The sequence below is a fragment of the Galendromus occidentalis genome, unplaced genomic scaffold (genome assembly GCF_000255335.2).
Source record: "Galendromus occidentalis unplaced genomic scaffold, Mocc_1.1 scf7180000077520, whole genome shotgun sequence".
Lineage (NCBI taxonomy): Eukaryota > Metazoa > Arthropoda > Arachnida > Mesostigmata > Phytoseiidae > Galendromus > Galendromus occidentalis.
The window spans coordinates 137,387-205,176 of NW_003805508.1; the positions used below are offsets into that span (position 1 = coordinate 137,387).

The following is a 67,790-nucleotide window of genomic DNA, read 5'->3' on the forward strand; positions in this document are numbered from 1 at the left end:
TTATTTAATTAAGTCCTTTTGACGGTATGGATTCCGAGTCGAATCGTCGGTGGACATGGAATCACGAGTTCCGGAACCGGATATTCGGAAGGATACGGGGCTCCTATCTCAGAGAGCGTATCCTCGGACCCTGCGGATCTTATCTACGGGCCGCTGAGACTGGTGGAGACATTTCCGAGTCCGATTGGGATTTGGTGCTCATGATCTTTGAGAGAGATCGAAGCCAAGGTCTGTCTCCGGACAATAAGCCTACAGATCGCTATCGTTCTATCACGATCGACATTGGGGGTCCCATCAGAGAAAACGAAAACGAAGATAGACTTGTTGACTCGACTCTCTTCTGCCCTTCCGGAGCACTGATAGCCTAAAGATCGCCCTCGAGTTTGCAGAGGACTTCTGATAGATAGATAGATTTGCTGACGAAGTTCTGCGCGGTCTTCGGTACACGAAGCGTCTCACGTACGAATCGGCTCTGTTTCGAAAGCCAATCCAAAGTGGGTGGGATCACTGTCAGACGCTCTGAGCTCTAAGTGTCCGCAATGGGATGCATCCTGAAGAGACACGAATTACCAGAGACTAACAGAGTATTCGTGTTCTGTAAACAAATTGGACTCTGCCGCCGCCGCACGGAACGGGGGAAGAGTGAAAAGGCACTTTTTCGGCGACTGTTGGTCGAGCGCGTTCTCCACCGCTCCGAGCGACAGCAAGAGCAGCGAGCACACGACGGACACCCCAGAACGGAATGGAGAACGCTCCAGTGTAGGTTACCGAAATTGACCACGCGATACAAACGTCGTTGTGATACAAGAGAGAGTTTCCACTCCGATGCTTGACTGAAGTGGCACTTCGTCCACTAGAGAGCACTAGTCGACACCGGTCGCAACAGTTCCCTCTTCTCCTCAAGGAAGAGGTCAGCTGCACTGAGAAGAGGAGGAGGTGGCGTCGGCGGCGGCGGCAGCAGCAGCAGAGGATTATTATTCTACGACACTCTTAAGTTTTCTCGAGAGGCAAAAGTGCTGGTTTACGCTTCAAAGAACTTGTTCACCACTACCATCATCATCATCACCGGTGGTCTCGCTCCTGATTGACGTAAGTACTTCAGGCTCGTTTGTTTCTAGAGTGCATCTTGGATGCGATGAGTGCCACTTCTGAGGATTGATCGCCGTTCATTAAGGAGTGAAAAGGATTCTCGAAGCGAGAGCTACAAATGTGTTTGAGATTGTCTATCTCACGTGATCATGCATTGATCTTGGCGCGACTGATCTCAAGGTTGCCATTGAATATAATTGGGTCCGGATGAAGGGAGTAAGTGGCTTGATGTGGGGAGTCGCGACCAGCAAATGAGCAGTGTCGAGTCTTGCGGAACATGGCGCTCGTGTTGCCAACGTGACTTGCTCCAACTCCGAAGATAAAGACCTCGAGTCGACCCTTCGATCCGATATGGAGCGGATTCTAGAACGCGTTCGAAAGAGCTTCCTAATCTGATCGATATCATGGACGAGATTCAACAGAGCAAATTCTCGCAAAAGTTGTAAAACATTTAGCAAAACACATGAACGTCGTGCCCATATACATGAACCGCTCCTCGGGGGGATTTTTTCACGAAAATGATTAGGAAAGTTCCCTCGGGTGCGGGTCAAGAGGGAAGCTCCCTCAGGTGTCCTTCGCGCGGGAACCGAAGGAGTCACCCCTCTCCACGGTATTCCTCGCCATGAGCATGGCTCGTCGATTAGCTCGGAGCCGGCCTCTTGATTGTCGATCCATGATTTGCCGAGAGATCGTACAGCTTCACCTGATCTTCACGGCTCGATCCTTGTTCGAGGCGGCTCAGGAGCGAAGAATGTGTCTGAGTCGCGGGACTTGACGTTCATATTGGAGCTCCTCCACCGCTCCCATCACGAGACCGTCCCCATTGAGAAAATCTTCGGGGCTCTCCCGGAAGCTGCTATTGCCCTCGCTTGGCTCGACCTAGATCCTGGAACGAACCGGATCGGCATATCAGTAAACTGGATTGAAGCGTCGGGAAGAATCGGACCTCACGTTATGGAGTCGACGAAAGCTACCGGTATTGAACGCTTGGGATCAGGGTAGAGACCAGATAGTGTTATCTTCTGAAGCCGATTGCGATGGGCCAAAGTTCGCTCGCCTCGTCGAGCAGTGTTTGCTTTTCATCGGATTAGCTCTTGCCTCAGACATCTCGTCGGGAAATTGATCTCACTCAGTCAGTAGCCCCCGCAGGCTCTTCGCGTCCTCATCGCGTCCTCCTTTGAGGCGAGGATCAGAACCGCTCTACGTGCGAGTCTCCGAGGTCCACTATCCGGATGGGGAATCGAGATTATTTCCAGGATAATTTCTGAGCAAGCACTCGGCCGTTCTATACAAGAGCGCTGGGATTCCTGGAGACGGCTTCCTACCTAGTCGGGATTATTCCTCCGAAAGCACAGACATAGCTGAGAAAGAAATATTCCAGAGGTTTCTTCGAGGCGACGTCCGCAGTCGGCCACGTAGGAATCGCAATATGTTGACGAAGAAAAACTCTTTCATTCTTCGAGCTGCACAGATCGATCTTTTGGCTCCACGGCGCGGCGTTAGGTGAGCGCGTTGAATAGCGATAGAGGTTTCTCGTTAAGTCTCAAGAGGTACTCGAAAGATCAAAAGCCGTTCTGAAATATTCTGGGTATATTTGCCGTTGCTGCCGAGGCCGCCAGGCCGGTAGACAGTACGATCTTCTTCTTCTTCTTGTCTGGCTCGATGATTCTTTGTGAGTTGCTCATTGCAGGAGCATAGCTTACAGCGAGCAGGGACCATGGGCAGAGGCATCGATAGGTTTCGAAAGCGTCGCACTCGCAGGACCCATCCCGAGTACCGTGGCCGCCATCCCTCGAAATAAATTCCTTGGGGATGTCTCTTCGCCCGGCATCCTCGATCTAGATCTTTGTCAAGACTTGTCCTCGGATGACGATCGACGACGGTGACTATTCGGGTCTGCACGTTCGACTTGATTATCAGTTTCTTCTCCACGGCGAACTCGGCGCGGACTCCGGACGCGGTGTCGCGGGTCGCGCATTGTTCTCAAGACGTCAGGATGACGCCCTGCTCCCGCCCGATGTGTCTTTCCTAACGATGCGGGACGGGACCGCGGAAGCCAGGAAACGTCACGTACAGGTGCGAGGGCTCCGGTCGTATCTCCCGCGGAGTTGATCTGATGTCATTTCATCGCTACCCGATAGCATCGGATACGGTGGAGATCATTCTCGAGTACATCAACTCCTCCGACTAATCGCTGGAGCCTGGGGAAAGTGACGGATTGTAACGCAATTTCCCTGAATCGATGGGATCGAAACAGCGTAGATCACATGGCGTGATGGGATACGGAAATTTTGGCGGGAACAGTTCCCTACGCTCTCCTCTCGTCCCCTCTCCTTGCTATGAGGCCTATCAGTTTTCTTGGAGAGCCCCTGAGATTAGAGCTAAGTAAGGTCGTTAAGTGTCCAACGGTAAGCATCGGTACCTGCTGAAGCTGTTTGCGTCCACTTCGACGTACCGGAGAACGATGCTCGTCTGCACCCAGTCGCAGCCGTCCTGAGGTACTTATGAACTCGCGACGAAGCGCACACTGGTGCGATCGTGCCAATGTTTGTGAAATACCTGAACCTCGCTCGTCTCAGTTCGGCTCTCTGCGAGGTTACCGATCGCTCTTGTTGCGTTGATTTCCTTAGTTAAATGAAGTGGGTGACCGTGTGAAGTGGAAATCTCTGAGGGCACACTTCTGGAATCAAGCACCTCTCAATGGGCTGACGAGCCCATCTCGAGCAAAGAACACCACTCAGTCAGAGAACTGGAGACCTCAATGAGATTTCTGCTTGTCTGCGTACTCCCTTTCAACGCTCCTGGACCCGCATCTCACTTGAGTTGCAAGTTTTCACTTGAGCGTCACTCGAAACGACTACAGGTGCACTTCAGCAGCAGTTACGACAAAGCTCGATGTTGTACCGCCATGGTGCCTCCTGAGTTCTTCTGGTCAAAAGTTGCAGCCAAACGCGTTTTGTTCAAAATCGACGATGTGTTCCCGGTACGAGATTACGGTGAAATATATTATCGAATTCACCAGGCGCATTCCGAAGCCCTCCCAACGATAGCGGCCCGCAGAGAGCAGCCGGATGCTTGTATAGAGACCGTGATGTGCTTCAAAGATAGCCATTCGCTGACGGAGCTTTTCTACGCTTTAGGGTACGCCATGTTCACGTCGCCAGCTTCTTCGTTCAATGTTAAAGATCTCCTTTACTCAATGGAACCAGCCGATTCTCTGATGGGAACATCCCATCCTTTGCCATCGTACCAGAGTTGTTACCTCCCGCCTTCCTATTCTCCGGGTCAAACGGCGCCGCAAAGTTGGATACAGCCGCAATTCGGATGGCCGGCATCGGAATACAAGTAAGACTCTCCAGTCTCGCGCGGAATAACCGGCCGGCGTGGCCGCGAATAAGCTTGAGCTATCGAGTCATTCACTGAGGAGATATAATTTTATTGATCATGTGTAGATATTGAGGCGAAGTTTCTCGGGGTTTGTGGGAATGATCACTGAGAATGTTCTGAAGGATTACGAGCGAGAATATTGAGGACATCTCTCTCGTGCGACAGGCACACACCGCCGATACCTGCCGAGGAATCTTTACCGCAGCATGACATGCCCCTCGAGAGACTCGAGCCACCTGCTCATGAGAACATCGGACAGTCTATCAAAGAAGAAGTAGAAGACGAAACTCAGCACCATAGAAGTAAGCTCCTGCCGCCAGGGATGCTTGGACATCACTATCGATATTCGGTGACTCTCTCACGAGCTTGTATCTGAAATCGGTATTCTTACTTATTCCACTAATATCGAAAGATTCTTTCAGAGACGAAAAGGAAACCACGAATTCTGTTCACTCAAACGCAAGTCTATCAACTCGAGCAACGATTCAAGGATCAGAAATATCTCACGGCGCAGGAACGCGAACTGCTGGCTCAAACACTAAAACTCAGCTCCACACAAGTGAAAATATGGTTTCAGAACCGACGGTACAAGAGCAAAAAGCAGCGTGAGAGTCAGCAAGTCGCTTCGGGACGACAGCAATTCCCGAGGAAGGTAGGCATGGAGCGTCTCGGAACAACTCCTTCATCGACCGAGTTTAGATATCCAGACATTCCCGGAGCTCGCGATCCTTCACTGATTCGGACCTTGAGTAAACAGGTCCATCGCTCCCCTGCAGTCCAGAAGCCCCGATCCTATATAGAGTTCCCATTCCCCATAGGTGACGACCTCCATCATCGTACAAGATGGACGTCCAGCGTCGACCGGAACAGCGCGGCCAGAATACGGCTACTCGGAATTCGGTCATCTCCCAGTTCCTGCATTCCATTTGGAAGCTCCTTTCAACGATCGGTGGGCTCCGCAACCCTCAACCTCTCAGCGACCTCTGTTCCAGCAGGAGTACGCGCCGCATTTTGTGGCAATGGAGAGCCTCCCTCCTCAGAGTGCGGATCTATAATAGATCCACGAGTAGCTTGAATTGGGGTCGACTCAAGGAATCTTCCCCACTTTGCCTAGAAATCCTAGAAGTGTACATAGAGCGAGGCCTCAACGTGGCACGAATGCCCGATCAAATTCTCAGATACTCTCACCTGGCTCGATCTTGAGGGGTGAGTGTGGACCCAACTCGATGCGTTGAGTGATCAAGCCGAGACGAACACATGTCGAGGGTTCGCGCAGGGATTTGCATTTATGTTTTAGTTCATTTACCGGAATGATCGTTTATATACACACAAGAAGAGGATACCCCCGATGGCTGGGGGATGCAGTTGCAACCAAAGATTTGTACAGACTAATGCGAGGGGTCATCCGTCCGTATCTTGTAAACAGAGAATTCAGACCTCGGTCCGGTAGTGAAAATTTCCGACTTTCTTACCATTCATGATCATTCATCTTCGTTGGACGGACCCGTGTACTTCAGAGCCTCAAGCTGACAGAGGATTCGGGGAAGCTCCTGATAGAGATCTCATTATTCCCCGAGCTTCTGCCCCGCATCACTTCAATAATATATTTCGCCGCCGACTGTCATGAAGCTCCATATCAGTTTGCTGGATTATCCCCGGAAGTTCATACTAGAGAGCTATAATTATAGAGCGTTTGAGATTGAGCATTTCGAGCAATAAATAAGGACAGGATGAGCGAGATATTCGAAAGAGTTTCTTGAGCCCTATAATACCATCAGTGAATATTCCATTCTCTTCGCCTGACTTGTTGGAATGTCGACAATGCGTTCTCAGTAGGTCCCCCCGGTATCGAGTACTTCGATCACAATCGTCCCCCTCCCACTACAATCTTTATATGCAAGCAAGATCGATTTTTCATGACTATCTGTACCTATATAAGCAAACGGAATCGCCTAGCTTATCTTGTTCCGATTTCACTCGATAGGCCAGGGAGGCCCGATACCGACAACCCTGATCGAGTGACCGAGGGGACGGAAAGTTGAAGTCTAACGGCATGGGAACAGATAATCTCCACACTCCTCTGGAACTGAGGATATGGTGCCAGTGTTGACATCGGAAAGCCACAACGCTTCGGATGTGAGCGCGAGAATATGGGAGAATTCCCGACCGGGCAATCGACAAGACCGACGGCGGACCAGTGCAGAGGAGCTGGACACCGTGCCCGATTAGCCGATTCCTCCCAATGAGTCGGATGCTATGCAGAAATATCTACATATATATACAATATGTATATGTATATCAGAATAATCTGGATCACGAGAGATAGGTTCTGTCAGTGCGTGCTCTGGATGACGCTCAGATTCAGATAGTTACTTCTTGCGCTTACGTGCGCTCCTCCCGAAGGGTAGAATCTCACGGATACGAGGTCGCGTACAGGCGAGTGGTTGGGTCTGCACGGTCTCGCTCGCGCTGGCAGAGACGAAAATCCTCCTTGGAAAATTTCCACTTCATACTTTTAAAATCGGACGCGGGACGCTACGGAGCGGCGTCTGAGAGGAATGCCATTATTCTCTGCTCGAAGGAGAAGTTCTACGTACAATCAGAACTGCCTGCAGCCGTTCATCAAGTCTGACAAATTGCCAATCGGGTGTCGGTGGTGTTGTAGTGGTGCCAGATTGAAGTGAGTAAAGTACTCCGTGTTTTTTGCTCCGAACGAACCACCTATTTCTCGCATTGTTTCTCATATAATGAGACGCGAGAAAAGATTGATTGAGGGGCGGGTCCGGGGAGGACGGCGAAAGCTTTCTTATCAGCGAAAGGCGAGCTCAGCGACGAAGAGCCGGTATATCTAAGCGAAGTACCTGCGGTGATAAGCTGCCCGATCTAATGCTGCTGTCATAATGAGCTCCGGGTGGGTCCTTCGAGAAATAAGGAGTCTGCGCTAAGACTCATCGAGATAAATTTCCCGGCAGCTCGTCAATACGGAGGGAGCTTCGGCCGCACATGTTGGCGAGAGTCAATCAGAGGCTTCCTCTCCAAGCATGCATAGGCGAGAATTTCTCTAATCCTTCCGGTACAACCATTCCGAGTTCAGGAATATGGCACGGCATCACACGCAGTCGGGACTACACGAAAGAGGATCACTGACATCTTGGAACTCGACGCTGAAAGATCGCAGGTTGTGAGCTTGCGGCTCTCTCCTTCGCACTATTTTCATGCCGCCCTGGGATGTTCTTCGTGGCCATTAAGGAATCAAGAGTCACATGAAAGAGAGGAGCGTTTTCGGTGTCATCTTGCAAGTCCCATATTCCGCGACCATCTCGAGAGATGGGTGGATTCTGAGAGGGGAAATCTGAACCCTAATTCTCTCAAAGTAATTTCGAGCGAGGATTCAATCGATCGAAACATCAGGGATGACATATACTCATGGTGATACACGATGATCTCGTCCTTTACCCGGACATTCCGTATCATCATTTCGGGAAAATTGGCGCTCACGGATCTGATCTGTATGCATATCCGGCTTCTGATGAGTGTGTTCTCGCTAGAAATAGAGAAATGTACTACCGTACAGGATAATATGCCCGTCAATCTCAGTCAGTCACACTGCGCCACGTGGTAATTGAAAGCCGTGCACAGACTGAGAGCAATTATTGTACAAAGAGCTGAATCAGCTCGGTCCTCTTGCTTATTTACGTATTTCCACAATCATTATTTCTATTTTCCCGAGAGAGCCGGCGGTACAATTACGACATGATAAATTTATCTCGCTCGAAATCAATAGCGACGATGAACGCTCGGCCAAGTCCTAACAAGCTCCTCTCGCGTCGTCTGTGAACGTCAGTCTATCGAAAAGGATCTTTCGCAATTACAGATTACAGCGTGAAGTGAGCATCATCAGCGAATGGAGAGACATCGCTCATTCCGGGCTTATTTATTGTTTATTAAGTGTAGCGCTTCACAACGGAAGCTGGAGCGGTAGCGCCGACCAACTGACCGGCAGGAGAAAAACAGAACGATCACAGGTCCGGCCCGTCGCCAAGTTGCTGTCGCTCATCGTCACGAGAGAGGCGGCATTTCGTATGCGACCGACTGAGATCTTTCGCCGTGCACTCGATTATTGATTTTGAAAATCACTTCTCGTCGTACAAGCCAGCGAGAGATACACGGCTCCCCTTCGTCCGATTTTCATTTTGATGACAAAATGGGCAAATGGACAATCGAACGGATTTCTCTAAATCGCGACCGCTTGAGTAAAACGAACACACGAGAGGCGTATGATCGGAGCGGTCGTATCAATGACTCAGTCGGTTGCGGTTCCGCTTCAAAGCGCACCGTTTACGGCGCCAAAAGCCTTCGGAACGTAAGACAGAGGCGTGAAGACGCGACCGAGGGGCTGTGGTTGTTGACGTACCCAACGGCAGTGCGCGGAGCTCATCGAAGAGCGGTCGAGTGCCAGTCGATGACACTCACTGGTCGAGAGACGGACGGTTGTTTCGTTTGGAACGTCCTGCTCGAAATCACCGATCCATGTAATCTTCACTCCCTTCACTCTCTCCATAGAATTTTTCCTAAGTGACTGACTGATTGTGAGCCATTATTGAGATCCCCTACCCGGGATGCGGTAGGGCAACAACTCACGACAGCCATTGGGGCATCAGAAGCATTCGCCATTATGGTCGACTCGAGCGGTCGCCGTTGCGGTTGCCTTGATCGTGGTCTTCGCTAAACTGTTGTTCATCGGTTCAGCGGCGATTTTGAAGTTAGCTCTCGACGTCACTTATTCATCTCTGTCGGTCCGTCAGATTTCGGAGCGATTCGGCCAGCCGAGTGGCCGCTCGAACTGAGGGGATGGCAAAATATCAAGGATGAGGGCGTATCTACGCTCAAGCCTCAAAACAGTGCTCACTTGTTTTCGGAGTTCTATTGTAAGTAGCTGAATGGGCAGCAGCTAGTCAGTCGGTCGTCTTTCCCATTCCACTCCGATCGAGGCGTCCATTTTTTCTCTTTGATCTCGGTCGAAACTTCCTCCGCATCCCGTCCTCGCATTCCTCCACCTTTGCCGACAGCTCCTGCTCAGATGATCGCAGTGCGACGTATGCGTTCTGTCGAATCATCGCAATCGTCTTATCGATTATTAGTCGTCTCGTCGCTCTCTGCTCGAAGTGTTTCGGAACCTTCCTTTCACATAATACAGTTTGGGAATTACGATTGAGGGTTCATGTGTTGACGCAAGAGAAACTAGCCTGGCGCGAATCGGATCCGCATCTGTCCGCCAATCCCCGATCCAGGTTATTCCGTACCGAAAAAACACTGCCCGGGCCTTTTCGGACCACTTCTGTCTGGCGCGAAGCCGTAAACGAATGATCATCGTCGGTTGATGCGCGTCGTTTACCTAGGGCGGAGGGAAAGCGGCTGACGTTCGCATAATGACGGATCCACAGCCCAATGAGCAGTTGAAAGCTTTACTGCCTGAAGCGTCTCGTCTGGTCGCACAAACGGGCTCACCGAGTACCGCGGGAAGAATAGAAAAACTGATCCCCGATGTTTTCCACGCTGACTAAGAAGTCAATGATGAATATGGAATCAGGATGAGGAGACCAATAATCAAATCGCAGAGAGATATTCTCGACAGTCTCGCACTGCCGTCCGCAGAGAGCCCTGAACGACTTCGGAGCTCGATCAAACTCTAAATTCTCCGTGATCTTGCGGAGTTTTCTTTGGTTCCTGCTTCTTCTCCTGCGAATGCGTGTCAATCAGGTCCCAGGCTGGAGCTTGCTGTATGCCACCTGATTTCAGGCTCTCAGGTTGACCCCAGAGGGCTCTTGACTCCTTCGGACAAACTGTGCCCTCGTCTGATCTACAAACGACGTCGGCGGCAGCGAGAGGTAGATTTCATTCAGCGCTCCTCCATCATAATCTTCGGTGTCACTTTTTCGTTCGTTCCAGTGAAAAAGCTTTTCGCCGCACAAGGTGGACGTAATCGCAACGATAATGGTCCATCTTTCTCTTTTCTACGCTCTCCGCTCCGAGTCATGGGTTGATCTTCAAATTCCACTTGGATTCTCGTCGTCGTAGTCGGCGGCCGCGGCGGCGAGTGATCTTTCATCGCCTTTTCGTCTTTTTGAAGCGTTTCTCCCTCAAACGATGACTGGAAAAAATAACGTTGGCGACAGCGGCAACGGCGACGACTGCGGTGAACGCTGAAAGCCGAGAACCCATTTTGACTGTTCTCCTTGCGAGCAGGCGTGCTTCGGTTGGATGGATTTTGCGTCGTCCCTCCGAGTGTGGCCGGTTTCTTTCGGGTGGTTTCCTGGGGTTTAATGGAATTACACCAAGGAGACGACAGGAGACCTCAGATCAGACCAATGGCGACATGGACACCGTCGTGGCTGGAAGGGTGATGTGACAGGCCTATCTGGCTGACTTTCTCGTCCATATTCCTCCGGCTTCTTTTGTGCGAGATTCCTTCGGCGATGACGACGGCTCGCACATCTTCTCTTGTCCTCATTCTTATTCACAGGCAGACGATAATGACGCCTCTCCTATCCACGTTTAAGTGTCGCTTTTGCTAAATCATCTCGGCTTCCTCCACGACGGTGGCGGCGGTGACGACAACGATCACGTTATCAAGAATGTGATCATGAATCGTGAACGAACAGAGAACAGCTCTGAGCTTGGCTGGTCATTGGTCGTCTACGACCGCATCGTCCGGTTCCTCGCCGTGGAGCTCGATAGATGAGCCGACTTACCTATTCATTTCGAGCCGTGAAGTTCATCATTCCGAACATCGCAACAATAAGAGATCATATCGTGAACATCTGATTTCCTTGTGGGACTTTTCCTCGAATCTGGCCTTTTTGGTGTTTCGATGTTCTGTCGGACTGAGTGATGTTTCAGAATGGGGCGCACTCGAGATATTGAACTAGCTAGCGCAGAAAGTGGAAAGAACAAAAGCGTCTCCGAACTTTTTCGCTGCCTGTGAGGATCGTCCTCATGATCATCATCATCGTCATCATCGACGATTATCATTACCGCCGTCGATACGCATGTCGTCTCCCTCATCGTCAACAGGATCATTTACTCGTTCGCCGGTGAATTCGAAGGGGGTTCGTCCCTGATCGGCTACATGTGAGAAAAAGAGCACCGACAGCCGTCAGCCCCTGACCGAGAAGGAAATTCCTCTCCAACGTACTTACATACTTGATCAGTCTTTTGCGAGCGGCAGCAGCTACTTAGCATGACTCTGCCGGGCATGCTCATTTAGATCGTGGACAGCCTCTTGCTCGACTGGATATATTACTTGACTTGACTAGCCAGCTCACTGACTAGCAAACTCTCCGAACGGACGGACGAAAGAAATCGACGAGGACCCGCCGAAATCAGCCTATAACAACATTTTCACCGAGCCGCTTAGGGAACCCCGTTTATTCGACTCGATGGCGATCCGTCCTACGGTGGACGATCGGAGACGGAGAAACTATCGATTCTTGAACCGAATAGCTACTCTCAGAGAGATGTCGAGCTTTCCGGAATGCTCGCGACGTAAGACGGCCACGTCTGAAGTGAGCCGTTTAAGCGGGGACATTCGGTCGAGATAAAAGTCAATGGGTCTCTTTGAAGGTGTACAGAAGAGGCGTGGTTTGCTTCTTAGAAGATGCCGACGATGCTCGCTCAGCACGTTTTCTCGCTCTTTCTCTTCGGACGAAAATTGCCCGCGAAGCACCGAGCATCGTTGAAGACCTCAGCGCAGCTCGACGCAGAAGTTCGCTCGGCCACTCAACCAGTCACTCAGTCAGTTCGTCAAACTTTTCGTCAGAGATCCAGTAATGAGTGGTTGAACAATACAGAAAATAGCCGAGGATTCGTTGGATGCAGCTTGTGCGGAACCTAATTGAGCATTTGGAGTCCTATGCTCTTCATTCATATCGGTCCTTCCGCAGGCGCGAGGCCATAGAGGAGCCGACGGAGAGATGAAAAGGCGCGCAGGCTCAGGAACGCTCGAAAATTTCGGAGTCGGCACCGAAACTCCGAAACTCGGAAAGTGGCCTTAACCACGGCTTAGAAACTCTATGGTGATCCTTGACTCACCCAGTCAGTCGGTCGACGTCGCGATGGACCTCTTCGGGTCGGGAATCGAATGACGCGTTTCGGAATGAATTCCTCATTTCACCGAGGAGAACTATAAGAGATTACACGGCTCACTGAGTGAGCGAGCGAATACGTCCCACAAAGACGCAGCGGCGGCGGTACCGACTGTCGCTAGGGAAATCCTCGAAAAAAGTGTTCTGTGTGTGAACGGTTGACGGATTCAATTGTCTGGCCTTAGCGTTTCTCCGCTTGTGGGAGAGTCAAACTGAAAAAAAAACGAAACTTTCGCTCCGAAATCGTTGGCGGCAAAGTTCAGTCCGTGGGTATTTGTCGTCAACCGGTGTGGTTGTGGGAATCGGGGAAATCAACACCGCAATGACTGACTGCCAGTCAGGCCAACTGTCCATCACCGTAGCCACCGCCGCCGCAACAACCAGGATCAGTACCATCGCCGCCTCAGCTACAACAAACACCAAATTGTATTTTTGCGCTCCGCTGACATCGTTCATTCATTCATCTGGTCGGTACTGTTCGTTCGGCGTCCGCTCGCTTCGTTGCTCGGTGTCTTGTCGGTCCTCTCGCGAGCTCAATTAGGGGGCTCGACGACGACGGAAGCCTACGGGGTCCTACAAAGCCGTTTGTGATAGTTGCTACGGTTTATGTCATGGCGAGAGACTTTTGGCAGACTGGACGCATCAAAACAAGAATAATAATGATTGTCCGTCCTCAACGGAAAAAAATCGTTGAATTATAAAAATCCAATTTCTGCATGCGGCTCTGCGGTATAAATCGACAATTATAAGTCGATCTCTACTGATCAGCTGGGATACCGTTGACCGCTTCTACAACCTCGCTTCAGATTCCGGCGCATTCTCCGCGGGAAGGTACGACCAGTGCCGTGGCCATACACATGCGCGAGAATTCAGCCGATCATCCGCATGTGGCTTGACGGGAAAAATCTGCAAACGCATCGACAGAACACCTCTGATGTCCGCCGGGCGCCTCAGAGAACGTCCATTAGAAACAGACAACATTAACGCGCGGTTAGTTCACGTTAGTGATGCTGGTGGCCTCTTGTGTTTCTGTCCTTCGACTTGTCTACGGACGGATGCTTCTCAATTGGACGGACGACGGATTGATGAACCGAAGTGACGTTGGAAGGCTGGATCTACGGTTCGGCCACCTCGTTCGAGCGCTGGACCTCCAACGCAACAGCATCTAAATTGGCATTTGTCGTTGAGGTGTTCGTCACGCGACGCGAAGACACTCCGAAGCGCTGAACTCTCGTTAGGTTCGAGCCCCCTCCTCTCTTGTCGTCCTCTTCGTTCGTTCGTTCGCTCGTCCGTTCGTTGTCGCACCTCCCTCGAGTTATTGATGATCTCCGGACACGGCGACGACTACGAACTGAGCAACTTCACCGAATTGAGACCTCACACCTCGGATTACTGCCGCCGCTGCTGATTGAAGATTGGTCACACTCCGAGTTACCGGTGCTCCTCACTCCTCAGTCCTCGAAGGCCGACAAACGAATCAATGGAGAGAAAGAACTCGTACAAGTTGACGACAATCAGGTCTCTTGTGTTGTTGAACAAGTCGTCTCGACTCGCCCGGCCGACAAGAGACTACCCACCACTACTGCTACACTTGGTGGATTTGACACGCTCCACAGCGAGATTCGATGTCAAGTCTCGAAGTCGATCTAGTTGTCGTTCTAGCCTCCACTCCCGCGGTGAGCCTTCTGCTGTTTCGCCTTCGTTCGCTGATTGGGCTCTGTTCGGAGTTTGTTCGGCAGTTCTCACGATTTGATCTCATCGATTGGATCGATACGTTCGGAAAGAAAATTTCTCGTTCGCCTTCGTCAGAGAATTGCACCGCCTTTCAGCCGACACGAGCTGGAACACGATCCGGTTAAGGAACACTAGGTCTCGGCATGTCCTTGTCCATTGCCGACCCGGCATCGGAGGTATCGTATCGAATCTTGGCTCACCTCCCTGGAATGCCTATCAGCGCCGAGAGAAACAAAAACCGATGCTCATTGACGCCTCTCACGAGGCAATCGGACGATTCACAGCCCACGAGTAAATTGGACGCGTTTTGTTGCACCGTGAACAAGAGGCTTTGATCAATCGTTTGTCCTTCCCCGGTTTTCTCTTGTTGGTAGAGTTTCGCCGACTAATTGGTTACATCCATTTTTCGTGTTGGGCATTTCGAGGAAGATTTTTCTTCTTTGGATTGGATTGTATTTTGTGTCTGTCTCTCGTAGTCGGCCGCACGACTGTCTGCGTGTGTTCGTTTCTTCTTGGTCGGTTGCCTTCCGCGCGTTTACCTGTTCGGCCGAATCTCGTTTCTAAGTGGCTCCGCGGCTCAGAAGAAAAATCAAGACACTTAATGAAATGCTACAGTACACCGGATTCGACCGGACTTCGGATGGGGTGGCGCACTGGACGACTTCTCGACGAATCGTCCATCGAACCGCGTCCGCGGACTCTGCACCTTCGTTCACTTTAGCACGAGAATAAACTCCTCTAGGTCGTTGAAATTCAAGAGGAGGATAGGCGTTGGCGGACTGGCCGGATTGAATCGATCCTAGACTCCACCACCATCTGATCTCCCTGTGATCCGGGATCTCACTCTATTGCTGAGATTTTCCGTTTCCTTGAAGAGTCTCCCGCATCAGAAATCCTGGTGCGGGTGAGACGCGGCACCTTTCTAGCGTCGACTTGGAGCTCGACGAAATTTCATTCTCCCACACAAACTATCCGATTACAGGTTGCCATTACAATTGTTTCGCTTGTGGCTCTCGGTGTCTTCACGAAAGCAGCGGTAATAATCATGACGACCGTAATCGCAAAACCGTAATTGTATCCAACGCCCCACTCACCACCACCGGCACGGCCGCTCAGTGAGCGCGATGACCAAATTAATACCAAGCCTCGGGTCAATTCGCATCGGACGTCGACAGCGTCGACGACGAATCCCTTTTGCTCTGAAGCTTTGTTACCTCCTAACGAGTTATTGTGCGGCCGGCGCGAATTGCCTCCTGGTCGCTTCGCCGCTGCTCGTTGCTGTCGTTGCCGGCGACGTTAAACACCTGAGGAAGGCTACGAAGTTCTCCGACGCTTGGTCGGACGAACCTACTGACCGACCGATTGGACAAGCTCGCTTGTGGCGCTCTATTCTTCGCCGAGCGGCATCAGTTTACCGCTTTGCGTTTCTCTTAAATTTTGACACCTTCACGCTTATTCTAAATCCATTGATCAGATCAGCAATCGTAGCATCGAGAAATCATTTTGCCGAACCAGCAAGTTTCGGCTCTAAGCAAAATTTCAGCAGAGAAAGATGCGAGCCAGAGAGGGAGAACTAACATGACAGGGCGGCTGGCGCTCGTCTGAACCCGGGCAAGATTTCGGACTCCTCAAGTCATTTTTCCACAGCTATGAAATTCAAACTCTGGGAAACTCTGCAAGGAAATTCTAATAGAGACACTACAGCGTGTCGTCGCTCAAATGGAGGGTGGATACTTGTGCCATAATTATAACTCGGCTCGTTATGCTGAAGCTGAAATGGTGCTACCTGGAATGCATCATAACGGGCGCTTAAGATTCGCAGAGTGTTACGTTTTTTCTTCTCATCAGCCATTTACGAAGACGCTCACGTTTCCCACTTTGTCGCTGAACGAGTTTCCCATTTCTCTTGGAGGAACCTTTTCAACGAGCGTGCACCGTGAGGGTCTATCGCAGAATGACACGGCTGCTCGCGGAATGGCGGTAGCATCGATATTCCTTGAGAGATCACCGCATGATATCGGATGCGTCCATCGAAACCATCAAAGACTCGATAGGCTGACATTTTTGGCCCGTTTCTCTTCCCTCGCCCTCGTCATGCACGGCTCTTAGCGTTCTCCTCTGTTTCTTCCACCTTGAGAATCATGTTTCATGCTGGACAATGTCGAGACGTTTCCGCAATGTACCTTCTCCCGAATCGCTGGAGGGCTCTCCATCGAGATCGACTCAAGCTCCCGAGTCTCTCCCGGGTCGAACGGCTTTCGAGAGTGCATCGTTTGACGGATGAGCCCACGATCATGATCATCCTGTGTTGTTCGTCGATCTGAGTATGTGTTTGAGTGTGAGTCTTCATCTCGCGGCCGATTTCTCTATCCGAGGATGAGCCCGTGCCATGATGCCGTCAGGAACTTTTAATAGACTTGTGAAGGAGCTTCCTCTTTAGGGCAGGCAGTCGGCAGCGAGCCTGGCCGTCAGCCGTTCGCTCGTCTATCCGGCAAACTTCACGAAGTCAGCCTTGGTAATTAGTCCTCGGTTTGATTGAGCACTCGCCGTGATTATGAAGGACCAGTCAGTGCCTGCGTTTTTTTTACTCTTCTTCTCAGAGTGCTTACTAGGTGGAGTTTTGACTAAACTTGTTCAACAAACATCACAAACACGCTAGGAGTGCGTCAACCCCGGCTTCCCTCGAGCTCCTCCGAACACAGATTCAGCCCTCAACAGAAGAGAGGTCGGGACGCCCAACGAGTGGGGAGCAAAGTCGGAATCCAGATTTGTCTGAAAGAGGAAGGGAGCAGCAGATCAGAATAATAAGCAGATTATTCGCAAAATCGAACGAAGAAACTGCGTGAAACAGAACTATTATTTCCCGATCGGAGGCCTGTCGATGGAGGAAGACCATTCTCTCGCTCGCAGACGATCTCCCTACACTCCATGTGAAAGAAGCCATCATGACGAGTGGTCAAACACTCATTCTAATCTGTCATGAAAAATATAGCATCAATCCATGAAACATTATTCTGCGGCGGCCGTCGCGTAAATAGCCAACGATTCGCCCCGGGATGACAGAACGGTCTTGCTCGACGTCTGCCTGTCATGCCGCTGGTCGGCTGAGCGACCTGCACCCAAAGCTTGCGGCATCGGCGGTCCGCCGATGCCAGAAACAAGAAGCTCCCGCCGCCGCGCCGTCGTTGTCAGGAAAATTGGCAGGGAAATCAAGTCTCGTGGATAGATGAACACGACTCTATTTGGAGTGGCCGTTCGACAACGATCAGATGAGACGGAGTAGCAAAGCGAGCGTCAGGCGAAAAGACAAAACGATGTTCTGACGTTCGATTGAACACCAAGCGAGAGTTGAAACGAGAGGCGATACGTTTCCATTAATCATAATATGTCGATTGATCTATGATGCCCGGGCTCTTAAACTTTCGTGCTCCAACACGGCCAGGCTCGCTCGCCGGGATGACGACGTGGTACGGCCAGAGCGCGCGCGGGATGCGCGTTCAACCCTTGCCAGCGGCGAGCAGCGAAGAGCACGGTGAATTCTTATTCGTCCGATCAATGAGTCCCGCTCAGGGAATCGATGTTCTGCTCTCCGGCTTCGAGTGAGGATTGGATGTTTCATAAACGGCAGGAAACTCTATCCGTCATCGATCTCAATCCCAGAATTCAATAGAGCGGAGGAGATGGCTTCATCTGAACTTGATGCCCATGATGACCCTCTTGATTGAATCGATAATGAAGACAACGTCCAGAGAGATCAATCCGGGGAACGGTCGTTCCTCTATTTTCACACCCATGTTCAATCATCAGAAAATTCGATATCGATTCGGCCTTCGACTAAACAAGCGGCCAGCGGAGACTGTGAAGAAGGGGACTGTCCAACACATAAAGGATCACCGACGACGAGACGATCAAGTACAGTTTTTAGCGGCAGCCGCCGCGCTCCATATATTCTCGTAGTTCACAGGCTGTAATTAGTTTTCTACATCGGTGCTGGACCGAGTAGGCAAGATCGAGACTCCTCGGCGTCCGAGCGGCCGACTGGTGAGTGATAATGAGAGGACGAGTATAGTATACCAAAGATAGCGCGCGGGGAGCCGCTCCATCTTTCTTGCGCCGTTCGGTCCCTTCTGTCTGATGTATAGCTATGTTTGAATGAAGACGTCAAGTCGAACGAACGGACTGACGGAAGACTCCGTACCGGAGGCGCTGAGCCGTCAGCCAGCGAAAGCGCCAAAGGCCCCGACTACCCGCTCGCTCAATCGCCCGCCTGCTCTGCTCCATCGCACCTAATTCATTATTTGAGATCTGTCTCAATTCAGCCTCCACCGTCCGACCGGCAGTCTTCTCGTCCGTCCGTTCCATCGCTCAAAGCTCTGAAAGACCGGATCCACCCGCAATCTTCTGATGAGAGCACCGACTGCAACTCAGAGCATTATCCGTGGTATCGCTGCCCTACCCACGGCTCTCTGACGGCCGGCTCTTCATATGAGTAGAAAGACAATAAGGTGTAAAGCCTCCGTATCCCATGTCTGAGGAAAGCGTCACACTTATTAGCAGCAGTATTTTTAGCCAGTCGAGACTGATCGTACATGAACGATCACCCGGCTTTCTTTTCTTCGGAGTGGAATCTTCATCGGAGAGAGTGTAGGTTGTTGGAATCTCCGCGACCGTGCAGTACAGGACGGTTTGACATGCGAGCTCCGTGGTGGCAACTGGCCGATCCAGCGACCGCATCGTCACTCTCTCTCTCGAACAACTGCTACCGCCGGGTATTCCAAGAGTGAAAGAAAGTCGATGCGTGATCCTGAGCTCAAGATCGCTTCGCTTGAGTGTCCGAGATGTGCAGTGAGAATTCCACGTTCAGAAGTTTAAATACGATGAGCCGGAAGCGTCGCCGACTTCCACACGGCTGGCGGGAAGGAGGAAGACTCTCTGACCGTACAGTCCTCCAAAACTCGGACGGAAAGGGGAAAACTCGGAACTGCCTTCAATCTGGGTAAAAGAGGATGCGCTGTAATCACGGTGCGCGTCAATGGTGTCCTGCCGCCTCCTTCAAATATTTACAGGGCGGGAAAGCGGGCGGCTTGGTTACAGGGTGGAGAATACGTCGATGACGTTGGTCCCCGATTGCGGTCGTTGGATCGTTCGACGGTCCGTCACAATGGAATACCTCATCATCGTCGACTTTTCAGTATTTTGCCGGTATAGAGTCCGCCCGCCCCACGACCAGAAGCGACCCCAGGCAGACGAACCGTGGTCGAGCAGATACATCTTGGGACCGAGTCGAGCGGATAGAACTTGGTATCCTCGATTCCAGCAAAAGGAACAGAGAGCAGTCTAGAGAGCCATATACACTGCGTGAGTCGATCAACATTCGCGAAAACATTCTTGCGTAGAACGAGATGAAAACTGAAAACTGCGCGGTCCATTCGGCCCCTTTAGCACATGCGTATCGACAGCTTTGGGTTTTTGAAAGAGGAGAAAAGAAAACGGTTCAATCGAAACTCGATCGAAAATATCCAAGAAACTTCCTTCCGACTCCACCAAACAGACAACAAACGATGGAATGGACGCGCGCAACCATTCCTGCGTACAATAGCCTGTCATTCGGTCGGTTCGTAGTCCTCCCGATGAAAAACGCAGCCGCAAAGACATCAGGGCTCTCTCGGATCCCGGGAAGTACTGTTAACGTGTCCGCAGCCCGCCCGCGCATTTCTATGATTCTCGAGCGCATTCAAGATGGAAATGTCCACGAGTCCGACGGCATTCATGATTTTTGGTCTCTCGACTTTGTATTCGCCATGCGGCCTGTTATCGGATGCTTACCGAGCCGGAAACACAGACTAGGAGACGGGTGAAGAGCGGAGCGCCCGGCTCTGAATGACGAGGAACATGAACTCGATCCATGAGTCAATTATCGAACGCCACTCAGCTTAATCGTCTCGTCGATAAGCGCACGGCTGCCGAGCCGTTTACTCTAATCGACACACGACAGTGACCGAGAAGGGTTCATTCGACAAAGCACTCGTCGGAACATCGCGCTCCAATTGATTGGCGTTCAATTTCCAGCCCATGGATGGATAGAATTCATTGTCCACTTAGCGAGCGGCAGTCACCGAGCTAGTCCGCTCATCCGTTCGAGCCGACGATCCTCGTCGTTATGTGTGTGTGACTCGATGAGATCTCTACAGAGCCCCTTCTCTTCGACATAGAAGCAGACTCGTGTATAAATCTTGTCCAGAGCAGTGGGTGTTGAGTGTCTGAAGATGGTTCACTAGACTCTAAAGTGACGCTGAGGGTCATGCTTAACAGTCAACATTTTATGGCTCTCGTTCATCTCTTAGCGACTCTATCATTATTTCACACCTTAGTTTCGGAGAAAGCCGCATATGCATAACATTCCATAAAGTCCTGAGGGCGCTCTTTCAAAACAATTCTTGGACGAGCTGAGCTTGCGGATTTCCGAGGTGGAAGCGGGTTAGCGGGCATTCAACATGTCGATCCCGGCGAGCGCTCTGCAACTACTGCTTCTAGAGTTGCTTGAGGCGAGTTTTCTTCTTTAATGCGCTTTCTACAACGACTCTGTCCACAGACGAACGATCTAGGCAGGCAGCGGGCAGGAGTCAGTGATTGAGGCAGCTACGATTCTAGCTTTAGCCTCTATTAGTTTCACGCATAGACAACAGCGGCGACGCTAATTAATTACCACATCGTGCACTCTCACCCCATCTCATCCTGATTCTCCGTTGTATCAAGCTCGGCTCGTTGTCACTCGCCAGATAGATTGCCGCATCGCAAGACTCAGCGGTCTATTGTATGATGGCGCCGCGATTCTCCGATGAGTTCCCCCCTCCGTAATCCCGAATCAATCCTCAACGCTGTCCACGTAGAACTCGCTAGAATCTCTGAATGCATTTTCGCTGCCGGAAACGACTCACGAAATTATTGGTTCAAGCCTACGTTCGAAGATCTCGTTTCTTGCACGTTTCATTCCGCCGGTATCGCGATTAGTGCTTCATGTTTCCGGACCGAGCTGCGCACCCCACTCAGAGAGGGATCCTGAGATTCCGCGCCACGGCCCGGAATCAAATGAGAACAGGAGGAGCACGGAATGCCGCCGCTGTGTCTCGGGTCTGGGCAAGTGATAGCGGATCCTTCAAGCTTCAAACAGATTCGGCATAGTGGGTTCGGCTCGCTGAGTCGCCGGAGTCAACGCTGTCGACAAACATACATATTTCGCTCGAGACGCGACACTGTTTTTGTTATTCTGGACATAATACGACACCGGGGGAGCGTTGCCAACAGACCGACTGCGAAAGCGTCGGTCTAAGCTCTCCGCAAACCATCTAGTCAACCTGCAAACCAAACGAGCGCGCTGTCGCAGTACCTTGGTCTATCCGTCTACCCGTCCGTCCGTCGGTACGTCCAGTCGTCTCGGCTTTCTGTCGGGTTCTCAGCCAGTCGCAGGCGAAACTGTTTCTTTTTCACTTCTCCTGTGTGAGGCTTTCAGCTGCTCGTCGTCTTCTGCCGGCGCGTCAAGTTCATCTCGGCGGCGGTCTGTTAGTCCAGCCACCGGAGCGAGCGAGCATTCGTCTGTGCGTCTTGAATTATTATTTTAAATGCGCCGACCAATTAGCACACACAAGAGAAACATATGAAGACGGTCCTAACGCGGTGCGCAATCATCGTCCGGTTTCAGCTCCGTTTCAATTCGCAGTCGGTCGATTTGTCTCTCGAGAGGCTCACATTGGTGAGCGGTTCTCCGAGAATGATCCTCACTCAGCTTCAAGTCTCGCTGCCTTATCTCGCAACAAGAGAAAGAATGAGGCAGAACAACTGCAATTGGCCGCCGTTCACAGTGAGGCAGATTTATTACGTGGCCTTTTCTGAGATCTGACAGCCGATAACATCTGAACAACATATATTTGGCGCTCATTGTAGTCATCATTTCAATTGTCTCACTGTGACCAAACCCGCACGTAATTTCTCCGCGGCCGGGCCATAAGACATCGCGATTTGTTGCTTTAAACCTCCACTGCGCCGACCGACCTGGACGACGGAGTAGCTTCGCCGGTGTTCCGACGTAATCGTTGCGTGTCGCAGATTAAGGACTGAGATCGAGCGAAGCTTTCCGCAAAAAAAAAGAAGAGGAAACATACCCGCAATGAAAGTAATTCGCGATGACAGACCACGTGTAGAAGAGGAACACATGCGTTGAATTTGATGCGTAGAACTCATCGAAAACGCGAGAGTAATGTTGTATGACCACTTACGTGGAACGATTAAAGTTGCACTCATCGGAGGAGAAGTCTTCTGATGTTCTTCCTCAGTTTAACTTGTTTGCGCCTGAGGAATGATGCTCGCTCTCTCGTTTCCCACCTAGACGCCATAAAAATCCAGGGACTAGGAGCAAAGATTGAGGAAAAATTGCCTTCACTCAACTAGTTCGAGCGACTCACCAGAAGCCGTCTGACAGCTAGACAGCCAATTAAAGCGAAGAATAATTTACTCGTCGCTCGCATCACCAACAAGTCGGTCCTTTAGACTTTTCAATTTCGACTTCACGCTCTGCCAAGAACCGAAAAGCTAAAAGAACCTACGTACATGAGAGTTCATCCTCACTCCAGTCACATTAGCTCCACGGACTTGAAGCCTCTGAAGGCACGAAGTTGACAAATTGAAACGTGTCGAATAGAGTTGTTCATCATGCTGATGATGACGTCCGTTTTCCTACCCGGAGATTGCTGTATCTTCTGAGCAGATGTGCAAATAGCTGAATCGATCAGTCATTTCCACAAAGGTTTTATCCGACGCAGCCGAAAAATCAAACATCTGTTGCCATTAGCGGCCATGAAGATATATTGCTAGAAAGAGGCAGCACGAGCCTAAATGTCAGTCAGGAGTGACTCCGTTAATTGCGTAACGCCAATTATGCCCAGGAGTTTATTGGCAGGATTGTATTCGCGTCGTTTCGGGATCCAATAGAGTGAGTCTTGCAAATTTTCATTGAGTCCCGGAATAGGAACCGAATTTCAAAACTCGGACTATTGTTGACAAGGGAGCAAGGAATTCTCAAAATTGGGACACATTTCGGAAAGAGTGGCTCGGTATTTCCCCTGCCGGTACCACGAGTCACAGGTCCTCACGAAGTGGACAAACACGGTTGTTGAGCTCAACTTGACGCCAGAAGACCATTGATGAAGCAAAGCTAAATTCACTTCAATAAGTCGCTACGTAGTTTCAGAGTCCCTCTCAAGTTGCCGACGCCGCTGTTGCTGCCGCTGAGTCATTGTCAACGAAATAATATTTTCCTTTCTTCTCGACAAGCGAAGATTTTTGAAGAATGCCGCCAAAACGGCGTCGGATTCTCGTCGTTCGTCGTGCCCTCTCAGGATCACTCAGAGGCTTCGTTCCCAGTTCGTCAGTACGTTAACCGAGAAGACTTCTTCTCTCACATAGTATGTCGGTACCTCGTAGAATCAGGGACGTCAGGGAAATGCCGACAATTATCTTGTTAAAGTTCAATTCAATGTGTGGACAAAGTCGACGACGTCGGGGCGGGCGGGCGAGCGCCCGACGTATCGTAACGAATCATGCTGTCCTCGACGCAAAATGTGCCGACGGACGGACTCACGGACTGACTGACGCGTCAAAGAATTTGTGTTCATCGATCATGGCCGGACTCCGACGACCTAAAACCCCTGTCGTCGTAGTCGCCTGTGATCGAGAAGGAAGGTTCGCGACTTACCTCCGTAGAGCAACGCCAGCAGCCAGCGCGGATCTAATCGTGTTTAGCTATTCTTCGCGTCATTTTGAAAGACAGCCGAGGCTTGGTGACGGGTCGGCGCAGGCGGTGGAGGGGCGATGATGAGAAGAGCAAGCGGACGAGATGCGTGCCGAAGTGTGACATCTTTGCATTTAATTGTAGCTGTCTTCAAAGCATACTTGACGAAGAGCCTTCTCGAGCGATGACGGAAAGCGTTTGAAGACAGATTGATTCCTAGCCGGATAAACTCATGCTGAATTGTATTTGACGAGGCGCTCCCATCACTTCAGGATCAACGGCTCATTCGAGTCATGGCGGCCGGCCGCATATGTTCAATACAGGGTCGATGCGAGCGCGACTGGAGTAGCGCGGACAGAATGAAGGTCAGTCTGACTGGACGGTTCCTCCGAAGCAGAGTCGGCAGAGCACACCTTTCGGCGTAACTCCGGAAATCTTCGGGATCCAGCATATTGGCAGGAAGAAGAGGCTGGCGAGAGATAGTAAACGGGGTATTTCCCGCGCATATGGGAAAGTTCCAAGCCTTATCCGGTTGCAAAGCATTATGACTAGATTGTTAATGAGACGGTTGCCATTTCACTGAGCGCGTTGATAGGAGTCGGAAACCGTCCGATCATAATACCTAAGCAGGAGCTCTGGAGGCGTGGAATATTCGATAAGTGAGCCCGGATCCGGGCATACGACCGCGATAACAAGAACTCGATATCAGCGCATTTGCCGGCTCATACCGCCGTAGAGAGAATATTTGATTGTCCACGTGATCGATTTCCCCCGACGATATCGCGCGGGGTTCTCCGTCGAGTATCTAAGACCGTCATGATCCGGGTCGGGTTATATCATAAAAACTCATTGGAGCTGATCTTCACTGATCTCGAGTTCAATGTAGGTATTTTTCAGGTAGCTCACTTTCAAGCATGGATGCTCTATTAGGCTCTTCTGGCCTCGATGTTGACAAAAACCGCTGCAATTTGCATTCGGGCTCTTGCGTTCACTTAGCGTCTATCTGGATGATCATAATCGTTTCTTACAGAAAGCGGGAACGGGTAATTTTTTTTTTCATTTTCCGCTCAAACTGACGGCAGCGGTCGGCAGAAGTCGCTGACTGCTTCGCGATGAAGCCAATCATGATTGTGATACCCGCGCATGTTATGAATCATGAATTTACGGAATCGGAGCTATTCATCGTGTTTCCAGGGTTCCCGGCCGCTCGGAACAGCTGCGCTCTCAAATGGCCGTTTAGTTTCCGTTTGGACAACGAGCTGTACGACAAGACAACGAGCATTGCCGCTCGCTAGAACTTCTGTAGCAACGTCTCATTGAAGTCGACCGACTCCATTCACAGTGCCCGGGACGTGTATCTCAACCGCAGGCACTGCGTGACTTGATGTGCGTGTGCGCACACACACATCGAAGGACACAGCGATGCGCTCAAAAAGACGGTGAAGACGACGTTGATGTACACCGGCCGATTCACGGGCGTGCTGAAGTGTGGATGCGAAGCTCAGTCAGTGCCTCAGCCTTGTTTCTATAGAACTTCAGACGGCGGACGGGAGGAGAGAGAGAATCCAACCGGCGGTCGCTTTCATCCGTCGGCGGTTCACAAGTGTATCAGAAATGGATTGGAAAGAAATGAAGTCACTTACGATGGTGGGTTGCGGCTGCGTCGCTGCCAAGTTGCTGGCACCGTAGAGGAGAGCTACGGAGGCAGTATCAACACGCGCACACGCGGGCACTCGAAGGGGCGCTCTTTGAATTCACGTTGAGCCCGCCCTTTTTCTTTTGATGGGAGAGGTAAATGCGGTAAAGATCGTCGCGAAGTGACTCTTGAAGATGCCGCAATTGTATTGGAGTGTTCAGCTCTGATTCCGATACGAATACACTTCTCCACCTTTTGATAATCTCTCCGACAGAAATTCGGCTGAAATTCAGTATCCCCCGGGCATCTGTGTCTGTACGGAACGGATACTCGTAGCGCTCCGCTGAGCGAGACTCCATTCAAGTATCCACCAAGTACGCAGGCATTGGAAAATATTCACATTCGGGAACCAACATCTGATCTCGTGGTTCCCCTGACTTCTCTGATTCCGTTCCCTGATTTCTCCGAATCCGTTTCCGGATTCCTCCGATTTCCAACCCAGCTAAGGCGGGCTCGGGAGCTACGTGCTGAGTAGCTGCAATTGTCCTTCGGCTGCAGACGCCAAAATGAATGGTGACTAGCTAAGGAGCTACATCATTTCATCCGACTGAACGATGCATTTGAACGGAAACAGCTGAGGTTCTTAACGTAAGTAGCTACGCTGGAGCGGACATTGTTTAGCACAGCGGCACCGGAGGCAGCATCGACTTTAATAGTGATGTACAATTGTCGCCAAACGGCCCAGAGAGGAGTGACCACGGAGCCGAAGAGAGAGAGAGACTCAGAAGAGAACTGAGTTCCAGTGACGCTAATGATCGGAAGAGGCTTTCAATCACCGAAATCGCCTCATCTCAGCGTGAACCGAGAGTGATGATGCGAGAATTCGAGAACAGCTCAGCATCGTTTTGCTCCGCTACATGGCAGAGTATTCTCTTCTCGTGATGAGCTCGGCCGCAGAACAGTCTTTTGTGATGCCAGAAGCAATCTAGCCGCGAAACGTCTTGCGAGCGATATCTCGGTAAACCAAGTCGCGTACGGAGCCGAGCGAGTTGTATCGGATCGCAGGCAAGCTCTTCACTTAGAATTTGGCTTCGCGTGAGTTTCGAGTAGACAATCGTTTATCCAGTCTGCTGACCTGTCGCAGCTAATCGTCATCTCCCTGCCCGCCGCTGTGAGCGCGTGTCTCAGTGGGACTCTCCAATAGAGTCGTAGAATCCAGAGATCCCCTCGGGGTTGAGGGGACGAAGTCGAAGAACTCGCTGAGCTCTGACACGTACGCGTCCCATCCAAGGATATGAGCGGAAGCAGCCCCTTAACGCTTTGGGCCCGAGGGATTTCCTCGGCCGCGCAGTGTCCTTTCCTTTTCCGTGACGCAGACGACGCACGGCTGGAGGAACGGGCGGAGGAATAAGAGGATGGATGGACACGTTGAGGGATGGGTGGATACGTTCTCGGTGTAGTTCCGACTGCTCTGATGAGCGTTTGTTGCTCGCTGTCCGCTACAAGAGTGATCGCCGAGCGCTTCACCACACGAACAATTTCCTCTGTCTTCTGGAAGTTTCGTTGACGATCACTTCGAGGATGACGGAGCCATCAACGCGCGCGCGATGTAAGCCTCGGCTCTCACTCGACGTCAGGGCCCGTTGAGAACTAGTCACTTTGCCGCCAATAGGTACATACATATGTTCCTCTCCCAGTCGCTCTGCTTCCGTGTCCACCGAGCCGAGCTCGAGAATTCGCTGCGCGGATGGGGTCACACGAAAAACTCACGTGAGCTCACTCAGAGTACCGGGTATTTCATAATTATAAGAGCATAATGATAAGAAAACGATCGACCGGTGGGTTGGGCGGTTTGTTGTATCCATCGCACGACGACAGCAGACGTGGCCGATCCGAAAGCCGCGGTTTGTCCGACGCATAAACAACATGGGCGACGGAACAATGGTCTCAACAGTTCCAATTGTGTTCTCTCGTTCTACTGCTAGCCACATGCGCTGATTTAGAAATGGCGTGCCCCGAGTCCACGCCTTTCCTCCGAATACAACTTCAAGTGAGCTTTGCGTGACTTCGAATGACCCGTCTCTGTCCGGAGTCTTGCTTCTCTGCAATCCCCGCCGCCGCGGCCGTCGTCAGGGCGGTCTATGAGAAAGCCACGCTCCAAATATGATGCACACTTCTGTCGCCGAAACGACGTGTGTGTCAAACTCATGCAAAACTCTTCGCCCCTTCAACTACGGCGATGACTTTTTATCGTTCCGAGGCTGTGCCTTTCGTGACGAAGACGAGGCTCGACGCTCCTCGGGGTCAGGCAGAATCAGAGAGGAATGTCGACAACTTCTGGTGAGCATCTCCCTCGGACGAGGGGAAGGGCTGAGCCGCAGTCTCGCAAAGTCGCAATTGACGATCCATCAGCGAGGACATCGGAGAAAAACTGAGTACCTTCTCGAGTCACTGAAGACTTCATCCTTTTTTTTCGTCGCTGGGAAATCCGCTCAGGGGAACCAGTGAAGGCGGATTTCATTCGGGTTCATCCTTTTATTTTCACGCGATTCCTCAGAGATTAATTCCCGCTCATTTATGAATTTCCTCCTCCGCCTATACCTTGGGTGAGATTCTTCACAACAGCAGCGCAATCAACGGTGAAGATCGATCCCGAAGGAATCAAGCGGATTCTGCCTCTCCTGCAATCACAAAAATTGACTGGCTGACGAGTCAATCAAAGCGAAACTCGCGGGCCTTCGAACGTGAAGAAGAAAGAAACAGAAATCGTGCTCTCAATTTCACACCAATGACTATCGTTTAACGAAGTTTGTTGAGCAGCCGGTCTCTTCTTCTACGTTTGACGGAGCGTTTCAGAGGACTAAACGATCAGCAATAAGAATTATCCAATAACGGAGGTCCCCGAAGAGATCAAAGGTGACTTAATAGAGTCAGTCAGTCAGTTAGTCAGTCCGCCGCCACCGCTGCCGCCGTCGCGGCTTCAAATTAGCGACTTCGTGAAGTTCATAGCTCTCACTTTTCGTTCGGCACGCTGGATTGCTGAGCCAAAACTGAGTGGAGGTCTCTGTTTTAGTGTTGCCGGCATCGCTACCGGCTCGGAGGACCGCTCCGTGGGGTACCGGGTACTTCAAAGATGGGAAAAATCTGATGTATGACCAGCTAATAGCCCCAAGAACAAAACCAAGCCGGTTGAGTGGCTAGCTAGACGCCCGATCCGCGGACCGGCAAACACCAGTTGCTGAGGATACCGACGTGCCTTCGTATCTTTTTTTTCTCTCTACATTCAGACGTCTCAACGTAAGTTCTTGAATGGAACTTCCCTACCGCGATAGATCATTTACGATCGTTCCGATGCTGTAGGATTTTTCGAAAGAAATTCATTCGGAACAAGGAACATCTGATACAATTAAACGTTTTGGAGAGGCACTGCTGACTGCATGGGATCGAAGTTCGAAGCAAATCGCGTGCTCTGCGCAGGCGAAGCAATCGAGTCGCCGAGTCTGCGGAGTGCTTTCATCTCCCGTGTGAATTATAGCTGTTCCGACTTCGGGTTTTGATACAGAGAGGAATTTCCGCCGGAGCTGTTCCTGCCGCCAGTGTTTTCGTGCCGGAACCGCAAATTGTCCCGAAAGGAGGAGATTAGAGGTGTTTACAAAAATGAAACAACTGTCGACTCGATGTCACGCGAAAGTTTTGTCGAAGGCCTGCCTCTCTGGGGTAGCGCAGTAATTATGAATCCTGGCATTCATCAGCTGTTGTATGAGAGAATGTTCCGCGGACGGTAGAAGAGTACGTCCTTTCGTCTGCCTGCCATTCCGTCAGCTGGCTCGATGAATCGATTGATCGATCCATCCATCCGAGCATCCATCTATCGTCGACCAGCTCGAGTCGATGACACTGCTCGACACCGCAACGGGACACTCGAGACACTGAAAAGAACTGACTGCTCGGGCGGGTTGCTGGCTGGCTGACCGGCCGGCCGTAGTCGCTCGTATCAATGTTTGAGCAAATATTTTATGTCAATGCTCCCTTCACCCAGGAGCACCGTCGTTGTTAACCCAGGGGTGGAGTTCTGTTCTGTCCATCTATAGTCGAGCGGCCGCTCGGTCGCACAGGCAGACAAACCGAGTAGGCTTTGAGCTCTCATAGACTAGAGTCAATGAGCGACGGGATATCCTTGGTTACCTCCTACCAGGTAATGAGTATTTACCCTCAAAAAGGATCCAGGTTTTCACTTGATGGCCATGGACACGAACAGAGATCAAAGATCAATTTCAGCGCGAGATGGAGTACCCTCGTAAGAAAATCCCAGTCTCATCTCACAGTCTGCGGCTCGTCCTCTTCCGCGTGCTGGGGAGTCATGATCCGAGGAGTTTTGCCTAACTCGCAGCATCTCGACGACTCGTACTCAATAAACTCCTCACGGCGCCGTTCCCCTTGTACGAAATTCTTTCATCATGATTGGAGGTTCAGCTGTGTCATCGTAATTATGAATCATAGCTACAGCTATCCTCGCCGAAATCATGGCCCAAATAATTTACGATTTGCAATCTTTATTCGGTGAGCGCACTGGAGGCCCAGTGATGTGTCTTCTCAGATTTATATTCCCTAATATTCTGTGGTTCCCGATTCCTCCTCAGCGCGGGACGCCCCGTGAAGTCCTCGACGGTGCTCGGGAGTCGGGACCCCTTGCGATTTCGTCCGGAAAGTACCAGTCATTGGCTCCACCGGGCAAAAGATATTCTCCCGGTTTCCATCGGATGAACCCCTCAGTATAACGAGAAGCCCCGACGCAGTATAGCTGGTGGACGGTTGGACATCCTTGAACGATATATATCGGACATATTTTTCTGAAGGATCGCAACATAAATTATTTTCAGCGATTTCGGGACCCCCGAGACCGGGATCCGTGACCACCAAGGGGTCCGTGGAATCTTCCAGGGACATTTAGAACGATGACCGACGATGTCAACGGAAGGCCTTCTGTTTGACCGAAGCAACGATCGGGGACCGAGTGAAAGTCATGCAGCCCTGAGCTGAACGACCCGACTGTAGTCGACTTTTTTTTGGTGGGAAGTGGGAACGGAGCGAAAGTTGACCATTCAAGCAGCGGTGAATTCCGTCGCCTCTCTAGGATACCGAAACAAATGTTCCATTGAATCAACAAGCTCAACGTGAGCTCAAATCTGCCGCGTGTCAGGTCTTTCTGAACCCCAGCTCCGATCTCTACGACTTGTGTCTATCCGGCGCCTACTTATAAGGTCGATAGCAACAAGCAGCGATCGATTCCATACGCTTTGATCTGAAGTCTCCTCCTACCATCTCTTTCCCACTTGCTTCTTTCGAATCGAATGGGTGAGTCTCCCTGATGACCAACCTTAAGAGAAGAAAGACCGAAAATTGCGTTCTTCCTACGAAGAAGATTTATTTTCTCACAAGCAGCATTCGCGGTTTGTCGGCGGACAAACTGGCTGGCTGGAAAGAATTTGTGGATTGTAATTAATGAGGGAGAACATCGCGTCCTACATCAAATGCCTTCGACGAAACAACGCTCGTTCCATAATGCACCCGATAAGATCTTTGATTGCCCAGAAAATCTATCGATACGTCGTCAATCCACGAGGCGTTGGTAAGCCGCGGTGCTCTCTCGTTGCTTGTTTGTATTCCGTCTTCCGCGAATCCTTTCATTGTGTAGGTATGATGGTCTTCATCGCGGCTCGACTAATTTGAATTGGGTAACTTACAAGAGTTAGAGCCACAGCGATGGTATACACACATGCACCGGATAATGAGGTGAACGAGTTTTGAAATTAGCGCGTTAAGAAGCCGTCGGAGTCGCTATCGGCACCAACGATCAATTAACTAAGATTCTCTCACGAGTCGCCCGGGGACTGCATTGGATGACGAGCAGAGCAGACGCAGTCAGTCATCTTTAGGAGCTTTTCCTACTGACCGGAAACGAAATTCCACCGAGGTTTCATTCAATTCATTGAAGGCTTCGACTTGTGATCGATGGCCCCCCATTTTGCGCCTGATAGAGAATAAATTGAATTTAGTAGAGACAGTGAGCATCTGACGATAGTAACAGCTGTCCTGCATTGGTCAGACTCCAGAGCACGCGGATTCATTATGAATTCGAGCTCTACGCCGCTCGGGGTCGTTCTCGAGTGTGCTGCAGACAGAGCAGGGGATGAGTCGACAAGCGGGTGAGCGCTCTCCATGTGATAGTCATCATCAGAGAACGCACCTCTACTGCTGACTGAGTGTGTATGTGTTAGGCACTCTCGAGGTGTTAGGGCCCCCGGCTGTGACGAATCGGATCAACTACGTTACGGGAGTGAAGAGCCCTATAGCCTATTTCGCGGCCGGCGTGTTTCGCTTGTCTGCCAGTCTGACACCAGATTGATTGTGAATTGTGAAGGGAGCGGAATGGACTCCATGATGCGATTGATGAGTGATCGGGGATCATGAGTGGATAAAAGATCGATGCCGATCCATGAGTTCATGGAGAAGCAGCAAAGCTTCGAATCGTGGAGTACGGTTCATGTTGGAGTCGAAGCTCGACTGCTGTCCGAGTTGACTTCACTGACAGAGAGCGAGACCAAATATTATCTCATGGATCCTAATTCCTGATCCACCGGCAGGATCGTGACGAACTTCCGTCTCATCAAAGAAGAACAAGTTATTACATCTCTGGTACATTGAACATTTATTCCAGCATACAGGTTCTACGACCTCATGTGTCGGTCGTAGATCATCACTTCTGTATCGATTCAGCGCGCGTAATGCTCAGCAATAATAATCATATGATAATAGTCGCGAAAATCATCGTTATGACGATAAAAATGATATTAATATTGATGATGTTTCGATAATTCCTTGAGTTTTTTTTACAGCAAACCCCGCATCGGCTCCGACTGCCTTCTTCGTCGTAGGGAAACGCAACTTCGGGACATTTCCCAATCTTTTCTCTTGGACAAAATATCTGCATCGCTTAGGCGTTCCTCGAATGTCGCCGCTTGTTCTGTTGCGCTTCCATCCGACGAAAACCTGCCATCTTGTCTTTAAAGCTTGATGGGGAGCCGCACGGGTATGTTTGGGTGTCTGTTCGATCAATCGAATACTTTCGATCTCAATCGTGATTCGATTATTTAGGTTTATATATATATATTTATATCACAGAAAGGAAAATTGAACCGTGCTTGAACCTAGTTCTCGGGATCGATTTAACTGGTCATCCACCTCATCGCGTGCCGATAGCGCCCAAACGGTCAAGATTGGGGTCGAGCACCGCGGCTGGCAACATTTACTCATGCCGGGTGATAAAAGCATCCACGCCGTTCCTTCGACTCAAGTATTCCATCCGATGGTCGGAATTCTCAGATCGCCCCATTTCTAAAGGTGACAGTGCGGCACAGGATCTCGATTATTCGATAAGGTATTCATTTCGGGTGACGGATATCCGAGCTGGGTGGGCTGCGTCGTAATGAAGATCGGTGGGAAGCCACGCTCGGGAATGAATCGGTAGGGAGGAATCGGTGTCGTAGGAACTTGAAAATTGCCAATGTTTGTTCGACGTCAAGCACCAGAATCATTCGGCAACCCTGGCACTTCGCTTCGATTCTATCTATCCACAGAATCCGATCGACTCCTCGCCGAATCGTGGGAACACTTCACGCCGTCCCGATTGTTCATTCATGATTCTGTCGATCGACGAGCTATGATCAAGAGGTTTGGTGCAAGTGGGCGGTCTCTCTCCGTAGGAACCAGTAGGGAGAAATAATGGAGCAAGTTATCTCTCCAGATGATTGCACTTGAGCTTCGAGCCTATTTCATCCGACAGCACGATGCCCGAATAAAATTTTGACATCTTACGAGACAACGAATTCGTCTGGCTGGATGAAAATGGCGCGTTTGTCTAACTTTTTGGTAGCTTGCTCCTTAAATCTGGACGTGTTCATGAATATTGGACAATGGGAATCATCGTGATATGATTTTCTTCAATCGTTGGGAAAATTGCTTAAATAGCGGATGACAGAGCACCTTGAGATTCAGTGAAGGAGAATCCGGCTAAATATACCGGCTGCACTCTGGTTCCAGACTTTCGAAGTTCGCTGTTCGGAACCCAGAGTTCGCCTCCTGGAAATCCTCGTGTGTACCTGCTACTTATGTTTGTGTTCGCATCTACATGAAATCCAATCGATTTCTGATTTTCATCCGCTAACGACGCTGCGAGGATGAGCAAGTTAAGTATGATGTTTCACGAACCCCGCGGACTACTTCTCTCCCATTCTCCAGCTTGGTGTTTATCTACAAACTTTCTACGGGTCCGAGTTCACGCGCACAGTTCTCAGGGCTTGAGGGGTCCTCATCATGTCCGAATCGCTAGGGCCCACGACGACGTACAGACGGGAAGCAGAAGGGTCAGATTGATGTCGAAGATCAGAGAATGGGCGAAATTCCGAGGGCCCGAAGGCTCATGTTCCGGGGGGAAATTTTCCCCTCACGCGGATGAAACAAAGGAGTGTTCGATGGGAGCGAGTTCCTGACGACAAATCAGTGCATGCTTGTCACGCGGAACAAGCGGCATCATCAGCCTAATTGTGAACATGGCCGGCCGGATCCATCCGACCGAAAACGACGACGGCAGCATCCCCATGCCAAGGTGTTATGAGAATGCGATATCTGTCGTGCGCCATCTGGCAACTACGGGGCGTAGAAGCGAAAAAGGCGTCGAACCATTTAGGAGAAGAAGGTTGCCGCCGCCGTCGTGGCCGCCATTGCTCATCGTCGTCGTCAACGTAGTCGGTGCCGCCGTCGCTGCCGTCGCTAATAACGGGCGAACATTTGGCTTTTTGAACGAAGTGCCGCCACCAAAACAGCGGCAGCAGTCGTTGGTGGCGTCGTCGTCGTCGAAGATGCATCGGAGGGGCGGACGCTCGTCGTTCTGGGGCCTCCGAAACACAACCAACTGGATGGATGGTGAGCGAGCCGAAAGAATGAGAAAGAGAGCAACAAACCAACCCGCCCAGCCAATGTGTGGCTGTTGATGCTGCGGCGGCTGCTTGTGGTGTTGTTGTTGTGTAGATGGGTAGCAGCAGCAGCAGAGACAACACCAACAACAGTGAGTGAGTGAGCAAGGAACGATCGACGACTGACTGACTGACTCACAGACTGAGGAGCTTCCTGACCCAGGCGGGCAGACCGAGAGAGCCACAGAAAACGTCATTTACACGCAACGGCGACGAATGACGAGGGAGAGAGAGAAGCGTTCGGTTTCCTTTTTCATCCAGACATCATCGAAAACGCTATCCGAAGTCGTGGATGCCGAATCCACTGCTCGTTCTAGCCGCAGGAAGCCCGCAAGAGAAATAACGACGGTGCTCGTGGGGAAATCGGTGGAAACGTCTGAACGATGACGACGACATTTCGATTCGATGAATGCTCGGATGGATAGACGGATGAACGAGCCAGCCAGCCGGCGACGACCCGCTGCTCGTTCGTTCGTTCTCCTTCTTTGCAGCCGCTACCGATGCTTCTCTTCGGTTGCAGCTTGTTCGTCTTCTGAAGTGGCGAAGTGCCGAAGTTGTGGCCAGCCATTACGATTACTCTCTTGCTGGCCAACGCTCACGCTTACCACTATCGCGCACTGATGGCAATAGAGATAAACGAGAGGAATGTTCCTCCGCTGCTGCTGCTCCTCCTCCTCAATCATAATCCTAAAGATCGCCCGTCGTGGTTGTCGATGACGGAAATCAACACTCTCTCCGACTCCACGACAACTGGAACGACAATGGCGACAATGGATACATTGAGGAAGAAGATGGAAGACAGACACAGGGAATGAGAGAAACGGAGAAGAAATTTAGCTGAAGAAGACAAATTTGACTTTCGTGCTCAGATCATTTTCGTTGTTTGCAAAACGATCGCACACAGCCCATAGAGAATCAGTCAGAACGAACAAACACGAACAAACGTGCGAAAGTGGCAGGGAAAATCTATCCAAACAAATTCCAGCTTCGCCATCGTTTCCACGTCGCGAGTCGTCGGGACGACAAGAAGAAAAATATCATAAAAAAAATATTTGGCAAGCAGCTGGATGGATGCCGTCTGAGTGAATCGAATCGACGGCTGCGTGAATATGGGAAGTCTTTTTTCAATCATGAATTTACACCGTTGTACGTCATCTCGGTCAGAGCGTTCAATTTGTCACCAGTTTCTCCTCTACAGGGAAAACATCAAGGATCCATCCCTGTCTGCTCGATCGGCCTTGAGTACTGTGCGCGCGTCCCGGACATCCCGTATAGTAGTAGCCCAGGACATTTCTAGGATTTACAGTGAGCAAGAGGCAAAAGCGACCTGCTATTCATTCTCGTCCGATTAGTCAGCATTTACACCGAACTGTTACAGATCATTCCGATCCTTCGAAATGTTTCCGTCTTTCGACTACTCTCAAGACACGAGCTCTCATTATGTCAAGTCAAGATACACAGACTATGTACAGGGTGGAACCGGGATCACCGAATCACGGCTGACGTCGCCGGATTAGAAACCTAGAATTTGCAGAATCGCTCTCCGACTCGTTCTTCCGCCCTTGAATGGGAGAAAGGCCTTGATGAAAAGCCTTTGATCCATCGATGCGTTTCCGACGACGTGGAAAAGCCTCACGCACCAACAAGCCGATGAAAAGAATTCCGACGATGGCGTCCGTGGAGATGAATGTCTGAATGTGTTCTGTTGGTTTCTTAATCCGTTGAGGACACGTTCCGATGAAGTCACTGATGATTGGTGGTCAGCGAATTTCGAGGTGATCAGTGTTCGAAGAGTGCTCGCACACACATTCACGCACCGGGTTTTCTGGTTCTTCTTCTTGATGAGGATTGAACTCGAACTGATCTGAGTCTAAAGGTAGACTGCTGCAAACCGCCTAGGGTCGGGGAGGAGACTGGCTGACTTTGACTTTTACGTCGTGTAGGGAGTGCGGTGAATTGACGGCTCTCTGATCCGCTTCGGCTGCTGCTGCCGCGACCGCAGCTGCTCGAAGGGAAACCGGAACTGCGCCGGGCACCTGCAGATGTCCCCCCACGAGTGCGGGGGACGCCGGGTGCCCGTGTTGTTGCGCAGCTTGGGCCTGCGCTTGTGCCACTGCCGAGGCAACTGCTGCTGCCTGGTGGAGGGCCTCCTTACTGAAATTGCAGCCCATTTCTTGAATGTTCTCGAGGAGGCTTTTATGCAGAGAGTGCATCTTCGCCGCATCCATGTCTTTCTTCAGCTCCTCCATGTCCCTCTTCAGCTTGGCGCGCCTATTCTGGAACCACGTGATAACCTGAGCGTTTGTCAAGCCTAGCGAAAGCGCGATTTCGTCTCGATCCGCTGGCGACAAATACTTCTGGTAGAGGAACCGTTTTTCCAACTCGAATATCTGATGATTCGTAAACGCAGTTCGGGACTTTCGCTTCTTCTTCGGTTGAGATGATCTGCTTCCGTACATTCCGTTCGGGTCCCGGACTCCTTCTGAAATGGAGACGAAGCGAGGTTAGATGTTATTTTCCATGCATCTGAGAATCCTTTTTTTTTCTCGCAGTTTTTCCCTTTTCCTTTCGAACGGGAAGAAGATCACGAATAGCCTACAACAGCAGCAGTAATTGTCGTCACATGTGGAATCGGAACGAACAATGACGGGTCTCGGTCTCGGATTGTCTCTCACGTGAGCGTGACCAGTGGCCTCAGTCGCTGACCAGGAAAACCCTCCGGGAGCCGAGCGGCTCCCTTGGAGCTGAGTCGTACGGTTTCCCCCTCTTCAAGCGATGAGAGATTTGATCTCATGACGAGCTTGACAACAAGTCGCCTCCATAGACGCCTAACCGCTTGGTCTAGCGACACCAGTTCCTCTGTCTGTCTGTTTGTCGGTCGGTCCGTGTTTCCCCGGTCGCCCGATCGGTCCGTCGGTCGGTCGGTCGCTTGCTCATGAAAGAGCGAAGAGTGAGTGATTCAAACAGCAGCTCTATTTGTCACATAATGTGAGCGCGACAGGCGTGCAGCAGCAGTACAGGAGACACCAGTCGGCGGATCATGAACATTTTGAGTTCGCGGCCCCTCTATCAGATTCACACAGCCACTCATCCCCTCTCTCTTCCTCTTGTTCGCTCACCGACACTCCCTGTCTCTCTTCGCTCCCGGTTTAGCCGCCGCCACCGGCGAACAGGCAAGAAAGCTGATAGCCGTCCATGGGTCCAGTAGCGCATGTGCTTTAATACAACATTTACACACCACTTATAGGTACTACGGTAATCGTGACGACACGGCCGTGCCATATGTGTTGCCTTAGCGAATGCTGTTCCTCTTGTACAAGTTGTCGTTGCGGGGAACGCTCGTTTACTCTGCTTGAGGTAGAGAGCGTCCGCGGTCTGTCATCGAGAAACAAATCCAGGACAGTTTCGTGAAACAGCTCGTCGTGGACGGCTGCGCCGTTAATCGTGGCTGTTCGCTGGAAATCCTCTCGGAAAGGGAGTTTCAGCTAATTAGACGGAATTCGTCCAGCGAACTTGGCGTCATCATCGCCAGTCTCCGCGCGCACTGTATGACTGATCTTAGTTGGCGTCGTGGGCGTGGTCGTTTGTTGGCCGCTGTCGTATACGTGGCTGGCGGCAGGCCGCGTATTCATCGTCATTTTCAGCGACGCCTCCGGTGACAACTACGAAATGTCAGAGTCGTATGACATTCAGCTTGTCGTGAGGGACCATTTAACACCGCTCACTGCAGCGAGGCAGAGAGGCGGTGCGGAAGAGTTGACATTAATTTGGCCCTACGTCGGTCGGGTCTACGCCGCCGTAAGTATGGGACACCCGGGAAAACGTACGTAGCTCAAGGCCTGCGAGGAGACGGAGGTAGCATTCAGGGAGAGGGAGGGGCAGGTGATAAGGCACCAAGGCATAATACAGCCGACCCGCTTCGAGGACGTGAGGTTCCTATATCGTCCCGTTTATCTTGGCTATTTGTCTCTCTCTTCCGCGGAGAGCCCGTGTAGTTTCGCATACGGCGAACTCCGTCTGACCGGTGGGCAACGAGCAGCGTAAGCGATGCGCGAATTTCGAGCCAAACGCTGAATTCGGCCCGCGAGCGAACGGCCGGCCGCGTGAGCACGTTGCGCAACCTCTGCGAGAAGCGAATCTCGCAGAGGAGCACATAACGGCCCTCGGGAGCCGAACCTCCGACTGCGACGCGTAATGATGACGACGTTCTCACTGGAAGCGTAAATTTCGTTGACGGCCCCGTCAGAGAATTATTATGATGTCTAGGCAGCTTACGACGCACGTGCTTCCAACTGTTAGCAAGCACGACGGTCACGACCACGTTACCGCTACCACCGTCGCTTCGCCGACAGCCTCAATGATCACGGGATCCTTTTCGTCATCGGTTTGTGAACGTTTGAGCGACAGAAGTTCCCGCACGCGGTGCTGTCGGAGAGACTCCCTCCTGAGCAGAAAAAAAAATCAAGCACGGGCGAAATTGAGCGAAATTGACCGGTACATACAATGGTGGTCAAGCGGTGGTTTCCGTAAGGCACCGACTTGATGAATCGCCGAATAATTACCGGACTTGATTAAAACAGCGTCCCATTGAACGATTGCGTGGGTTTGGTCTTGTAGCCCGCCATCAAGCGCCAGCCATCACCAGGAACCACCCAGTCCCGAGCCGCAGTAATGCGGCGCTATCGGATTATGGAATCGGATCTCGGACAAGAAGCGAGAACAGAATCTCATCCGATGATTCACCCGACCCTGCTCGGGCTCCGAGTCTTGGAGATTCCGAGTTCGCATAGGCTCAGGGACATCCATCCGGTTACGGGAACCCGCGATGCTGGCGATCGCCGATTTCGGTTTGCTGGATGTTTTATTTAAGTTTTTACCGCGGCCACGCTTCTGGGGCCGCGAGACGCGCCCGATTCGTGAGCAGCAGTCCTGATTTACGGTAATATAGCGAGGCGCAAGTCTTCGCGCCTTCACCGGATGACGACTTCATCAGGCTCCGCCGGTAGGTTGGTTGGTCCGCTCGTTCGTCCGTCCGTCGGTTGCTTCGTTCAACGTCGTCGTACATTCTAACTGAAACCACCCACGTGATTCTGCGTTCCTCAAATTTCCATTATCTTCGAGCTATGCGCTCGGGCTTTGTCGAAATAGTGCCACGCAGCGATGTCGCTTTCGAGAACGGCGATTCGCTGGCGGGGTATTGCCACCGCTCGGGCTGGTTCGTTTGGTCGTCGATTGGTCGTGACGTCCACTGTGGTCCGCAGCGTTATCGTAGTTCAGAATTGCTCAATCAGCCGCTCGACCAAGCTCTCGACGTAAGCGGCTTCCAACTGACGACGACCCCCCGAGGACTCCAATAAGCTTCCTGTTATATCCCTCATTACACCTCCACATCGCGTTGTAGCGCCGCGTGATTTCCCCGTCTGGTCGCTGGTCTCTAATCGTCCGGAGCAGTTAAATTATCGACCGGACGGAGTCCGAGACTCCGATGAGGCCAATTATCAGTTGTCCAGACCGAAACTCACCATTGATCGCCTAATATCTGGGTTATTATACATCCCCAGAGAACATGTCTGACCTCGAGTGGTCCGACTTTGCCCCGGTTCCTTCGGCACGCTGAGCTTAGTATCCGGATCCTTTCGATTCTCAGGTCTCCACCTCGACTTCTGTCGCTGTCAGCAGACCGTCTCAGGCAAACAGACCTCGACGATGGGCTTCCACTCGAGATCACAGTGCGACTACCCCACGTTTCGTATGAGATGACAAGCGAGAGAAATGGAGTACGCATTCCAACGGGGTGTTAGTCAGCTTCAGTTCAGCCGCCCAGCTCGGTCATAATTTGTCGCACAGTCGAGTGGTTGGGGGAAACGCCCCCAGCCGAGCCAGCAAGTGCGTTCACCGAGAAAGACCCCACAACTGGGCCTGTAAGTGCGTGTTTGTGTTTCCCTTCGTTCTCCTGCTGGTGCTGCTGCTCCCAGGAGAACGACGCATTCGGCACGGTGAGCGACACTTCCGGCAGGAAGGCAGGAAGGCAAGCATGCATGCTCGTCCGCTAGGACCGTTTACTTGCTGCTTTGCTTCCTTCCATCTAAATCGCTATGGTAACCGTCTTCGGCTGTTCCTCAGGTCGTGTCAGCACGTGCTCCCGCCACACACAAGGAAGGCTAACGAAGGAGTGAAACCGGATGGAAAGCGGGTGTTTATTGCATTGGAATTCTCAAGACCTCGCCGAACAAACACGAGCGTATATTGCTCGGAGCCTTTCATTTGCTGTTTCTCCCGGCTGCGGGCCGATGAGTCCACACGAATTTCAGAGAGAAATATCCCCGATAGTTTCGCGCATCGGCCATGACTCAATCTCGCAGGCAGCGTTTAGCGGAACATGGCTGGAGCAACGATGTGTGTGACCAAATGTACAAAAAACCGGGACAATAGTTCAGGTGTTCCCCTGAATTGAATCCGCACATAGGTGGCGGCTTCGGGAATCAAGTGCATGACTGCACGGCTCCGACTTTCTGAGGGGCTGGCGGTGGGAGGCACTAGGTAGGAGGTTTACCCCCCTCTCATGTGATGTGTATATGTGTTCAGCGATTCTTCAGCAACGCGTCGACAGCCACTATGAGTGCGCTCATTCGGAAAATACTATCGCTGCTCGTTTCACAATGGAGTGGAGTCAGAGACCAGTGTCGAGAGGAATAGCGACTCCTCTCTTCGCGGGGCTCGCAGCGGCTTCCTCCGTTTCGGACGGCGTTGGAGCGCCACCGACAGCTTCGCATTGAGACAAGCGCCGGGAGCGCATCACCGACCCACCGAGCGGTTCGTTTACATTCTGGGCCCTGACGGGCTACCCACGTGAGATGGGAATAGGTACAGCGCGTCGGAAGCATCGCCCCGGTACGCGGACTGGAGCCGCTTTATGCCTCATGGGATCACAACGGAACAAAGCGATCGACCTGCGCCGGAGTTTCCATAGTTCTCGGGGACCGACCGCGGCATCATTCCATAATAGAACGTACTTCGTTCCACGATGGGATCATCCGACACAGATCAAGCCACGAATCGAGCGCACTCGGTTACACATAGACTGCGGTCGGTCGGTAGGTCGGTCGTCGGCGGTTCAGTCACTGAGTCGAGTGGCTTTCACGCGAGATCCGAATCGGAATTATTTCTCTCAGAATCGGCTATCATTCAATGAAGCGATTGGTAAAGTGCGTGAGCGTGTAAGCGAATAGTCGACTCGGAGGGGGATTGCCTAACACGCGCTTGGATAGGCGGAGACGAACCGGTGCTCCCGTGGCGGACTGATAGAAATTCCATTGTGGAGCGCATCAAACGCGCGCGAACTTTGGAGTAATTTCACGCCGCTGGGTACGATTGTTTTTCGGTCGATCGTTTTAGTCGCTCGGATACTCATATTCGAGCATAATCACGAAACGGAACGGGATCGGACTCTCGGCTTGGTTCTGAGCGCGAGTCAGATCCCGACTCGACCCGGGCTCGAGCCGTGGATCCCGAGTATATTCCTCTCATAGGATCAGAATACCGAAATGGATATCAATTTTGAGTGCAGCATGCTCTCAACGAACTGAAGCGGACGCCTGTATTAATCCATCCAGGGAGGCGCAAGAAATGGACGGCAGTCGATATTCCGATTATCGTACAGAGCGGGAATCGAGCGAGCCGCTGATGGGTAAGGACAAGGAAGGGCTGAACTCATTGCTGTGACATCGATCCCGAGGCTCCGAGAAGTTCCCGAGCGATCGTCTCCCCGGGAATAACGACGACGGCACCGCAGCGGCTGACTGGTGGGTTCTTCCGTGGGCACCGTCCGGCCGGCTGGCTCGCTGGCGGGCTCAGGAGCAAAAAGGAGAGCGAGGATCCTTTCTCAGAAGCCAAGGGCTATCTTGCGCCTCCCACGGAGCAGCAGGCAGTATACGGGACCACCCATCCCCGCCGACGCCGCCATGTTGGCTTGCTCGGCGGCTCCTCCGCCACGGCTAACGCACTGACTTACTGCTGTTCATTATCTCTGTCTAGTTGTTGTCCTGACTGTTGTACCTCCTCCTTCCCGACGTCGTCGTCGACACCGCGCTCTCTCGAGACCCTCATTTTCCGCTTCTTTGCTTTGCACATCCCCGCTTGCGTGTGGGTCACGTTAGACGTTAGAGAGTTGTCGTCGCGCATGTCTGACCGCTTTTTGTTCGATCCGAGCTAGACTCGTTCACAATGGCTAGCAAAAAATCACAAACTCGCTTCAATCTCTCTCGTCAATAGCAAATTGATTCGGAGGGCAGCGAGCGATTCGCGCCCCTACCAACAGCCGTCTACCCATTCTATTTCATCCTATTCAAGCGACGACAAGAGTGCTTTGTGCGATGTCGTTATGAATCACGGTTAGAGTTCGCCGTCAGAGCGCTTTTTCGACCGCGTAATCGTCTATTTCACCCGGACCGAGCCAGCTACGACGAGATACGACTCCTCGAATAAACTCTGAGTGAGTGAGCCCTTCCACCTGCTGGCTGGCTGGCTGGCTGGCTTGCTCACTCCAAACAGAGTCGCAGCTTTCCGTGACTGATTCCGAAGGACGTTGTCGTGCAGCACAGGGGGACAATGCTGTGTAACATTAGCAATGCATTTAGCGAATGAGACCGAGCTAACGGACGGACAGGAGGGCATTAGGACGACGGAGCTCCACCGACGCAGGGGTATCCGGCGCACGTCGCCAGCCGCAAGCAGGCATGAGTAGTAATTCAATTAGATGGTGGAACTCACGATAGATCATCACTATTACCGCCCACAAGATTATCTTCATCACAAGCGGCTTCGTCCTCATCATGAACATCAACTCGGCGGCGGCGGCGGCGGCGGCCATCACCGTCGAGCCTCGACGCAACAGAGCAGCAAGGTGATCAAGCCAGCGATATCTGAGTGTTGTCGTGAACGCTCCCCATCCGCGGCCGTGTACGATTCGATTTCCCCAGGAACTGCCGAAGTTGGAGCGTCGAAAATAAATAGGTTTTATTCGCAACGTCGACAGCTGAGAGAGACTTTATGTTGGAAGTGCTGCGGGATTCGTAGGTGATCGCTCGTCAGTCGGTCAGAACGCCCGTCCGCCCGCCCGCCAGCCTGTTTGTCGGCTCGTCTGTGGGCGCTGTCGGAGCGAGAGGGCAAGCCGAACACAAGTTTATGGAGCACGCTTCATAAATGAGGATCAGCGTAAATCATAGACAGCATTATGAGCCGCTGCCCACTGGGTCTCTGTCAGTCGACCTGCGAACATCTTGCGAAAGAGCGTCATAACTTGGGCTTTCGAGAAGACGTTCACCCCAGGTTCTGAAGGAGGAAAAACCCAGACTTGGGAATCCTGAACGAGCAGCCCAAGAGAAGGAAGGTTGTTCTCGTTCTAAGACATGCTCGGATTCGTCTTCCGATGCTTCCGTCACTCCCGATGCTCCTGCTTATGCGCAAAGATGTGGACTACGACGCTCGCTTGTCCGTCAGACGAGCCCTGCGCCCAGCATCGGTTGTTGTATTAATGGTAACACAGCAAATGAATGCGCCACTGGTGAGATCATTCATTGTCTCGGGTGTCTCGCAGCGTCTGTTCGCTGATGAGTAATTTGTACTCATTTCGCATCGGCTTTCTGTATTGGATGATGGACGAGAATGGATTTGTCGACGAGGCCCGTCCGTCCGGCAGTCCGCCCGGCTATGCGTCAATCCGTCCGACGATGCGAGAGCAGCAACGACACCCCGATCTATCTGCACGCACCGCAGCAGACACCCGTCAAACAATGCGATCTTTTCAACACGACCGCGGCATACGATCCGAGACAGCGTGCCTCGAAGTCACGTCAATGACAACAACATCGTCGCCTTCTCAGTGTCCGACGTCGCAGCGTTGGCGGACGTCAAAGGAATACGATTCACGTTGTACACAATTCCAATCCGACTCGACTCTGTACGCAGCCGAACCGATGGCGGCGAGCCCTCCCTTCACCTAATTGGCTCACGAAGGCGTCAACTAGTAACGGAACCTCATTTCTCGGCAGGACTCGTGAACGAGACGGCTTCAAAAGACGCCGCCGAACTGACGTCGAAGCCGATGGCTCTTGTATCTGACACGGATCTCTTGGGGCCTATCAGTCAGACGCTCGCACGGAATCCCCGGATCTTGCATGCGGAATCCCTGCAAACGACTCCGCACAGAATCCACAGGACTCGGTGTCACCGCTACTGAGATGCTAATGAGTGCTAATTCGTGAACTATCCGATGGGAAGAACGAGATTGCGGACTAACAGGAAACGGAGAGACGATCGGACGGAATACGCACAGATATCCAAACGGATGGACGGACGGCCGGACGGACAGACAGACAGAAAAACAGACGGAAAGACAAACAGATCCACCGCGAGGGGGAAACCACAGTGGGCGGATTCACAACGGAACGGAATTCGAGAAGATTTTCGATGTGATCGTACCTTCGAAATGGCTCAGAACATCGACATCGTGGTTTTGGTTTTCGGAGTTGAACGAAGCGGGAGACGATGAACTTGACGGAGAGAACTTACCTGCAAACAAAGGAACAGATCGATATGAGAGTTCACAGGTCACCTCGTGCTCACCGGAACGGAACAATGAGTGAAGGAATGAATGAGTAAATAAAATATACGACGTAATACGGGAAAGCCGACGCGACCCTAAAGTCTTGAAGCAGCGAGACCCATTCAAATGGGGGAATAAGTTGAGCACCGACTAAAAGTTCAATTTCCATATCGCGCAAATCGGCCATAAGCCGTCCCGGAGTCGAGACTTGGCCGCCACAGAATGGGCCTATGACTTCTTGACCGGAACCCGTTTTCATGCGCAATGCGCAGACAATTGTTGTCGCACGCGAAACTTCCACCCATTATGCCTTGATCCCTACTCGGCTTTGTTCTTTTGCTGCGCTCCGGTATCTTCTTGTGGCAAATCGACGAAAATATTCTTCGAGCTGAGGAATACCTGGCCAAATAAGGATCATACAATTTATGAACATTTCCCGGCAACCTCATGCGGCTCACGAGTTCGCATGTCTACCGGTATCCATGCATTCAGCGAGCGAGGAAGCAAGCACCCGCCCGCCCGACCGACAGACCAACCCAGGGGATTGGTCCGCGAAGCCGCCAGAGGACAGCGAGTTGAGGCTGCGGAGGCGGTGGCAACAACAGCAACAACAATTACAGCTCCCACCATTTTCAGAGGAGAGCTCGGGCTCGCTGCAATTAGCTTCCTCGTCGTCGGTGCCGCCGAAGTCGTTCAAGGCGGTTACGATGGAGCGCGGGATAATGGCCTGGCTCTCGCAGCTTCTGTTCCAGTTTACTAACACACCCGCGAACAGAAGCAACCGTGGAAGCGGATCTCGTTATTGTTGCCATCGTGGAACTCGTTGGTGTTGTTCCGCCGCAAAGAGAGTCGTTCAACCACTCACTCAGCCGGAGAATTCGTCAACAAATTGCGCTTGTGCGAAATCTACCGCCGATGGAACGAGCGACTGACGCGAACGTAGACGACAAGGGAGATAGCCAGCCCACGGCACGAACGCCACGCCTCAATATTTAGCCTGGTATTCTCACAGCCGAACATCTGGAAGATGGCTTCAACCCACAGGACCTCGAACTAATTGACCGCGGCATCAGAAGAACGAGCAGCAGCAGCAGCAGGAGCCAAAGGGCTGCTCGTTCATCTACGAATCTCTCTGAATATTTCTCGCCTTCCCTTTCTCGTTTCAGAGATCCGAATCCAGTGGAACCTCAGACGGGCACCTCGTCGAGCCGTTCGGCAGGAACGCTCAAAATGATCTCACGCACCCGACACTCCGATCGAAAACGCGCGTTTTCGCGGCGAGGCTTCCGCGTTCCGACGTGCGAGTGAGCTCGGGCTCTTGCTGTGTGCAATTGACTACCAATGGTAGCACTGGTCGAGGTGATAGAGGTTGTGGTCGTGGCGATCATCATTACACGCCTAACGAAGTCTAGCCAGCCAACCCGCTAGATTGAACGCGCCGCTCTTCAAAGCTACGCGCACCTCTTCGAAACAATGGATGGACACAGAAAGAACGAACGAGGGTTCACTCGCTTGGCCGCGCCGCCAGACTGAACAGCCTGCCGGTTGGCTCTTTCACTGGTCATCCCTCCTTTTTTTTGATCTCATCTAGCGACTCAAAGGCACCGCAGTGCCTCCCGCTCGAGGCCTAATTGAGATATGAAGCCTCGTGGACGAACCGCCGGACCACCACGTCTTCCAGCCAATCTGTTAAACGCTTGCCTTGAGTCGCGGAATCCGCCCAAATCAATGCGTTCTCCAATACGAACTCCGACCATTCGATCTAGAGTTCAGGTCGGAGATTCATCACACTCGTCGCAGAAGACCGCTTCGACTGCAGAAGACGATCTCGCGAAGTTACCGGGCACATGAGGCTCCAACATTCGCAGGGCTTCTCCCCGTCTCGATTCCCTCGGAGAAATATACGTCAACTGTGGTACAGAGGAAACGTATTCGGCGCTTCGGATCGCGAACCGTACGGCTGAACGGGGTTCGCTAATTTGAGCCAGAAGTGGGTTTCGTCAAGTAGCCGGGAGCGAGAACTGTAGCTCCCCTGTGAGGTGCCTCCCGACGCCTTCAAAGGAACCGGCGTTCCGTAGGGTCGCTTGTCGGCCTGCTCGGATGCCGTCGTTGTTTAGATATTTCTTTCTTCCTTCCTTCTTCTCTGCTTCATCGTCTTGGTTTTCTTGTTCTGTCTCCGCCGTTGTTTCTCCTTCAAATTGAGCTTCGCGCAGCGACTCGAGAGGAGTCGGCCGTTGCCGAAACGGTAGCCGCTGTTGTTTATCGCGGCAATATCTCTTCGGCGGGCGGAGAGACGACACGAAATAACAAATACCATTCGGCAAGACGGAGAGCCGAAGAGACGTGGTCGCGACCGATGATTTTATTCAGTGTTGGGAGCTTCCAGGCACGTCGGAAGCTTTTCGAGTCTACTGAAACCGGCTCGAAGCCTTGAATGACGCTCAGCCGCGCGGGGTCATCTTCCGAAATTTTGAAAGGTCGGTCCGAGTTGTCCTCTGCTGATTATCGATTCACGTCATCGCTGACGTCGAGAATCGGCGGCGTTCCGTCCTACCTATTGAGAAGCCAGCGTCGGAAAGACTTGATTTCATATGGTCGAGTATCTGATGTCACCACTCGACTCTCTCGACTTCGAGGACCGCTCGCCCGTGTGCGTTTGACGATTCGAATCGAGAATCGGGTTCTCTTTGCACCCGGAGCGCTCCTTCTTCTGATGGTATTCGCTCTTTAGATGTCGTTAGGACGAAATTCGACTCGACCGAGTCATTCGAATCGGGAAACCGATTGGAAGGAAGCGCTCGCTGGCGACTAGAGTGGCAACGCCGCGCAGAGCGAGCTCGAGTTCGTTCGAGAGCGGTCGAGGGAGAGGAGCAAGAACTGATGGAAAGCTAGCTCCAATGGGAGACAAATGGGCGACTCGATGGGAGCTGAGCTCGAAGGCCACCGACTGACTGAAGACTCGAAAGGGACCGGCCGCTCACTGTTATCGGAAAACACTTTAATAGTGATTAGTTCCGCGGAAATAATCGACTCTTTCGAACGCACAAACGAACGACAGGCCAGCGAGTGGACGGGAAAGGTCACGAAGGGATTAGAGATTGGCTGCCCACACAAACATCGCGAGCTGATTCACCATCGATTGCATCGTTCAAAGGGATGTCAACAACGCCGAGGTGACTCCGAGCGAGCGGAATTCGTTGTCGCTCACGAGCGGCCCGGCGTCTTTACGCCATCCGGAGAGTCGTGACGTTGAGATATAGAGCCCTTCGATTCATTTTCCGCGCGGACAGAAAATTATCCGGTGGTGTGTATAATCGAATTTCAGGAAGAAAATCTCCCGGCTCGATTCGGGAGCAGACGACGAGACGTCGCGGTCGGTCGTGTCTATTGGAGGCTCAGGTTTCAAAGTTTATCCAAGCTATTAGCCTTGTAGTACAGTTCGAGTCGTGGGGGCTGGTTCCCTGCGCCAGCGGATGGACCTTGTGCCTGCTTCGATGAAACCGGGCGGTCGGCCCCTTGAAACAAGATACGACTCTTCTACGGTTCTCGTTCTCTACTCTAATAATGGCCATAGTTGTTGTCCTTCCAGAAACGACACCAGATGTGCCGCTGCTGCTACATGTCCTCTGTACCTGCTCCGTTCAGACCGAAAAAAACTAATCAACCGAGATCCCGCAGCCGGCTGCGTCAGAGACAGTCCTGACTGGCCGCTCTGCCGGCAGGCCGGCCGGCTTGATCAGACAGACAGCCGCAACGAGTGTGTTGAACAGACGACATTTGACAAGTGCCTCGTATCTCGGACATTCAGGGTTTGCTGGACAATTGTTCAGGATTCTCTCGGTGCTCTCGCCGAGTCCGGCCCGATTACCGATGGATACTCGTCGCGCCGAGAACCGTACTCCGGCCCAAGCATATCTTCTGTTAATTGTAGTTTTCTGATTGAATCCGATCGCCGGAGAATTCCTCAGACCATGGGAGTGAAGAATCCCTCCGAATGGAGCGATTTCTCGACGGATTCCATCAGATTGAAGTCGGCAGTCGATATTAAGACCGTTAATCATATAATTAACTTCTTCATTCTTTTTCTCCCATGAAGTCTGAATCGAGACCCTCCTATTGAGAGGCTAGCGAGCAGGTCAGGTCGGCAAGAGCGGCGCTTCGTTTCAACTGACGGCGGCAACGACTGCACGCGTGAAGTCTTGAGTACTAATGATGTGGCCTGCCGAGAACCACCCCGAAGTTCAGCTGACGCCTGCATCTTGTACCCCTGAAGGCTGATTGCGTTACTTCTGTATATAGATACGAGGACTCCCGCCTCCTCAATGAGATCTCCCCTCATGATAGGCCGATGGATTCGCGTATGTTTCGAATCTTTTTCAGGAAATCGGGGAACGGGATCGAGACCCCTCCATTTTTCCTCTGCTCCGGCAGGAAAGCTCGACGCTCCTTAGAAGCATCGGGATCCTATTCAGAGGGCTCGCGTGCTCGGTCCTCCGATTCCGTGGACCTGCCGTTCGCCAAAATCTGAATTATCCCGTCGTTCGCTCGCCAGCATTGTCATTATCAAGAATCAATTGAGGTCTCTATCGGAAAGAGGACAAACAGATAGACAGAATCGATCATTCGATAGCGGTCGGTGCTGCCGCCGCTTGTTCAGGCGGTCGGCTGGTCGGTTGCTCGGCGCATGGTTTGTGTGGTAGATCTCAAATTGCTTCGTTCGCGAGTAACTTCAAATTGCTGTGCAAATGACTCGATCATGATCGGGCACGATTGTTCGTCAGTCGTGATCTCGACAGTGACACCATAGAACGAGCGTCCGGTCGGACATACCTATGTGCTACAGTCGGGAAGCGAAGTCAGACTACAAGCGATCATGGAGCCAATCCGACCTTGAGAGATTCCATCGTTTTTCCTGAGCGTCAGCCGCCTTAAGCCGAATTTCGATACTGTCGACGCTCCAAATTCCCGATTCGACCGCCAAGCATCGCGAGACACTTCCGCCGATTGGAGCGCGCTCCGATTCACGCCCGAGAACAGCGATATCCTGTCATGCAGGTGCACTTTCCTTTTATAGGATTGGATTACTGCGGTGTCGCTGTTGCTGACCGCTGGGATGAGCTCCGATGAATTATAAACGATTGCGAATATCGAAATATGAGTTTTGTCTCTATATCGCGACGAGAGAATATCCGCAATTTGTGATCACACGATTGTTCCGGTAGCTTCCACGGGCATCATCGTGCCAAGTTTTCTAACGACTCAACGCATCAAATTGAATCGCTTGAGTTCAATGCGGACAAAGCTCTGAAACGCATTCGACTTTCCCGTAGGATTGAGCTCGACTATCGCCCGGCTCTATTATTATTTCCATTATTATTATTGTTGTTGTCGCCGCCGTCGCTGTGGCTGTTGTGGTTGCCGCGGCGTCGCGATGACCGCTGCCATCTCTTCATCTGATTATATTGTAGCTCCGATGTCCCGAGCGCGGCGCGCCAGCTGGCTTTCGGACCTCTTTAGGCAGCAAAATTAATGTACTTTTTTGCCATACATTTTGTGAAATGGTTTTCGTATCACCTCGCGTCTAAAGAGAACTCAGAATCTGTCCGGTTGATCTACAAACCGCGGACGGGACGAATCGTTCGCGAAACACGTGGCGGGGAATATTCTGTTTTTCATGAAATTCCGATGAGAATGATTCATGATAATAATCAACCGAGGTGACTCTGGATTGGGAAGTCTTTCGGAATCTTCCGAATCGCATTCAGTTTCGAAGAAGGCGGAGAGTTACTTGTTCACGTTCCGCCTCAGCGTGAGGACTCGGAGCGTGCGGGGAAAGAGCAGACGCAGTAAGTCACCTCGAGAGATCCCGCGCTCTGCTCCGGAGAGGCATGGAGCGTTAGTGGGGTTGGACAACCACGAAAACGACGACCATGGGGGACGAGGGACGAACGGGGGAAGTCTTGGGGGGTCGGAATGTTAAGCGATTTCTCCCTGTTCCTCCCAGTGACTCTGCTCGCCCGAATACCGAGGGAGAGAGAGAGACCGGTTCATGGTTGTCCCGAGGCTTTGTCAAGTGTTTTTAGATCCACTACCGCCGAAGCTCTCGCCAGGAAGCTTTGGACGGACTGGCAGCTCCACCGTAGTAACAGTAGCGATGGTGGAAGCAGCAGCAGAAGCACCCCGGGTAATAGAAGCGCATAGACTGCAGTCGAAAGGTGCCAAGGAAGAGGAGAGACGCATTCTTCACCGGGAATACAAGAAAACCGCCTTGTACTTGGCGGGGCTAGCGATCTTTGGTGGCCTCTACCTGGTCGGCTCAGTCTGGGACACGCCGAAAGGTTCAAATTCTCTTTTCCGCCCTTGAGGAATGAAGTGAACTTCAGCCGCTTGTGATTCCCATGTCCCGGAATCCCAACGTCGAGTCCAACGTCTGTTCGGTGTTTTAATTCACTTTCTCCCTCAGTTCGGATCGACAACCGAAGAATGTCTCTGAACTCTGTGACCGGCAGGGAAATAGTGGAACACATCGACGGACCGATGGTACGAACGAGTCGGACAATGCGGCGTGTTGAGACAGGCCTGTTGTTCGACACTTGATGGAAACGGCCTCTGTCATGAGATGAGAGACAATTTTTGCTCCTTAACGAGCTCACTTCGTAGATTATATCTCGCCGTTCTAAGAACAATGCATTGTTAGTTAATCATGCCTCAACGACATATTTTCGACGCACCAGTTTCCCGAACGGCTGTCCGGACGCTCGGTAGGACGCGGTGGTCTCGGAACGCGTTTTTTGGTTCTACGCTTGCTCATCCAGACTACTAGGTATTGATTCGGAAGAATTTTGGTAGTTCATGTCCTCTGAGCTCCGAGCTATGTATGTACATCGATCGCAGGCGCAAGCTCCGAGGGCGCAGTATCTTGGAGGAGTCGTTGACTGGGGAAAACGGCAGGATCTCCCGTCCGGTCAGAAGTCAGTCGCGCAGGCTGGCAGGCAGGCGGGCACGTTAGTGGCTGTGTTAAGCGTCGCTATGGCGACAAGCAGCCCTCCCTTATGCTAGCGGTCTCCCCGGAAGTCCGAGCCCCGCCGAAAAGACCACCGGAACCCTTTCCCTTCGATTCCTAGCCCTGTCGAGTCCAAAACGGGGGCTCTAACTAATAACGCCCGCTCTATCATCATCATAATAATCGGCTATTTAGACGCACGTTTTGATTGGCCTAATGTAGTGGATATGCTATGTGACCACCGTGCTCGTCCGAGGCCGCCCTTCTCCTCGCGATTGCTTCCCCCGTACGGTATCTATTTAGAGTTCAATATAATTGAGCCTGGTCCGCCTAAGAACGACGGGGGTCGGCGGCGAAACTGCACGAGGTTCACATTCGATATATCATCGATACGTGATTGATAAAGGACGATTCTTCAATCTTACTGGGCGTTCGTTAAATGCCCTACGGCTCTGAGTTGAGAGGAAGCGATCTCGGTGTGTTCCCGAGTCGTAATATTTTATGTTAAAATAAACGTCAAACAATCCATTTGTCGACTTGAGCCTTGGACCCACCCTCGGTAATGGAGAAGAGTCGCATCACCGCCATCATCATCGTCGTTGCCGTCAGTCAAGGGCGGTGTTGGTGACTCTGATGACTTTCGGATGAACCAAGCGGCAAACGAACATTCGAACCATTCGACAAATCGGTATGCGACCGACTTCTACATACGTCGTCGTCCGAGTAATGGTAATGAGCATCCCCCGACAATCAAGTACAGCTGACGAAATTCCCTGAGGTCGCCCACCTCTCTCCACCGTCCCGGAACAAAGTGGACAGTCGGTGACTCCGATGCGAACTGACCTCAGGCTAACCCCACTCATGACAAATCGAGTGGTGGAGCCGGCAATCGATCGGCGATTCACTTGGATGAACCAATAAACAGGAGGAGCAGGTGACCGTAATACGTGAATCGAATGACTCCCAGCCGGGAGCTCGTGTGACGGCCATTTTAAGCGGGGATTCCAGCGTGGGAAGCATCGGATGGGATTGAGATAACGTAGAGACTGTTTATTTGGATCTTATCGACTCGATCACACAGAGCGACAGTTGAAGATCTCGCGGTTGCTTTCAGTGACCCAAATGCATAGTTTCGGAGACGACCAGGCGCGGGGTGAGGACTCACAAGAGACACAGAGCGATTCTCGGTGAGATTGGCACCAGATCGGATAGCCCACAAATCAAGCGAGCGACCGACGTTGAATGACAGGGCAGTCGTGATTCGCTCCGAGACGGGTCGAACGACGAGATGACGAACGAAGTAATGATCCGTCTCGAGGTCTCTTACCAATTAATATGATGTAACGAAGAACACCATGGGCGAGTAACCCGAGATCCATTAGAGAGGCTCATCCTCGAGCCACGAACTCGCTATACTCAATTTTTTCGCTTCCCCTCAAGTCTGCTGTTGCCTCCTCCATAACCGAGATCATGGAAAAACCTCGGCACACATCGTCTTCGCAGGGTTCGCAATAGGATCGAAAACCTCACTCGTCCGGCTGTGCTTTTCAAAAAATCAAAGTCTCAGACACTTTATTGTGTCCCCCGCGCTCGTGGAAGATTTTACTCTCGTTTCGCTGATGTTCAGTCTTGGTCAAGTATGTGACTAGGGATTGACGATTCCAGCTGACTGGTTAAATCATCGGTGCGGCGGCAGGAGCCGAGATCAGCGACCGGTATCGAGCTCCTGCGTTGGAATAACATCGGTAATCCCTCATTGGAGAGATGATATCGTTTCGAGCCACATCAGCGCTAAATCCCCCTTCCAAGCTGATGACACCCCATGTTCATTCGCAGATCTGATCAGCCTCTCGCTCTCGTGCCCGTCAACGGCCGTACTATCGAGCGATTGTCGGTTACTGTTGGTGCTTATCCTTGAGTCTGCAGGGTCAGCCCGAAAATTCAGACATTTGTCTGGGATCCCCGATCGGGCAACAGACGAACTCGCGTGGTAATAATAAAATTAATGGCACAGGAATCTTGTGCGGGACGAGCAGATGCGAAGAGCCGCGAGTACTTAGCTACAATAAGAATTAGTTATACACGACTGATGGTGATCACGTACTCTCGGCACGGCGAGCGACACACTGGCGCGCGGAAGGTAGACGGGTATACTGGAGGCATATCAACTCACGTCCATTGCTCATAGGGCTTGTAGAGAGCGTGGCCGATGGTCAGAGCTGGCGGGACGAGCAGATTAACGAACGACCGAACGAACGGACAAAGCCCGCGTTGGATGGAGACATAGATAGATAGATACCCGAGCGAGTGAGCGAACGAGCGAGCGGGAGACGGACGGATTGACGCAGCAAACTAGACCACTGTATAGTAGATGCGGTGAAGTTTCCGAATGAACAGCAGCTCTATTTATCGCGTCCTGTAGTCAACGATGCCAGGTAGAGCGCTGTCGAGCTCGAGACCGCTGCGACCGGTGATGCTCTGCTGCGTGCGTGACCACCGATGCTAAGACGACACTCACTTACGGGAGACTTCCACAAAATTAATTCTTTGTTTTCACAAGAGCTGTCCCGTCCGGCCATGTGACCGAGCGGGTGAGCGAGGCGGACAAGAACTATCAACGAAACGCTCTCACAACTCGAAAGCAACGAGACAGAGAGATCGCTCGTTCGTTCGCGAAATAGTGCTGGAAAAACTAGCAATCAATAATGCTGCTGCCGGTGCCACCACCTCGCCACCACAAACCATCAGAGAAGCTCATGGGGAGAGCCGAATCGCGAGAAAGAGATTTCATACAGCGAGCACGGCGACGACGAGATTGAAAAAGGCCCCATCGTTCTTCCTTAAGGGTCCTAGTCACCCTGCCTAGTCTTGGCCGGCTGGCCGCCGGTCGGCCGGCCTGGCTAGTCGGTCGGTCGGTTCGACTCTTCACCAGGAAAGAAAAGGCGGGTATTCTTTATTTTATTTACATTCACAAGGGTCTGCCTGCGGGTGAGCCGCGAAAATGCGGGAACGCAGCTACAACGGGTGGGCATCTCGAACGTTCCTCGATTCTAAAAAGCAGGACTAGTGCGCGGACCTTCAAAGACTCGCTGCTGTAGCCGCTGCCAATTAGAGTCTTTGAAGGTTCCGCTAAACAAACGCGTTGTCAAACATTTCTGATTCGATTGAATCTCTATCTTCCCCAGTTCGGGCTCTGCTCTCGGCGAGATGACAAATAAGGTTCCACGACATTACTGACTCACAAGTGAACGAGTTCCAGCCGACCTATGAACAACAATTCGAGGCGCCTCTCCGAACCTGTCAAGTCCGACGTGTGAGCAGCTCTGCATGATCCTGATCGCGCAGAGAAACGGTGCGGTGATTAGAGATGCCGGAGAGAACAGAACACTGTGGCCGACCCGACGCGCGACGGCTTCGGTCTACCGCTCACGTTGTCGAGCCGCGTCATATCGACTCGAGTTTCGGGGAAACCCTGTTGACCACCCGTTTCTGATTCCTGCTCTATCGGAAGTCCCGAATGGAGTATTACCGGAGCCTGCGTCCAGAATTCCACCTTTGAGATTCCAATCGAAACATTCATCACTTGCGTCGAACCGTCGGGTGGCTTCCGTGAAGCCTTTTTCGTGAATGGTATCGTCCGATCGAGCTCACTTCGGAAACTCCACCTTCCGCTTGAGAGAAAATCGAGGCGGGAAAGAGGTGACGAGAACATCGATTCTTCCGCGAAAGGTTTGCCCGAGAAATGTTCCAGGTGAAAGATCTCGTTTGCAGGCCCAATCCAGGCGAGGTCATCGCGACCCATCCTGGACTTTTATGAAGGGCAACAAAGGAAACCCAATATCCGTAACCGATCACCGGTTGTCGAATTCCGGCAGTCTCTAGCGCAGGTTCTCAATCATTTGAGCGGCTCCCATGTATCATCAGCAGTGCCAGACTGAGGAAAAGCGTGGATCTCTTTCAGTGAACTCGAGATCGCTACTCACGGATGGTAGATATTGAACATCAACGCGTTACTGAACTCCTCGAGTACGGTATTCGATACTTGTCTGAGGAAGGTCATCGGTAGCGAAGCCTTCAAAATCGCGGAGGATCACATGATCACAGCCGATGTCTTCCGTTCGTATCAGAAGTATTCATTTTCCGTCGGCGTTCTCCTTGTGCAGGCAGGATTCGAAGTGATCGACCGACGAGAACAGTTTCATGATCACAGGCGGCTGGCCCGGCAACAATAACGGATTCCTTCTCCTTTGAATGACTTCACGAACGCTTTCGGCTTTCTTCACTTTGAAGAAAGCCTCAGGAAACTTGTGTAGCCCCGCCAGTTTTGGGGGCGCCTCTGTATTAGGGAAGCATGCGTGGAATCTGAGAGTCGATGACGACACACCGATCGAAAACACTTCCTCCCCACATACCTGCCCCTCCGTTTCCCTCCGACGGAATAAGCATAAGTCTTGCCAGACTCATCAGTTATTTTCAACGCGGGGCTTTTTAGTCAACGCGTGAATTCGTCAGAACGTCTTCGCCAAACTCTGAAGAGGGCGACTCGTGTCGGCCCACTCGTACCGGCCGGTATCATAGCCGGCGATTTCGAATAATTCGAGGACATCCGATCAATAGAGAGCGCATCGATTTGCAAGAAGCAGCAGCATGAGGTCATCCGATCGGTCGATATCCTGCCCCTATAACAGTCATTCATCCTGACACGCGTAGCGACAAACCAACTCATAAATGAACATCGGATGAGAAATTGGTCGCGCTGATTCTATCAACAAAAGATGCGCCTGAAAGCGTTGATGCCCGTTTCGCGGAACGGCCGGGCGATCGATGGGACACGACGGGCTTGGGGAAGTTTTCAACTCGGAAAAAAAATGTTTGCGATCGGAGAGCATCGTTCCCGCGACGTAGGGATACATCGACTCGATTCGGGGAAATGTAACGAAATTCCCTAAATCTGTCTCGTTTACGGGTCGCCTGCCTCGGACGGATGAGGTTGCTTTACGTTCGCTGGAAATTAGTATAAATGTGCCTCAGCAGCCGCTACGATGTGGCGATGGGAGAGTCGTTAACAACAAGATCATACTCCGATTTATGTCCCACCCGGTTTCGAGATGCGCAGAAAAGAAAAGCCGAAACAGAGCTGTAATCCAGTATGACGCAGGCGTATTATCCGGGATGAGCGCTTGAACTCCTAAGCGGCTTAAGTTGTAAATAAGTTTTCAGACAGCGCGCACAAGACGTCGTCACTCACACCTACATCGGGCTTCTTGACGAGTGGGATGAGTGCTTCGCGAATGATGAATTGGTCATGTGATCTGGTAAATGGTGGACAGAACCGAGAGTCTGACGCTCACGCGACTGACAGCCCGACGGAAACTTGAGCGTCGGACAAACCGAAAAACCGTCAGACCAAGCAATGGATTGAAAAAGACGTCGGCCACGAGCTGACAATAAGAAGAAGAAGCGAAGGCAGAACGGCGTTTTTTACGCCAAAAAATTGCCTTCCATTCAGACTGCATAAAAATAAAGTCGAATTTGTTTAACAAAATGCCAGCAGCGACCGGTTCCACTGGCAGATGAGGAGCTCTTGAATGGGAGACTCTAATCGACTGAGAGTACTGACTGACTGTCGGACTGCGAACCCGTCAGTCTGCCAGCCAGTCAGTTGCGGTTGTCAATCGAAATTTCGTATTTTCGGAGATCGGGAATGAGTGCTCAAATAATTGGCTAAGCAGTGCCGACGAGCCAGAGTTTGACCCGTCTTGCGTATTACCGTCGCTTCCCGCAGAAATCATCGGAAGAGCCGAAAGATCTCAGTCAGACAGACAGGAGACGGGAGCAGTGCTCCCGTGCTGCTCACCATATACGAGACTGGCTCATTACTCGAAAAAACCCGGAGCTCAAACCGAGCCCCGGGCTCAATGAAAAGCGAGCAATCGAAATCGTTACCGAGTTCTACTTTCGGATTCAGCGCCTTTTAGTAGCGATCAAAAAACCTGCTTGGTACCGGTTCGAGCATTGAGCGCAGAGAAAATCCACAAATCGAGGTACTATATGTACATCCGAATTCCCATCATTATTTTTGGTGGTTTTCCTCATAAGCTCAGACGAGAGAGACGACCCAGATCGGGCGGAAAAAAGCTCGGAACGATGGACCGACGGAGATACGAATTCGATCTGAGCCACAAATTAGCTGGTCGTGGTTTGGTCGCTCGACTGAAAAAGACAGCTGCTCCGATCGTCTGCCCAGCACGGTGGCGGACAGTCTCACTCTGTGCTTGACTGAGTGACTATGTGAAAGACCTTCATCATCGATTCGTTTGATGTGGCTTCGCGAGGTGAGATGATGCTCGGAGAATTTGCCAATCGGATCCAAATGATGGTGGTACCCCGCTCCTGAGCCCTAACAAAACTACGATTCTGACACCTCCTCTGCTGGTCGTGGTGGAGGCGGCGCAGCAGCAGCGCGGCGTACAGCTGTTCGAGCGCCACTTCGGATCGGTCGATCGGAGTGATCGTGGCGCCCTATCCTAATTCAAGCGGACCATCTACTATGTAGGTATTTGATCTCCCGATTGCGACAACAGTACAAACCGCAGTTGCCACGCAGAAGATTCGTGGATTCCTCAGACCTCACAGAGCCGCGGGAGGAAATCACGAAAAGACTGACGATTGGAGCGCGCGCGCGCCGTGAAATACACCACGATGGCGGTGACGCGAGGTGAACGATGGAACGAATCGAGCGCGGAAGTTGACCCGCGAGAGACAAGCAGCGAGAAAATGAGCAGTCAGAGAAAAGACTGTGAACTCCCGCCGTCTGCATCTCGCTCTTCATCGTCTTCAAAGAGGTCGAACTCCACAGCGGGAGGTGGACGATCAAACGAGGGAGCAGGCGCGATGTTTCAATCGCGCGACCTGTCCGCATACATTCGCACGACATTTGAGTTTTTTTTCTCACTCACTCAGAGCGAGCGCCTCTATCTCCATTTAGGTACTCTCGGCGCGGACACCGCTGTGTGGGATTCCGAAACCCAACGTAAACTTTGACCACCAGCAAACCGTTCACGGTATGAACCGCGAGTTTTTATGTTTCACACGCGTCTCAAAAAATCTCAAGTCAGTGATGATCACTAGGAAAAAATGCCGAATTCTCACAACGGTTCACTAGGTGGTAGGAGAAAAATTCATAAACAGAAAAAATGAATCTCATGAACAGTGTCGTGACGAAAACACCTACTACCTGGACCGACGGATAGCGCTTACCTAGAGCAGCCCTGTCCGCGTGCTCGAGGGTCTCGAAGGTTTTTGACGTCATCTCGAATAAAGCATCCAACGGTGAACTGTCGGCCTGGGGATCACCACCCGCCGCTGCCGCTTGACGTCTTGCGGCAGCTGCAGCAGCTGCGATTGCTGCTTGGTGTCGACGGTGCAAGAGTGCCGCCGCAGCCGTCGAAGCCGGACTTTCAGGTGAATCACTTTCTGAGATCGAGTCTTCGTCCGTCGACCGAGGACGTCTAGGAGGAGGGGGAGGCGTACCGTTCGGTGAATCCCACGGTCTCACGATTGCAGCTAACGAACTCATGGCAGCAGCCTGTTGTGCAGCTCTTTGAGCAGCTGCAGCAGCCGCTGCCGCCGCCGCTGCCGCGGCCGCGGCGGCAGCTGCCTGTTTATTGTGGTTCAGTATATCTTTGATGAAGAACGAGGTCAAGGGTTTGGGCTGTTGGTGCAGGGCGGGCGCTACTGCGGGTTCCGCCGACGTCGAGCGTACGGCTTCGGCTACCCGAGCCCTTTTGGGTTGGAAATAGGATTCGGCGTCGGAGGAGCAATCCTCGACGTCGAGAAGTTCTTCATCCTCGTCGTGCGCCACAGGATGCGGTGACGTTTGCGCAATCGGAACACTGTCAGGTTCTGAACGGCTGCCCGTACTCGAACAGTCATCGGTGGCCATTGGTTGTCGGAAAGTTTCTCTCAACACAGGAGCAGAGCTTTTGATGTATAGGTACCTGGTGTCCCCGTCAGCTGGTGGTGCGGCGTTCGAAATCGTCCCCGAAATCGTCCCCGAAATCACGAGTTCAGTTTCACCTGTTCTTCGCGCACTCTTCACTGGGTCGGAAGCTCATCGCGAACGCACTCAACTGTTCTCCTCCCGGACTCCGATGATTATGCTAACGATGATGGTGACGACCGAAGTTGTTGTGATGAGAAGAGTAACAGCGGTAATAAATCAGCAATGAAAATCTTGAGAAATTCATCAATCAGTGGGTCGATCGAGTCAGATCGATGACTTCTGCTGGTACGAAATTAGCCGATTCGTGCATCGATCGAGGGTACTAATTCAACCAGTCACCAGTCGAACTCCTCGGAACAATAAACTCAGGGTCCATGGTTACAACACGTGGAGAAACTCTGCGGGCCGCTGGGCTCGTTCTCTGCCGTGCTTCGCCCACTGTCTGCTCGCCAACAGAGCACTCGGAAGGTTCGTTTGTCCCTCCAGCCGAGTGATTTCGACGGCTAGACCGTTTTTCGGTGCGGCTTAGCCAGGAACATGAGCAGCACAAGCCGTAGCGGCACCGGCGTCAGCAGCACAAGACCAGCAGTCAGTAGTGGACTTCACGATCTGAGATGTTGCGCTGCTAACGACCAAGAGGTTGCAGACGAGGGCGGAGCCTCAGCCGGAGTGGGCGGTCCGGAGGCGGCGCATCAGAACAATTCTTATGTAATATGGGAAGGAGGGATGTCGACACCTTTTTCCGATATTATTATACATATAACAACTCCCTTCTGACGTTCTGACTTGCGGCGATGGCGGCGACGTGGTGATGATGGTGGCGGCGGCGACGACGACGACGGAAATTCGCGGGTGAAAAGAAGGAGAAAACCTGCACCAGAAAAATTCCGGGAATTCGGGAAAGCAGAACGAAATGATTCTACTCGACTCCAAATTTGAAATCAACACCTAATCGATGGAAGGGTATCGCCATGCCTCTCAACAGGTTTATCAACAGCTCAAGACAGAGGAACATGCCGGGGGAACAATTTAAAAAAAGAAAAAATGATGATTTCAGAGGGGGTAAATTATTTCTGAGAGCGGGAAAAGGCGGTCAACCTCTCAATGAAGTGTACGAGAAGTTTCGAAAAACGGTCATGCGATGAAGCAGGGGGAGTGGAGGACGGCGGGGTGTTGACGCGGCTCAATTCAATTATAGCTGTTGTCGTTGAACTAGTACGCGGGGGCCCCGGTTGCGTTGAGGTGTGAATAGAGACTCTGTGGAGACAGAAAAAGTGGGAGGGGTTGAAGGCGGCAGAGGAGAAAACAGAGGAAGAAGCGGAATGGAGAAGTGGGGGCGAGGTTGATGTCGAGACGACGACGCGAGTAAACAGTCATCGAAGCGAACCAAGCCGTAGCGGCGATCGAGGCAGCTGCTCTTGTGTCTGTCTTGCTGAACGGCTGACTGGCGGTCTATCCGCTGCTTGCCAGCCTGCTAGCCAGCCAGCCAGCCTGCCTACCTACCTACCTACCTACCGGAGTTTAAGTATAAGTTCGAGAAACGCTTTACGCTAAAAGCCACCTGCGTCCGTCGATTCATTGTTCGCGTTTCTTCTCGATTCCAACAGCATTCGCTCGGGCAGCTCATGTTCAATGGCGGACTCGACCGTGCCTGGATCCGAGTTGATGACTTTTGTCAGCGGATTACCCTGGTCGGACTGGATATCTTGTCTTCAACGGTATTCCACCATCAGGAGATAAAATACACCTATCACAACATTCATACGCTCCTTCGAGCACCTTTCCTCATCCACAGAGACCTGGTGAATACATGATTCTATACTGCCATTGGCGCGCTTCAGTTTCCCCCGATAATGAGCCTACACGGAGTCTACCCAATCTATTCCAGTGATCTCGAGCCGAGAGCTTCCATCTGTTCTCAGAAGAGTGACACGGCTAATCGTGCCTTGGCATCGATGACATTAAGACGCATTTCACAGACATGTTGACGATCGTATTTCCTCTCTGTATAAGCTCTGGCCAGCCGAATCTTTACAACAATCAGTGAGAAAAAAAACGCTACTCAGAACGTGTTCGGTTCGAGTTGTGAACGTAAGATGATCTCGAGACTGTGTTTAGCTTTCTCCTGCTCTCCGGACGGAATGGGAGGCGCTCGGGGTCAGAATAACGGTGCGCAGAATGGTTCCATTCAGAGAGTTTTCTTCTTATCACGCTGGATATAATTGTTCGTCGGCGAAGGGCTTCAATATATGCAGGATTTGAGTCTTGAGAACACGTCCGATCCGATTCCCACATCGAAAGTCCTTTTAACTTTCACGATCCCGTGAGTGTTCCACGGTTGCTGCGGGCTCGCAGCTCAAATCTCGGGGGGAGCTGCCATGCAGTGGAGCCTGTTGTCCAATGGAATCCAGAGCGGAACGATCTCGATCCGATCAAGGGTTTTCTCTGGATCATGTCGCAGCAGTCATTCCCCTAACATATCCCTCCGCTATCAGACGTATACAGATAATGTTTTGGGCATCTATCGGCTCACTCTGCTAAAAGCGATAGAAATTCAGAGTAAACACCATTCGCTGGCGAATTGTCGCCCTTGTGGGAAAATATTGGTGTTGAGACACCCGTAGCTCTAATGCAGGCTTCTCTGGGAAAATAGACGATCCGAGAACGAAGGGAGAAGGAGAAAGCGTCGAGGGCCCCTCAGATTTCCAAAGGGTATCAGTACTGTACCAACATATCTCCCCGTATAATTTGAGGAATGTTTTTCTGTATTGCTCAAAATGCTCGGTGAAGACCCTGAAAAATCTCTCGGGAGATACACCGAGACTTTCGCTTGGCTCTAAACTCCCCTTACTGCGGGAACAGTACCGCTGATCGTACGAAACGACGGGAGCACTGAGATCGAAAAGCTCGCGGGTCGATGAGGATGAATGTGGTGTGGCACAGTACGGTTGTTTAAGCGCGACCCGATCAAATTTCCAGGATTGTCACTGGGCGGTGATCGTTAGCTTGGCGAGGACATCGAATGCGTGTCAAAGTCACCACATGGAATGCCGCGCGAGCCCATCCACGGCTGTCTCCTGACCGCGCATTATGTGGAGCCGCAACGATTCTCTGATGGCGAGTGGTGAGGAAAAAGGATATCATACAGTTCCAGATTTGAAGTTTCGTCGAATCTCTCGACCTCGTGCGTTCTGCGTCAATCCTGGAACCATCCATGGATTTATTGGCTCGATCCGTCTCGGCGACGGTCGACGTTACCGTTCCCAGAGTCGTTATGAGATTTTCCTCGCTCAGATTGTTTTGCGTGGAGTCAAGACTTGAAGATGATTTGATCGCGTCCGAGGGAGGTGGTGATTTTGAAGAGAATTGGGATTCCGCAGATCGCCGGACATTTTGTCTTCGGGACGAATGCGAGCCTCAGTGGCAGACATGGCTTGGCACCACGTCCCGTGGTGTATTGTTTTGCCATGAATTGGTCAGGGCCAGAACGGATCGCGAGGTGATGTCGGACGCGTAGCAAATCTAAACACTTACGTAAGTTGACTTACAACCAAGAAGAATGACCAAGGGAAAAAGATACAAAAAACTTCGAAGATCATTCGGTATTCTATGTTTCCATCCATCCATTTGGACGGTCCATCCGAACTAAAAAGTCCGAAGCAAAAGCGGGTAAACTGCTAAGCTGAAACCACTGACCCAGTCGCGGAACGCTTCAGCTTGGCGACCTTCGTGCTTTAATCTTTTGCTTACGACCGCTATTTGAGAACTCATTTTTCACGCATCTATTAGACACATCCATTCCGTCCCCGAATTCACCCATCGATTCAGCTATCCATTCATGCCACTATCTATCTATTCATGTGCAGTCATTGAGCCTCTCGGTCGCGCGCTCATCGCAACGCATTCGCCATCGAGGTGTCCTGTTCCAGGGACAGCTCGTTTTCCGTGTGATCGCATGAGTTTTGCGGGGAGGATCTCGGTGATGTCATCGAGTCACGGACAGTCTCCCCAAAGGAGATCCCTCTTGCGGAATGTCTGATTCGTTGTGGGTGATTCTCTGAAAGGAGACTTGATATCTAATTCAAACGAGAGGAATAAGACACACGGTCGATCTCGCACGTATGATCGGGGAGCCCCATCGAACCCCATTCTCTTCAACCTCTTTACGTTGGCATTCGACTCCTCCAACGCTTCCCCAATTCGCCATAGTCCGGACTCGACTGGGGAGCTTTGAGCTCCAGGAGGAATTCTTCACGATCTCTCCGCGAGGCGAGATGCGGGGAGGAGGCCTACCGAGGAAATGCTCTTTGGAAGTCATCTCACAAAAAGGTGTTCCGAACAGTCATTTGTCGCGTTCTGTCATCTCGACTGACTTTAAAAAAGTGTATCCTGTTTTTTTCCAAGCCTCGTCTCTTGCTCCCCAATTTCTGTTACATCTCATCTTCTCGGGAAGGGTAACCTTCTGACAAAAAAGCTCTTCCTTCAGGCTCATGACGAATAGCTCATATCTGATCGAGTGCTCACTGACTGGCTCGCTGATAGACTTTACCGGAGAGAGCACAATGGTCAATCACGGCTACAACAGAATTGGCGGTCGACAGACGATGGACAAAATATGGCTCTTCTTTTTGTGATAGAGCGATCGTTCGACGAGGGAAAAATCGCCGCTTCAAGCGACGGACTTCATGAGCTACAAGTTTATGTGGCACTCCGATGAAGTACGGCTTGTGTCTTCGAACGGCATCAGCAGGAATGTCGGCATCAGTTTTTGCGAAGCGATCTGATCGTGGATTCGCGCAGATTCCGCTAGGATCCTTCTGGCCGATATTCCCACTCCCACAACCGTCTCACGGAGGAGAAAGGAATGATGGTATTCGATTTCCCGAAAGCGCTATTCTCGGCGGGAACTGCGTGAGGGATGCAGCGGGCGTTTCCACTCTCTCAGGTCTGATTCGCGTGGGGTCGAATGCGGAGGACACAGTCATTGCTCGTGCCCAGTCGAATCTTGGTCCGTATATGACGACGAGAAAGAGCAGGACCAAGGGGTGAACGCGTTCCCGTCGTGGCATTCGCTCTAGAATACTCATGGGAGGTGCCTTTGAGTGTGGAATATGCTGCTCTCGGTGGTTTCGGGTCTTTTTCGGTTTGAATGCAACTCCACAGTCTTTCTTGAAAAAATAAGGTCCTGTGACTGGCAGTCCGCCTGACCCGTCGGGCGGACAGTCGGTCGAGCAACCACCAGCGAATGATCGTCCGGCTGAGCGAATAGATCCGATGGGATCTTCGGGGATTCCGCGCTTTGAAATCGCGGTCCCTCCTGGAATTTTCGAATGACTGTATAGAAGACTCCCTTGGTTTGTGTTCCGCGCGTAAACAAACCGAACGATGCATCGTCGAGAATCTGAACGTTTGCGTGGCGGTCTCGGAGGAACTCAAATGCTCTGCAATATATAAGAACGCCATCCTAACTGATAAACAGTATCGGTATGATATGATGATGTCGGCTATGACGATGATAGGAATAACAGTGATGATAGCGATTCTTTTTCACACCCGGCTTTTCGAGGGCTGTACTTCGCATTGTGACCACCGAAGCTTCCCGTGTTTTGACCGCAACGGCACACAGAGAAAAACCTCCGGGAAACTCTTGGAAAAAACCCTGAAATGGAGAGAAAAACGGGAAAATGTATTTGTTGATGTTCTTACGGCTCGTAGTCGCTCCCGTGTGGCGGGTCTCTTTTGAGGGCTCGATGTGTCGAGGAAGCATTTTTCGCGAAGAACACAGAGCAAACGCCAACAACAGCAGCGGCGGCAGGGGCGTGTGGATGGATGGTCGGTCGGTTGTTCTTGGACTGAAATTTCATGTTTATTGAAGTTTCGTGTTGTGTGACTGATGCTGTGATAGCTCCACGGGCAGGAAGACTGCGATTTAATCCAAGGATCGTACGCTTCTGCGAAGACCACGGGCGAGCTCTGATTTGCACAGTTTAAGAGCTCAATATCTCGAACCATGACGACGCATGACCTCCCCGGATGATCAGACCGTGCGTAGTCAACCGGAATGGTCGTCGAGGAAAATCTAGCTTGACTGTCCTGAAAGCTGAAAACGAGCTCTCAAGTTCCATCGGTGACGACGCCGAGCGGGACCCCTCCACTAGCATCGGCTCGATCAACACAAGACTCCCAATCGGACCTCGGTGAAACTCTACTCCAAGGAGAACGAGTAAAAAGTCCACCCCGAGGGGAACGAGTAGTGTAGAAACTCCACCCAATGGAGGAGATCAATTTGACCCACGCAGCATTCTACCGAACGCGAGTTTCCATCGCTGCTTCCATTTCGACGAGGTCGTTCCTCCCGCAACATCCTGTGGTAGGAACTGGCTGCCAATGGAGGAACGGGATTCACTTGAATGATAGCGGATAAGCTAGGTATGATTCGGAGGGCACCATAAGAAGACACATGGGTATTCGGGTTAATCCAATCTTATGGGAAGTACACGACAGATGCTGTCCAAAACTTTCGCATTCCCTGCGACAACTATAGTCGATGGAGACTCATGGACAGAGAATCAGGATCAAGCTACGTCGCGTTGGGGAACCGGATATAATGATCGCGGAAACTCAATATTGGGGGACTCCGGTTCGGTGGTAGGTGTCGCTACAAAAAGCCCGATGAACGAAAGATCACGATGAACGAGGTGCGCGGGTCAATTTCCGGGAGCCTATCGTTCGAATCGAGTCTGCTGCGCAGCACACTCCTCGCAGGAAGGATATTTCTCGAGAGTCACGAGAAGAACGGGGTGCTCATCTGAGATCCTCGAGGCCGAAGACCATTTCTCGAATCGAGCCCAGCTCGAGCTCGTTTGGAATCGAGGACAAGTCTGCCTACCCCGAGCCCGCAACTTATAAGGACACAGAAGAGGCGACGCTCCCGGTACGGACAGGACATTAGCTGTTTCGTGAAGTGATTCTTACACGCTCTGAGAACTCCTCGATGAGCCTCGAACAATCGCATGCGTATCCCGTAGCCCCATCGACGCATCTTCTCGATGCGCCTCAGCGGCATTGATACGAAGGCACCGTGCTAACGATCGCCGAAGGGCTGAAAAGCGTCGCATGGGAGCGAGAAATATGGATTCAAGACGAAGGTTATACAAGCTTACTAGGCGACTGCTCGCCAGAAGAATACGTCCTCATATTTTTCTTCATACATTTTCCGCTCTGGGCCCGGTGACACCTTTTATCCGAAGAAGAAAGATGAATGGCCTCGAGCGACATGAGTCGTCATTGTCATCTTGACATTTTGTCATCAGCGCGTTATGAAGGCATAACCATCATTGACGGATCCGATGGTGTTCGGAGGGTCGTGCTTC

General features: G+C 51.7%; 2 protein-coding genes across 2 annotated transcripts; one reads left to right on the forward strand and one right to left on the reverse strand.

Moving 5' to 3' along the window:
* Positions 1-3,466: 3,466 nt before the first annotated feature.
* LOC100901936 (homeobox protein XENK-2) lies at positions 3,467-6,210 on the forward strand. The gene is made up of 6 exons (XM_029112602.1): positions 3,467-3,497; positions 3,953-4,072; positions 4,230-4,434; positions 4,642-4,778; positions 4,899-5,128; positions 5,295-6,210. Exons 3-6 carry the CDS (start codon positions 4,238-4,240, stop codon positions 5,529-5,531), a joined length of 801 nt encoding a protein of 266 aa, XP_028968435.1. The 5' UTR covers positions 3,467-3,497; positions 3,953-4,072; positions 4,230-4,237; the 3' UTR covers positions 5,532-6,210.
* A 30,491-nt stretch (positions 6,211-36,701) lies between these two features.
* On the reverse strand, positions 36,702-60,357 carry LOC108864809 (transcription factor LBX1-like). The gene is made up of 3 exons (XM_029112603.1): positions 59,673-60,357; positions 45,286-45,375; positions 36,702-37,288 (listed from the first exon to the last, which is right to left on the reverse strand). Exons 1-3 carry the CDS (start codon positions 60,355-60,357, stop codon positions 36,702-36,704), a joined length of 1,362 nt encoding a protein of 453 aa, XP_028968436.1.
* Positions 60,358-67,790: the final 7,433 nt, after the last annotated feature.

Coding starts and splice junctions, on each gene's coding strand:
- LOC100901936 (XM_029112602.1), top strand. CDS start 4,238: ATGTTCACGTCGCCAGCTTCTTCGTTCAATGTTAAAGATCTCCTTTAC. Junction 4,435..4,641: donor TGGCCGGCATCGGAATACAA/GTAAGACTCTCC, acceptor CTCGTGCGACAG/GCACACACCGCCGATACCTG. Junction 5,129..5,294: donor GACAGCAATTCCCGAGGAAG/GTAGGCATGGAG, acceptor CATTCCCCATAG/GTGACGACCTCCATCATCGT.
- LOC108864809 (XM_029112603.1), bottom strand. CDS start 60,357: ATGGCCACCGATGACTGTTCGAGTACGGGCAGCCGTTCAGAACCTGAC. Junction 45,376..59,672: donor CGCGGACAGGGCTGCTCTAG/GTAAGCGCTATC, acceptor CTTTGTTTGCAG/GTAAGTTCTCTCCGTCAAGT. Junction 37,289..45,285: donor TGTTCTGAGCCATTTCGAAG/GTACGATCACAT, acceptor TCTCCATTTCAG/AAGGAGTCCGGGACCCGAAC.